The following is a 72089-nucleotide window of genomic DNA, read 5'->3' as shown; positions in this document are numbered from 1 at the left end:
GCAAGGAATGATGGCGATGGTGGAAGGGTACTTATGATCACCGCAGGAGAGACCACCCCAGAACCGCCCGTAAATATCGGTACATGTTCTAACATCAACGTTTAGATTTAAATTTTTTTTTACTAAAACTAGCATCGATTAAAGTGTATCAACCATAAATCTCGAGAACACGGCAAAACCCGAATAAGTCTTATCTCCTATATAAAAACACAGGGTTTTTACTAGTAAATCTATGAAGGCTAGTGTAAACTTTATGGTCATATATCATTAAGATTCGATGGACTTAGAATGTGTAATTCCGCATTATTTCCTGTTCCTTGTTTGGTTGTGGGCTTAAGGCGGGGTCACTCATCCGAATGCCCTTGAAATCTTAATGATATACGACTAGTTTACACCAAGCGATTATAAAAGATCTATTAGGAATTATAATGCAAATTTCATCACAAATTGTTGAAGCACTCGTAATACTAGTACCCGCTAATTACATTATAAAATATTCGGAGTAGTAATACCAAGTATAAAGTGGAGAGCATAAAGGCATATTCATAGAATACACCATCACCCCGAAACAATCACTTGTAGTTTTTAATCGACCTAACACCAATTACAATAAGATGTCCAAACGTCGTCAATTAACGAAAGATGGCGTGGTCCTTACCATATCAATTCCATGTGCTACGAAAAGTACCCACATCTTTTCCCCAAACTATTCAAGTCCCTGTCAAAACACTAATTTCGGGACGAAATTCTTTCTAACGGGGGGATGATGTGACAACCGTCAATTTTCAGGCTAGTCAAAGTCAAATAAAGTCAACAAGTCAAAACCGGTCAACTCATCTAACCCTTGTATATTAGGGTTTACAATATGTTAGCTACTGTACAACTCGCTATTTTAATAAGAAGTTATCACTTGGAAAGTTCGTATGATTGAAATTCTTAAACCCTAAACGGGATAAGTGAGGTAACAAAACGATAAAACACTATTGCATATCCTTCGGGGGGTGTAAGACCCTTAAACATGGCTTAACGGAGTTTACGAACCTTGAGTTGCGAAGCTAAACACTCAAAAAGGTCACAAACAAAGTCTCTTTCAATCTCTCTTTATCAATCTTAATCTCTCTCAAATCTCTCCCAAATCTCTCTCAAAATCTCTTTTAACTTTTTTTTAAATCATTCGGTTCATCCCGACCCTTAACCGGGTCAAAAACCACTTAAAACGGAGTAATGATGGAAAAATCAGCCCTTAGAACAGAAGCCTCCCTATAGGGACCGAAGCTGCTAAGGACCGAGACCATAAGGGACCGAACTCTGCTGATCCGAACTGCTGAACCGAACCCGAACCCTGTTGAACCAAAACCGAAGCCTCCTTTTCGCTCCATTTCGCCTTCGGGTTAAATCAATTCGGACCGAACCCACTTTCGGCCTATTTCGCCTTCGGGCTATTTCGGGTCATCTCGCCTTCGGTCCATTAGAGTAGGGACCGAACCTTCGACCCAATCCGAGAAGCTTCGCAGATTTCCATTTTTCACCCGGTTTTCGACCACGACTTCGTTTTAAGCCCGTTTTTCATTATTTTAACGTGGGATTTTCACCCAAACTCATATTTTGACATATAAGACCCTATATATTCATAATTTAAACACATTTTTATGGAAATCGTTATTTAGGAATAAAATCTAGTGGGTATGGCTTAGAGGTGGAGTGTTGACTTTACCTTTGAGTCATGACACAAGCAACCCTCTACACCCACTCCATGGCCATCCCCAGTCACTATTCACATCAGCCATTACCCACTCTTTTTACCTTTTACATTTCCCCACAAGTTTCCTTAAAGACACACGCACACACAATTAACCCATACCACCCTCATTCCTTAGAATTACCAACACTTCATCAAAAAGCAAAAAACACTTTTTCTCTCTCACATCTCTTCAAATTTTCGAGATTCCTCCAGGAGTTCTTGATTTCTCATCCACCTTGGTAAGATATTTCATCCGTAACTTAATTTCGTTACATCCCCTCACTCAAATCAAGGGTTTCTTACACTAAGATCATCATACTTGTTGCTAGGCCTTCGAATCTTCAAGTATCTTCTACGTGTTCTTGAGTTGAACACTTCTTTTCTTCATCATCCATCTACTGAAATCACTCAAGGTGAGTTCATACCCCTACATTTTCATGTTTTCTTCAAGTTTTAGGGGGGTAATACAAATTAAAATACCAAAAACTTAACTAAATTCAAACAACAGCTTTCATCAGAAAAGTTGAGTCTTATTCACGGACTGATTTGACCATCTTAAACTTAATATCTTTCAAAACTGTTTAATATGCAAATATTTCAGGTTCATACCTTTAAAATGACTACTTTCACATCTCCATACGATTTTTCTACAATTTATGGTGATTTTTACAAAACTGCCTATCATTTCAGAAACGAATTCGGACCAGTCAGTGAATATGAACATTTTAACACAAGTTAAAGACTTCTAAAAATTATAATAACAATTATGAATAAACTAGACACATTTTATGAACTCTCAGAGTTTATGGATTCCGTTTTCGACTTCGTATGATTTTTCTATGATATTTTTAAAACAATGCAGAAATGTTAAAAACTAGTTACATAGCTTACCACATTAACAACACTTTGTAGTATGTTGAGCAAAGTGCATAACGATAAGTTTCTAAATGTTTGGATGCGTTCTTGTTAGTTTACCATCATAAACAGAAATTAGTCATTCATGTTAAGGTTTTTCCTCCATTCATTTCGAACACATATAATAAACGACATTAAGTATAGTTTATGAATTTTCGATAAAAGCATACTACATGGAAAATGTTTTACTCTCAAAACAAATGGGTTTTTCATATACTACTTGAATAAACTATAATAGTAATAGTTTATGGATACATATCACTAATGTATTTTCATAAAAGGTGATTTCACTTCCACCACGGAAGGGGTTTAATACTCAAACTATATGTAAACTAGTTAATGTAAATTGTGAGACACGTCTTCATTGTACTCTTTGAGTACTGGTTAAAAATTCATGAATTAGTTATAACCAGAGTCTCTTGTAGGAAGAGCGTGATAATTGTGTATAGATCTATATTGGGGTTGACATCCCACACCCATGCTTCTTGCATAAGTCCGATCGGCCGATCGGGGGTGACAAATGTCATTAACATTCCGACGTCTGAAGAACGTCGCAGCAGGTCATCCGGTCGTAGTATGGTTATAACGACTCACATAGGGAGTTAACAATCTTTCAAGTTTACAGGGAAAATTCTACTTTGAAAAGGGGTTTTATCAATTTAGCCTACAAACACGTTATAAGTATAAAACACACTCATACTCTCGGTCCTGGGATTTAGGACTACATGACTTTTATAAGGAAAATATTGGATTTTCTTTGGAATCACATTTCTATTAACACTACATATCATCTAGAATTGTTAGACTTCAGCTATAATTGCTAAGTGTATATGCTAGAGTTATATAAGAATCTAGTCACAATCGACTTAGAATTGGTGGGCCCGCCTTACTTCCCGTTCCTTGTTTGGTTGTGGACCTAGAGCAGACCCATTATATTCGACGGTTTATTTAACTTAAACTTTATATAACTTATATACACTGGGTGATTATAGAAGGAATCTACGGGTCTTTCTAGGGTACATTATTGCATAACATAGGAGCTTTCATTCCACACTTAATAATGAAAATATTGGATTTTCTGGAATCATACTCTATCGCTTTTACAAGGAAAACGGCTTCTTTCTCAAATAAAACTCTTATGAACTCACCAACTTAATTGTTGACAGTTTTTCAAAACTACTTGTATTCTCAGGAAATCAGTGAAACAGGAAATCAACAACATCTTGAGGATGGGACGTTAAATCGTCAAACAGTTCATTTTGTCATCATAATGTAATTAATTTTGAAACATGTAAACATATACTATGGTGTAACCTTTTCAATTATATTTATGATGGTTGTATTTAGTTTGAGCACTATTATACTCGTTGTTGTGATACTATACATGAAGTCCTCCACCCCCGGACGTTTCCGCCATCCTTGGTTTGGGGGTGTGACAACGACTATCCTTAACAAACAGAGGATATTGTCCTCGGATCCTCTCTACCTTCAAATTCTCTTTCTTCACTCCCTCAACCTGAGCCTCTTTGATCATCTCCAACAAGGGAGAGATCACCGTCATCCTCAAACACACACTCCCCATCGGGGAACCTGCCGTTTTACGGCTCAAGGCATCGGCCACTATGTTGGCCTTCCCTGGGTGGTATAGAATCTCGCAATCATAGTCTTTTAGCACGTCCAACCACCTTCTTTGTCTCATGTTGAGGCTCTGTTGGTCCATCAAATACTTCATACTCTTATGGTCGGTGTAAATGGTACATCGCACTCCACACAAGTAATGCCTCCAGATATTGAGGGCAAACACCACTGCCCCCAGTTCCAGATCATGAGTAGGGTAATTTGCCTCATGCGGCTTCAACTGCCGCGAGGCATATGCTATCACGTGTCCTCTCTGCATTAGTACCGTACCTAACCCTGAAATCGATGCGTCATAGTACACCACCAGATCATCTAATCCCTCTGGTAGAACATGGATCAGAGCCTCACACAATCTTCGCCTCAAGGTCTCGAAGGCCAACTGCTGATCCGTACCCCACCGAAAAGTCAAATTCTTCTTGGTCAGACAAGTCAATGGCACCGCAATCTTGGAAAAGTCCTGGATAAATCTCCAATAATAACCCGCTAAACCCAAGAAGCTACGAATCTCTGATGCATTCTTCGGTACTTCCCACCGCATCACAGCCGCAACCTTGGCCGGATCAACCGAAATACCCTCCTGGTTGATGATATGCCCCAAGAATTGTACCTCTCACAGCCAGAAATCACACTTGGAGAACTTGGCATACAACTTCTCCGCCCTTAGGGTTTCCAGCACCTCCCTTAAGTACTGTTCGTGCTGCTCCCTGGTTTTAGAATAGACTAGAATATCATCAATGAAAACGATCATCGACCGATCCTGCATCGGTCTACACACCCTGTTCATAAAGTCCATGAACGTTGCTGGGGCATTGGTAAGCCCAAACGGCATCACTACAAACTCATAATGCCCATACCGAGTCCTGAAAGCCATCTTCGGTATATCCTCATCCCGAATCCTCATCTGATGGTATCCCGACCGAAGATCAATCTTGGAAAACCAAGACGCACCCTGCAGCTGATCGAACAAATCATCGATCCTTGGCAACGGATAACGGTTCTTTACCGTTAGCTTGTTCAGCTCCCTATAATCGATGCACATTCTATGCGATCCATCCTTCTTTTTCACGAAAATAATCGGTGCTCCCCACGAGGAACTGCTCGGACGAACGAACCCTCGGTCTAGCAGCTCTTGAAGCTGCGTAGAGAGTTCCTGCATCTCCGGTGGTGCCAACCGGTATGGTGCCTTTGCTATCGGAGCGGCACCCGACACCAAATCGATGCGAAACTCCACCTGCCTCTCTGGAGGCACCCTTGGTAACTCTTCGCGGAAAACATCCTGAAAGTCCTGAACAACTGGCACACTGCCTACATCCTTCGTGATCTCTACCCTTGTATCCTAGATATATGCCAGAAATCCCGAACAACTCTGTTGTAGGAACCTCCTAGACCTTGCAGCCGAACAGAGGGTCGGCCCCTCAGATGCCCTATCACCATGTATTACCAGTTCTCCCCTACTTGGGGTTCGAACCCTCACCAAATGGTGCTCACAGTCAATCATGGCCCCATGGGCCCCCAACCAATCCATTCTGATAATCACTTTCAGCCCTCGCAACGGTATCGGGACTAGGTCGACACGGAATCTCTCACCAAGCACATTCAGGACACAGTGCCGATACACCCTCGCAGCACTAATGGTGCGGTCATCTGCAATCTCCACCTCGAGCGGGGAATCTAAAGTTCCCGGTGCTTCCCGGAACTTCTTGCTAAGCATAAGAGATACAAACGATCGGGTAGCACCCGAATCAAATAAGACGTGAGCATACATACCATTGACCGAAAAGGTCCCTATACAAGCATATAATACACATAAGCAAAACAGACCCATAGAGTAGAGAAGAATGAATACGTACCAGCCACAACGTCTGGCGCTGCCCGTGCCTCCTCGGTAGTCAGCTGAAATGCCCGACTCTTTACCGCTGGAGCATCCGCCTTAACAGGGCGGCCATCGGTAATCCTCATTGTGGCCGGCGCAGGGACCATCACCGCTCCTCCTCCTCCTCCCTGCAACTTCGGACAATTGACCCGCTGATGGCTGGTCTGGTTGCAGTGAAAACAGATTAAGCCCTTCGCGGGGCAATCCCTGCTCATATGGCCCTGCTGGCCACATGCATAACATCCCGAGCCTGCGATACGGCAAGCTCCACTGTGTACCCGACTACACTTGGCACATCGGCCCGACCCTGCTGACCCTTGCTGGGAGTGTCTGACGTCTTAGGCTTCTTAGCCTGTCCTACTGCTGCCAGAGCCTGCTCAGGATTCCGCTTCGTGCGGGATTCTAGCTCCATTTCCCGTTCCCAGGCCTTCTCCACCATTTCATTCAGGGTCTTACACCCCGTAAAACTCACAAACTCCCGAATATCGCCCCTCAGCATGGAATGATATCGGGTCCGCCTCATTTCCTCATCGGTAGCGTATTGCGGAATCAACAAAGCTCGTTCCCGAAACTTGGCGGTGATTTCCGCCACAGTCTCGGTGGTCTACTGCAAATCATGAAACTCTCGCACTAATCGTTGCACCTCAATGGGTGGCGCAAACTCCAGATCAAATCGCCGAACAAAATCGGCCCACGTCATCTCAGGCACCCCGGCTGGTCCCACCTGTCTAGTAACCTCGCCCCACCAATCCCGCGCTCTGTCTCTCAGCATGCAAGAAGCAAACCCAACCTTTGCCACATCCGGGCAAGAACTCGTGCGGTGGGCGTTTTCGATATCCGCCACCCAGCGTCAGATGACAATGGGGTCCCTGACCCCGAAAAACTCCGACGCCCCACACACCTTGAACTCCCAGAACGAGGGAGTTCGGGCCCCCAACTGGCCCGCAGCAATCTCAGTCCTGAATGATCTGAGTCTCTCCTCCATGATCTCCATTATGCCCTCCTTGACCGTCCCAAAAATGACTGCGGTAGCGTCAAGGATGCCCCTGGTAACCTCGGCTACAATAAGCTCGCACAGCCTCTCATCTATGTCGTCTGTAGTGTCACCCGATCCATTCCCGGATCCAGATCCCGATCCTGATCCTCCCGTCCCGAAACGTGTCACTACTATGCTGAACTGGAATGTCATAAATCATAACGATCAGGATTTCCATACGGTCCTCCTTGAAGTCGTCAGATCTAACATTGGCTCGGGTACAGATCCTGTGCTTCCAGTAGTACGGGCCCAATACTACCTTCCACACCTACCTGTACCTTTCCCCAAGACTCGACCTGATAACTCCAATTCGTCCCAAATAAACCATATACTACCAACCACCGCATAACCCAAATCCTAGACTGTTCTAAGATTTCTCTACCCACATCAAACAGACCAATCATAACAGGTTACCTTTATGCATGCAAATTATACACAGAAGAGGATCAAATAGACTTTCGAATAAAAGATTCTAAACAGGAAATAAGGCCAAATCGATCATTCTAAGGCTATAAGCTCCTGACCGTATATAATTTTAAAAGCATACACATAGCAAATTACATATGATCATCCAAGTTCAAATATCAGAATAACATGACTAGCATATTGGGGATCTACTCTTGGCTCGGCTGATCACGCGCGTTGCACTCTCATCTTTTCCTTCTTTCAAAAGCTTTTTATGTCATTTTTGAAAATAATTTACCATTTCCTTAGTTTGAGTCCTGACACACCCGAGGGTATGCCTAAATCCCTCAAATCAAGGCTCTGATACCAACTTGTAACGACCCAAATTTTACAAAGAAAATTTTCATATTAGTCAACCATTTTTCATAAAACATAAAGATTCCAATAACTGTTTTCAAAACCACCAACATTACAACATTATTATTTTCAAAACATCAGAGTGTCCCCCAAACGAGATCGGAAAAGAGAGATAGAGTGCACGCCGCATCATCACGCCTTGTCTTTACCCTTGGGCTCCGATGTACCTGAAACAAATCCAAAAACGGTAAGCTGAAAGCTTAGTGAGTCCCCCAGAGCATACCCCACACAAACCACATATCACATTATCTATAAAGCTACCTCTACCACTTATCACATGCCAATTAGCCATGAAGCTATCTCTACCGTTAGCCACAAAGGCTATATCTACCATCAGCCATAAAGGCTGTCTCTACCATTAGCCATAAGGCCATCTCTACCATTAGCCATAACGCTATCTCTACCGTTAGCCACGAAGGCTATCTCTACCACATAGCATGCATACATACATATCACACCTCTACATAACAAGTAAACTAACTATCACAAAATGGGCCGGCCTTGGTGCCTTTGACCCATTGGTATAGTGAGAAAACTCACCTCACAAAGCTTAATCGGCAACTGAATTCGGGTATGCCCTATGCTGCTCTTCCCAACTGCCTATAATCAATGAGTAACTAACTCAGCATAATCCCATATATACCCCCAGGGTCAACCCTGGTCAAAGTCAAAGTCTATAGTCAAGGTCAACAGTCCATATTGACCTTGACTCGTCGAGTACAATCATTCACTCGTCGGGTTCCCTTTTTAACTCATGGACTCGCCGAGTCACCCGAGGGGCTCGTCAAGTTCCTTGATGTTTATGGCCGTAAACCACCAACCGTACACCCTTGACCGTAAACCCTTGGTCGTAAACCCTTGGCCGTGAACGAGGAAACCCTCTCGACTCGCCGAGTCTCTTGCACGACTCGCCGAGTCCCTATTAGTCCATTATGTTTACGGCCTCTTCCAGTGGGACTCAAGGTCCCAAACTTCAGATCTATACTCTACTAGTGTGGATAACACGTAAAGTTGCAAACTTTACGTGCATGCAAAGCCTCACATGGCCATAATCACCAAAACTAACGTTTAAACAAGGTTTTCATGCATGGAGAGGAAAAGAGCTTAATAAAAGGTGCAACTTTATGATGTTTGGGACCTAAGAAGGTCCAAATCTGGAACCATATCCTTGTGGTAGGTCCAGATCCAAGGTTGCTTCTATTTTCTCAAAGTTGGTCACAATTCTCAAATAGAATCTAGGCTCAAGGTAACAGATTCATACCTCAATTCACTGCCTAAGACGAAATAGATGCTTGATCTAACACTTCTCCCTTGATACTTCCTCTTCAAACTTGGAATCCTCCCAAAAATCTCAAGGATAAGCTCCCAATTGATCTTACTTCACACACAAGAGGGTGTGTGGCCGTAAACGTTCTTCTATGGTGCTAAGGGAGGCTACTGGGGCAGATAATGACGTTTATATAGGGGGCAAACCTAAAATTTAGGGTTTTCTTTAAACAACTCGGACTCGTCGAGTCGACCTTCGAGTCGCCGAGTTGGTCCCGTTCTGCATTTCATGATCTCACGACCCTACTCGACGAGTTGACCTCCCAACTCAGCGAGTCCATGCTTAAATCCTTTCCAATTCAAACCAGGTATTAGCTAGTAATCTTTGGCCTTCAAGAGCTTAGTACCTCAAATGTGATACCTCTAATAGATCACAAACACCAAAAGTAATGCTTTCCAATTCAAACCAAGTATCAGTCTCTTTTGATCACAAAATTAATTCCAAATTAATTCTTAATCAATACTAATTGAATAATATGATTTCTAAATTAATATATTATTAATATAATATATTAATAAATTACAATTAACCTCTTTTCTCTTAATTCATCCAGTCAAATTGCTATGGTGAAGGCAACCCAAAAGGATCATGCTACTATCGGGTCAAGTACATACAAATTATAGTTATGAGCTTAGACACCTAATCCAACAAGTGCCACATAGGCAGGGAACACTTCCCCCCTATGAGGTATTGGAGCTGCACCTCTCCCCATTTCTATCACGTTTTTTGATTGACTAGCCATAAAGTGACCGTTTGAACGGTCAAAAAATTCAATTATTTTTTTATTTTAGTTATATATTACCTATATATAACCCATCCTTTTTCATCAAATCTCACTCAACTTTCTTCATATTTTAACATCTTTTTCTTAACAAAATTTCAAGATGTCTTCTTTCAACAACCCAAAAAAAACACACACGCACATTAGAAAAACCACAACTCCAAGACGTTTATATGATCAACCGATTTATTCGCCTCTATTTCATGTATGTTTTTTTTAAAGTTGTAGGTTTAAGTTTTCAAGTTTTTTTTCTAAGTTTTTAGGATTTTTTTTAATGTTATTTTTTTAAGTAATGTAATGTAATGGATTTTAATATGTAATCGTTTGATGTGTGTTTTTTTAATGTCATGGTAATTTTTTTTTATATTTTACGTAATACAATGTAATTTTTTTTAATTTGAATCAATGAAATGTTATGTTTTTTATTTAAAATAAAGTTTTTAAAAAAATATTAAGAATGAGTGTTGCACTACTAATGTGACGGGAAGTCTCACTTTTGTGGTAAAAAGCGATGTATTGCCTATTAATGTAGGGGTTGGCTAAAAAGACACTCATTTTATCATTTAGACACCCATATAGTTTTTAAGATATTTTTATTGGCTGAAATTACATTATTTTTTGAAAAAAAATAATTAAAAATAGTTACCTATACGTTGAAATGAGTGTGTTTTTAGCGAGCCCATATACCACGTTTGTATAGTATTCAAAAGGACATTAATATATCGTAGACGTAACGGGCAAAGCTAGATAATACAAATATGTTTACGTCGGATTATACGTCATCTCACAAGTGCCATTTAGAAGTTCTGTTATTCATGTCAGCCACATCCTATACCACGTTTGTATGGTATTGACAATTTGCCAAATCTAGTGAAAAATTGCGTGAACTACCTCGAAAGTAGTAAACAATCCACCTGACCCATAACATTAAAGCAAAAAATCCTTCCTATCTCAAATTCTGTGCTATATCTGGTGTTTTGATAAGGTTTTCTATAAGTATTCATTCCCTTTTCCAATTCCACCCTTGATTTTATTTTTTGTCTTTTATTGTTTTTTTTTGTTTTTTTTTCTATTTTGTTTTTTTTTTGTTGTTTTTAATTCTTTTTTAATTATTATTATTATTATTATTATTATTATATTTTGATTATTATTATTATTATTATAAATTTCGCACAAAATTTTAACATTCGGAAGACATTATAAATTCAAACGGCTATATAAAATCGGTTTTTAAATATTTTTTAATTACGGACAAAAAAGTCGTTCGAATTTTATAATGTCGTGCGAATTTATAATGTTTACCGAATTTTAAAATGTCATCTGAATTTAATAGTAATAATATTAAAATATAAAATAAAAGGAAAAAAAAATCAAAAACAAAAAGGAAAAAAAAAGAAAAAGAAAAAGAAAAAAATAATGTCAAATCAAAAGTAAAAAGTTGATTTGATTGATGTTAGGGGGTAAAATTGGTTAAGGGGTACTTATAGCACAACCCTTTGATAATTGGTTTCATCGAGTTCCCACAGAAATAGAAGAATATGGATTTTCTAGGAAAATTATCTATCAAAAAAATTTCATCTAAAATTTCCTATAAAATACAAATAAACTTATAAAATTTAATTTATTGATTATTTACAAAATGACTTATTCTGTTGGAATTTTACGATAAATTAATAATTAAATTATTAAAGTATTTATAATCAAATGAAAATCCGAAGATAATTATGTTTGAACAACAGACTATTATTGAAAAAACTAGCAATAAACTAACAAAAGACCATTACAAATTAGAGCATGCAAATGAGGGATTTTGTATGCACCCAACCCGATAAAACTTAGCATTCCTACTGTTGTGGGTGAATATATATGACTAACATCTTCTATAGGATTCGTAGTAAGATCTTGGGTAAGATCTTGGTTCGAAAGTGAACAATAATAAATCAATTCGTTATTCTATCTTTTTATTTCCCTGTATGATTCGTTTGAGGAGGTGAAAACATGAACGAAGACCCAGTGAAATCGAAATAAATGTTAACAACATGGAGAAAAAGACTTAGGTAGTGTTTGTTTTTTGTCTGCAGATCTGCGTGGCCTCTTCTGTCTGTGCCGCGCAGACATTAGCTTTCGCAGACTGTTTATTTTTCTGAAGACCGCAGATCTAAAAATGTCTGCGCGCCCTCTTCATGGCGCAGATGTGGACTAAAGTCTTCTAACATCTTCAGACATCTTCTAGCCTAAAAAAACATATATATCTTTAATTTTTTTAAGTTTTTTTTTAATTTATATTTTTTCCAACTTTATTAATGATAAACAATTTGAAAAAAAATTACAAAACTTAAAAAAAAACGTTCGACGAACAAACATGATATTTTTGACAAATTTATAAATAAAGATTTATTACAATAATAGTCGTTGAAGTTGTTTATATAAATATGAAAAAAATCATAATATATTCTTATATTTTTTTGCCAAATTTTGTAAAACATTATTTAATACAGTATCGTCAATTTCTCGAGAAAATATTTATGGTACGTTTTTAATGGATTTAATTGAAAAAATCGAAGTTTATTTTCATCAATTTATGTATCAAATTCTTTGATCACTAATTATAATGTTTAGTTATAACTTTGCAACCAAAGTTGTTAGTTTTTATCAAATATATACGCTAATTCATACTATTTTTTATTTTTATTTTTTATACAATAATACATAAAAGTTGATCTAGATTCGTTAATTATTTATAACAAAGTCATAAAAATATTAAAAAATCACTTTGAAGTTTAAAAAAACCAGTTTATATAGATTTCAGTTTATTTTAGTAGCCCGCAGATGTTAAAAAAACAAACAGTCTTCTTTTTTCAGACTGCAGACGTTTGGTCCACCTCTTCTACTGTAGAGGTCTACAGATGTGGTCCGCAGACTGCAGACATTTTGCCTCAGAAAAAACAAACAACACCTTAGTCACTAAGAATCTACCATCTACCATCTACCATACATAATAAAAGAGTACTTTTACTTGCCACATGTCAGTTGTTGAGACAATTTGCCACGTGTCAGTTTTTTAGGCATCTATGCATTTTTTTGAATTCTACTCACGTAATATCAACACCATGACAACTTGGAAGAGAGATACGCATTCTACCTACACAAACGAGAAATCAACGAGTGATTACCTTGAATAGACATGCTTTGTAATTATGAGAACGAGAAATCAAGGATTGATTGGTGAAAATTGCAGTTGATTAGAATCATGAAGGTTATCATCTCCCAACTTTTTGCTAAAACTCTCTATTTAATGGATTTGTTGTGCGCCAACCCACACCTTTTAACCCTAATTCTCGTCCCTTCTTTTCTCTACATTAGAATGTCAAGGTGAGTTTTTTTAATCGATTAGGGTTATAATTGCTATGTATTTTGGGGTAATTGTATGGATTTCACTTCGAAATATGTTTTTGGACTGTATAACTATTTCCAAATTAAAAATATCTAAGCATAATATTTGAATAACGAAATCATGAAAATTTATGTTTGGTCTGTTGAATACAAGGGTAATCGACATTCGTGTCTGGGGGAAAACAGTTTTGTAGTTATGCATTACATTGATGGTTTGAATTGATATACCAAATTATCAGCAAACAATTTTGAATTTGATAGCAATAAACCAGGAATTATAAACATATCCAAACCTAATCACCAAATTCTTGAAGGTAGATTTGATTTGTCGCATGAACTTGAAGTGCTCTTCACATCGATTTCATGTTACTTTTCAAACTTCATCTTCTTCATTTTAGTTCTTTTGTTCTATAATTGTTTTTTTGTTCAGAGAAATAATAAAATTGCATCTGGGTTTGTGATTTTCGGAGTAGGTGATGCTTATTTCTGTAAATGGTTGCCAAAAATTATGATTTGGATCGACTTTCACAAGCCACTTTTACATGATGTGGTGATGGAAAACTTGAATATGATGTTGCATTCTATGTGTTTGATAAAATGCCAGTGAGAACTTTTTCTTATCAGATATTGTTACACTCACAAAATGTACTTTCAAAGCTCTTAATAGCTTGTGGGTGTGTTAGTGTTCATGTGTATGTATATGTGTGTGTTTGTGTTAATTGGTATGTGCGTGTTTGTGAGCATGTTGATTTGGAGTGTGTTGATGGGAAGCATACGATTGGTGTTTTGAGTCATAATGCTTATATTTCAGTGATTGTGTTGTTCGCATGTAATGTACATGTCGACTATTAAAGGATGCTTTCCTAAACAACTATGATCTAACTTGACCTTCTTGCCTATTGTCTATAATGTAAGGTTCTAAAATGACTTTTATGTACTAAAGAGAGGACCTTTTTCCCTTTCTTACTCACTATGTGTTTTAATTTATATATGAGAAATTAAATATCATCCTACCTTTGTTCCTACATATCTTCCTACCCATATGAAATGATGACATGTGTCATATTTTGATAAAATTAATTATATTTTTGGACACTTGTCATCATTTCAAATGAGTAGGAAGATAATTAGGAAAAAATGTAGGATGATATTTAATTTCTTTATATATATATATATATATATATATATATATATATATATATATTGGTTTGGTTTATTTTTTATGCGTTTGTGTTTGTTTTATTTCATGCAGTATTTTATCTGACATTAAATGGAACTGATACTAGACAAAATAAATTCTAGAGCAAGCAAATGTACAACTTATCATTTGTTCCCAATAAATATTTAGTTCAAACTGTTACTTATTTTGAAAATTTGGAGACAAATGCCAAAGGAAAGATAAAATAACAGAAAATTTCTCAAACGTGGAAAAAAAAGATGCCAAACATCACATAAACCCCCTATAAGTAAATAACATTCGATAAAAAAGAAAAAAAATGATTTTTCTGAAAATAAGCGTCGTTTTAATCGAACGATAGCAACATACTTGAACTTAGTTTTTACATTATAACATCTTGCTTTCACCTTTTTTTATTGCAATATTTTACTTTAATTTTTCTATACTAAGACATTATACTTTGGAAAATTCACCAATTATAACATTGCACTCTCAATTTCTTTTCTCATTAAGACATTAAACTTTGAAGTATCTACCATGTACAGTTAGAAATTTCTTTAGGTATAAGAATAAAGTGCATTGCTATTTGGTAATCATTGCATTAAAGTAAGAAAGAGCAAAATCCAAGTAGCAACTTACTTATGTTATATTGTCACTAACCCCCAAAAAACCATTCTTCAAAATGATTGAACGCAATAAACATCATCAATTTATTATTTATTTATATATTTGCATTTAGCACACTACTTCCCTGTTTCTATTAGAACAAAGTAGATTTATGGTTATCAATATTTAAGTTATAGTAAACAGGGTAAAAGTATAAGGGATTTGTACATGGAAGATCCTATTTATGAAATGGTTAAATTTGTTAAGCATCAAATAAACCAAAACATATAAAGTGAAAATTTATTGCTTCAATATGCAAACGGTATACAAAAAAATTTATATAATTTTTTTCGAAGATTCTTCAAATGTTGTCAAAATGTGTTTTTGGGTTATTACATACGTGGATCTTAGAAATCAGGTTTTATAGGAGAGGTTGGGGTTGATTTTGTTAATTTTGCAGTGACAACTAAGCCTTTTCAAATTTCTCTCCCCTTAACAGCTTCAGGTGCAATTTTACATTTACGTTTTCTATATATTTATTTTTTTTAAATAAAAATTGGTGTTGATATTTACTAATACTTGTAAAATTGGGCAGGTGTTCATCCAAAAGATGCAACAAACGGATGAAGATAGTTGATTAACAATCAATTTTAAAATTCTTTATCATTTCATGAATCAATGTAATAATATTTCATATATCATTTGTGCATGGACGCATATCTTGTAAACTGTAACTTATGATGCCATTCACACGATTTTCATTTTCTACTACCAGATAAGTTGTATCACATGGCTGTTTGCAACTATTCATTATCTGAAAGTCAAGGGTCAAATCAGTGACTAGGAAAAAAATCTTTTTCAAGTTTATCAAAAGTTGAAAACTTTGTAACCGAAAAAAATTATTTTCATGTTAACGCACCGGAAGAAACTAAAAAGTTTCGAGTTTAATCCAAAGATGGCTGCTATTTTTGAATTTAATCCAAAGTAAAAATATATCATCATATTTTTTAGTTTTAACCCATAATAGCATCTTTTTTTTTCGAGTTAATACATTATATAAAACTGGAAAATTCAAGTATAATCCAATGTTGGTCGTTATTTTCGAATTTAATCCGAAGTTGGAAAATAACATCCTATTTTTGAGTTTACTCTAAAATAGCATCCTATCTAAATTCAGGATTCCATACAGATTTCTAGAGATTTGAATGTGTCCTTGGCAAAGTTCTTTGATCATCAACTTACTAACATACATCAATCATTATATATAGTGAATTCTTTGTAATATTATGATTGAATCAATTCATTATATAATATGTCATGCATCATTTTTTCATTAATGTATACATAAATAATGTCTCATATATCTTAAAAAAGTTAATATATTTGAAACAACCATTATAAAGTAACATAACAATCACATAACTCTATTACTTAATAATTTTTTGAAAATAATTTATTAAGAATTATGATTTTTAACTATCAAAATTCGTTTAATTTTGTAACTGTGGTTCCTAGGGTTTATAACCTAGTTCTGGAATGAAGAAGATCAAATCAACAATGATTTCAGAATAGAAGATCCTGCCAAGATTCTCGGGATTATGTTAGAGTTGTTAGTGTTCATATGTATAAATAGATTGTCCTAGTCTCAAAATCACACACGCGAATACATGATCACTCTCTCTATTAGTTATACTATGTTATCACGATTATTCACCACTTGTACTTGTTTATTTACTTAATAAAACATCAAAGGAATCAAACAATTTTTCGGCTCGTGAAGGTTTGTGTGGGCGATCTCATACGAGATCAAGGGTTTTCCTCGTAATTCTTGTGTCTAGCACCTCAGAATCTTGGATAGGATTCTGAATACAATACCACAACCATTACTAAATTAGTTGATTCTTTCCTTGCATATTTTTAACCAAAACAATTTGGTGCCCACTGGGGCCGTGGTGTTACATCTTTGTCAAATTCAAGTCCTTTGGATCATCTCTCGAAGCCATGTCTTCTGTGTCCATCACATCTTCAACCTCTTTTCCATAAAAACTCTCCGAAATGCCTCATGTATCTACACCACTGGCTACAAATCCACATATTAGGATTTTGGAATCCGTCCCGAGATCTTCATGATGGGTTTTGAGCATAACAAACAATCCTATGTGTGCATGCAACTCTAATTGCTTTCATTTATGTTTTCTCTAATTAAACATACAAGTATTGAACATCAAAAGGAAAACCCTAAGAGGAATATACTATTTTCGAAAATCATAACAAAAGATAGTAAACATACCTTGAATTGTTATGTAGTAATAGCAATGTGAATCTAAGACTTCTTGAAGCTTGAGAGCAAGTGTCACAAGTGTAACACCTCTAATGGCTCACACACAAACTAGGCAAGAGGATGAGAGAGGAGAGAGGAGGAGAAGGCTTGAGAAATTCGTCTATTCTTCTAGGGTTCAGCGTTGCCAAAATCATGAAGGGGTACAACCCTTTATATAGTTGTAGTAGCTTAGAGCCAAAACTAGGGTTTTAGGGAGGAAACTCTAATTCCTTAGCATAAGGCCTAAGCAACCCATGAACTTCCCATCCAAGGCCTTGGACGAAAATTCTAGGGACTTCCTAGAAGTCTTCGTCAAACCCTTCTAGGGAGGTCCAAGAGCCTAATTCCCTAACTATCAATAAATTGCTAAACAGCCCCTGCACTTTTAATTAATACAATTAATTCCAATTAATTCATGATTAACTATTAATTAAATAATATAGCTTCTAATTAATATATCATTTCCGTAATACATTAATAAATCAATTATCTCAATTTATTATTCAAATAATAAATTCAGCCTCTTTCTCCAAAAGTCATCATGTCTAGTTGCTAGTGTTAAGGCAACCCAAAAGGATTGTGCTACTATCAATTCAAGTATATACCAATTATAGTTATGAGCTTAGACACCTAATCCAATAGTCTCACACTTGGATAAGTCTAATAACTATAGTTTTCAGTATAACTTCAAAAATTGATTAGCAAATTGTAGATCTCAAAGCCGTTGTCGAACTCTGACCTAGTCAGCTATGTGTCCTAAGATAAGTGATCATATAATCCTCCGTTCTGCAAGCTATCATGTGGACAAACGACATGGAACAAAATCAATCTCATTGTCCAATACTTTGTTTCCTGATTTCCGCTTTGTAATGACAAAGAACTACAATTGAACACATCAATTCAGTTCTGGCCGGGCCCGTCACTATAAGTCAACACCAAATCATCGAGGAGCCCAAGATATCGCTTTTCCTGTTACGGAAATAGGAACATATAAACTTTGACTTATATGCTTGAACTATTTACTCATCAAATCATGCACAACAATATGTTTTATAACATCAAGTTATTGATGCATTTACGTATGATCAATACACAACCAACTCGTAAACAACAACTCATATATCTTCGTTTATAGATTATAAGATATTATCGTCTCAAAATTACTCGTGATAAATTCCATGAAGTAATTCTCTGAGCGTGGGTTAATCCAATACTTAAAATCCCTATTTTCAAGTACTCATGAATGTTGCAGCAAACCATTGCTATGTCTAAACCCTTAGACAATCTACAACCCAATTCATGAAAGCCTTACTTCATTACTTACTTCCAAAAGTATGAACGACTGTTGATGTTTGAATAATCTAATTCTTCGGGAAGTAAATCATGAAAAATAACATACAATAATAAACTACTAACAAATGACAGTAAACAATACGCATAAATAATTATCTATTATTTAATCATCAAAAGTCAATTACACATACTTTGTTACAAGTTTCTAAATGTCTATATAACTACTAAAACTAATATCATCCTTTATACCATTGCTCCTTGCATGCCGAACGTGCTTAACCCTACTCGGACCCTTTGTTAGGGGATCTGCAGGATTCTCTTCTGATGATACCCTCTTCACGACGAGGTGTCTATCTTATACTCTATGTTTGATAAAGTGGTATATTCTGTCGATATGTGTCACACCCTCAAAACCAAATGAACGGCGGAAACGTTCTGGGGTGGAGGACGTCATGTACAGTATCACAACAATGCAAGTAGTAAACAAGCAACAACATCATCCATTACATTAATAATATAATTTCATACAAGTGTGTTCCGTTAAGTTTTAAAGACACCAAAACAATATACATCAAAAATATAAGATGAGTCTTGAACGAGCTCCATCTTCTCAAAACCTGGCTCCGGTACCTGTCTACTGGTGACCTGAGAATACAAGTTATTTTGAAAGAGTTTATCAGCTTTAGAGCTGGTGAGTTCATAAGTATATTAGTGTCTGTGTTTGTATGAAAGCATTTGTAAGATGTTTTGTAAGATGTACGGTGTGTTTGTAAAAGTTTTGTATTTGTTTGAACTATCCTAGAAAACCCTATGTTTCCTACTAAAAGTAGCCTTCTACCAAGGTATCTAGTGTCTGTGTGTGTATCCTTTGTAAAAGTGAGTATTTTCCCAAATCCGACTATCATTAACCAAAAATATAGTTTTTACATTATTGTTTATTGTGTGAAATCACAAAGTAAAATGTAAAGGGAAAATGTTATAGTACTTTAATGTAGTATTATGAAACTACTGCTGTACTAACTACCTTAAGCCAATTGTATATTTTAAGGTAACATGTGATCGGCCTGTATCTTGCTACCGACTCAATAGTAAAGTGACAATGTAAGATGCCACAAAAATGACGTTTGGCACCCGTAGACTTGCAAGTCCCACTGTAGCGAGCAGCAAGGTGTAGGATAGTCAATCCAGTATAGATCTATACACAAACTCATACGCTCCCCAATTAAGGAGATTCTGATACAAAAACAGTCATGGCAGGTAGTGCCATGCCCTGTTTAATGGCTCACATAAATGTATTAATGTAAATGTTATGTGAATTGTGTGCTAGCTGTATTGTGTGTTCTTTCTCTGTCTAGCCTGTATGTTTGTTTCTCATCACTCTGTTTCATGTTTGTTTCTCATTATAGTATGTATTGACTCATGTATGAACTGACTCATTGTATGTTTCATCGTTCTAGTAATAGTATCTTCCTAAACTACCCCTATGGTAGCTTACTAGCAATGTATGAACATGTTTGTATACCCTTGCTACCCAAGGGTATGGACTTGAATGAAGGAAAACCTTTTATATCTATATACATATACATAATATATAACTAGGATTCAAACGACCCTCGGACAACTAACCTTGATACCCTAAGACCACAATCAAACAAGAACAGGAAGTAGGGTAGACTAGCAGTCCTAAGTCCTTCTTAATCCTACTTATATAACTATATTTATATAGATACACATAATATAAGTTAAAAGAGGTTGATAACAAACCTTTTATATCTATATACATATACATAATATATAACTAGGATTCAAACGACCCTCGGACAACTAACCTTGATACCCTAAGACCACAATCAAACAAGAACAGGAAGCAGGGTAGACTAGCAGTCCTAAGTCCTTCTTAATCCTACTTATATAACTATATTTATATAGATACACATAATATAAGTTAAAAGAGTTTGATAAATGTATTTGACAATAAAAGTGTTTGTAAAACAGTTTGAGGTAAAACAGTTTGAAAAGTAAGAAAACCATTTGCTTGGTAGTTATTAATCACATGTGATTGATATAATAACTATAATTGTTCAACTTGTATCCCCCCATAAAAGCATTTAAAAACATTTAAAAGGTTAATTAAGGGGTATGAACTCACCTGTAGTTGGTGGTTTGGATGAACTGAAGAAATAGGATTGCTAGGTGGCAAGCGAAGACTTGTACACACACAATGATCCTATTTAACATATAAATACAACATAAATGTATCTAATTAGACTTTAAACAACTAATTAGCAAAGTTAAGACATCCTAAGACAAGTTAAACACCTTATATAAGTGTTATAAGTCTCAAGGAATGCATCTAAGTGTTGTAGAACAATGCTATAGGGTTTAGGGTTCAAAAGAAACCCTAACTTGAGTTTACGGTTTTGTGACCTCAACCCAATGGGTTTACGGTCGTAAACCCTAGAGTTTACGGCCGTAAACTCCCCCTCTTTTGACCATTTGTTGATTCGAAGGTTTCTAAGTCCATTGAAGTGCTTCCACTTTAAGTATAAGCCTAAGGAAGAAGCTAGGGCACCATTTCACTCCTATTTGGAGTTTACGGCCCAAAGACCACATCCCTTTGGGTTTACGGTCGTAAACCCTTATGGATGTTGGTATTTTTATGATTTCAAGTCCTTAACATATCAAGGTAAGGATCCAAGTTAGTTACCTAGGCTTAGGAAGGGACTAGGGACATTTTGGTCCCTTAAAATGGGTTTACGGTTCAAGAATGTTCTTGGACCGTAAACACCATTTTCTTGGTGTTTCTTGGATGTTTTCATGTTATAATGAAGTATAGCAAGCTTAAACACACTCTAGGATAGAAGTACTTACTATATGGAAGCTTGAAATGAGCCAAAATGCCAAGAACACTTAGTGTGTGTTCTTGGTGAAAATGGAAGAATCAACCTTTTGGAATGATTTCATGGTTAGAAAGGTGTTAAAACACTAGATCAAGTGATCTACTAACTTGAAATGGTTGAAAACACTTACTAGATCGAGATCTGGAATAAATCCCGGGATGATACTTGAGAGGATTTGCTTTTGTTCTTGAGAAATTTGGAAAAAGACATAAAATGACAAGTGTCATATATATATACTCCAAATTTCTGGGTTTTTTGGCTGAAACTATTTTATTCCGGCAGTAAACTCCAATTTCTTGAAGTTTAGGAATAACAGTGTTGCACTATAACCCTAGGGCATCCTCTCTCCTGGTATCTCCTAAAGTGTAAATCCTAAAATAATCAAACTTAATCCAAAAAGTCTGAAAATTTAACTGTAACTGATTTGACTTCTATTGAATTGACATGTTGTACAGAATGGAAATTTCGGGTTGTCACATCATCCCCTCCTTAGAAGGAATTTCGTCCCGAAATTAGAATTTAAGCAAATAAGTAGTTACAAAGAACTAAGTAAAAAGACGAGGATATTTCAGTTTCATCTGATCCTCTCGCTCCCAAGTGAATTCAGGTCCTCGCTTGGCGTTCCAGCGAACCTTCACTATCGGGATGCGGCTTTGTTTCGTTTGCTTGACTTCCCGGTCCATGATCTCTACTGGTTCTTCCACGAAGTTGAGGCTCTCGTTGATCTCGATCTCGTCGAGTGGGATTACAAGAGTCTCGTCGGACAGCCACTTTTTCAAGTTCGAGACGTGGAAGGTAGAATGTACGTTACTGAGTTCGCTTGGTAAGTTAAGTTTGTAAGCTACAGGGCCGATTCTGGCAAGAATCTCGAAAGGCCCAATGTACCTTGGATTTAGCTTTCCACGCTTTCCAAAGCGTATCAAGCCCTTCCAGGGTGAGACTTTCAATAGAGCATGGTCGCCCACCTGGAATTCCAAAGGTTTCCTTCGTTTATCAGCGTAGCTTTTCTGTCGGTCTCTAGAGGCTTTCAGTCGTTCACGGATCTGAACGATCTTCTCCGTCGTTTCCCGTATGATCTCCGGACCTGTGAGAGTGCTTTCAGGAACTCGTCCCTTAGCTAACTGGGTATCACCCACCTCAGCCCAGCACAGAGGGGATCTGCACTTTCGGCCATAGAGGGCCTCGAATGGAGCAGCTTTTATGCTTGTGTGATAACTGTTGTTGTAGGAAAATTCGACAAGGGGTAAATGAGTATCCCATGTTTTCCCAAAGTCGATCACACAGGCTCGCAACATGTCCTCTAAGGTTTGGATAGTCCTCTCACTTTGCCCGTCTGTCTGCGGATGGTAGGCTGTACTCATGTCCAGCCTAGTTCCTAAGGAACCTTGTAGCGACTGCCAGAACCTAGAAGTGAACCTACTATCTCTGTCTGAGATAATGGATATAGGGACACCGTGCAATCGTACAATTTCCCTTATGTATGTTCTGGTAAGTTTCTCCATCTTGTCTGTTTCCTTGATTGGTAGGAAGTGCGCGGACTTGGTCAATCTGTCTACGATGACCCATATGGTATCAAGTCCACCCGTTGTCTTGGGCAACTTGGTAATGAAATCCATAGTGATCCGCTCCCACTTCCATTCTGGGATCTCAGGCTGTTGAAGAAGACCTGAGGGTTTCTGGTACTCGACCTTGACCTTTGCGCAAGTAAGGCATTTACTTACGAAGGTAGCAATCTCTGCTTTTAGGTTAGGCCACCAGTATAACTTTTTAAGATCCAGATACATCTTATCTGAACCTGGGTGAATGGAATAACGAGTGTTGTGCGCCTCATTCATGACCAAGTCTCTGAAACCACCTAGTTTCGGGGTCCAGATCCGATCCATGAGATAAAAAGCTCCGCCACCCTTAACTTCCAAGTTCTTATCCATCCCTCGCAGGGATTCACTGGTCACATTTTCAGGCTTCAAAGCGTCGAGCTGAGCCGCCTGTATTTGTGTGGATAAGTGTGAATGGATAGTCATAGTCAATGACTTGACTTTACGACCAGAATATTCTTTCCGACTTAGGGCGTCAGCTACTACATTGGCTTTGCCGGGATGATAACGAATTTCGCATTCGTAGTCACTGAGTAGCTCTACCCACCGTCGTTGTCTCATGTTGAGCTCCTTCTGATCGAATATGTGTTGTAGGCTCTTGTGGTCCGTAAAGATTGTGCTCTTCGTACCGTACAGGTAGTGTCTCCAGATCTTCAAAGCAAAAACAACTGCTCCTAGTTCAAGATCGTGCGTCGTATAGTTGACCTCATGTGTTTTCAGCTGCCTCGAGGCATAGGCGATGACCTTACCTCGCTGCATCAGAACACATCCGAGACCTTGGTTCGATGCATCGCAATAGACAACAAAGTCTTCTATCCCTTCGGGGAGGGATAGTATTGGTGCGGTGCACAAGGCTCGTTTGAGCGTTTGGAATGCTCTCTCCTGCTTTTCTTCCCAGTCAAAGGATACGCCCTTCTGGGTAAGCGTTGTAAGAGGCTTTGCAATGCGGGAGAAGTTCTGAATGAACCGGCGATAGTAGCCAGCGAGGCCTAGAAATTGATGAATTTCTGTAGGCGTCTTCGGTGCTGACCAGCTCTCAATGGCTTTGATTTTGGATAGGTCTACGTGGATTCCCTCTTCGCTAACCACGTGCCCTAAGAATTCGACTCGTCGGATCCAAAATTCGCATTTCGAGAATTTCGCAAAAAGCTTCTCCGCGCGCAGGGTTTCTAAGACTTGTCGCAGATGTTGACTATGTTCTTCCTTACTACGAGAGTAGATAAGTATGTCATCGATGAAGACGATGACGAACTGATCCAAGTAAGGACGACACACCCTATTCATTAAGTCCATGAATACAGCGGGCGCGTTTGTTAATTCGAACGACATCACTACGAATTCGTAGTGCCCATAACGAGTTCAGAAGGCTGTCTTTGGAACATCCTCCCCTAGCACTCGTAACTGGTGATATCCGGATCTTAAGTCGATTTTAGAAAAGAAATTCGCCCCATGAAGTTGATCGAATAAATCGTCTATCCGAGGCAAAGGATAACGATTCTTGACGGTCAGTTTGTTGAGCTCCCTGTAGTCGATGCACATACGAAACGATCCGTCTTTCTTCTTGACGAACAAGACTGGAGCTCCCCAGGGTGAGAAGCTTGGCCTTATAAAGCCCTTGCTGAGCAGTTCGTTAAGTTGACAGGATGGTTCTTGCATCTCTGCAGGTGCTAGACGATAAGGCGATTTGGCTACGGGGGTAGCCCCTGGAACTAAGTCGATTCTGAACTCGACTTGTCGTTGCGGGGGTAATCCTGGTAGCTCTTCTGGAAAGACGTCGGGAAAGTCGTGTACTACTGGAATGTTCTGAATAGATTTAGTTGCTTGGCTCACATCGACAACATGAGCAAGGAATGCGCGACATTCCTTTCGCAAGAATTTCTGAGCTTGAATGCTCGAGATGATACGAAGGTTTGTGCCGGGTTTGTCGCCATAAACTACTAGGGTTTCGCCAGACGAAAGATTAAGGCGGACTGCCTTTTCGTAACACATGATGTCAGCACGCTGAAGACTCAACCAATCCATGCCAATGATGACGTCGAAACTTTTAATTGAGACTGGCATGAGATCGATCGAGAATGAATGGCTATCTAAAGTTAAGGTACACCCTATGTAAATGCAGCTAGTGCTCTCTGTCTTCCCATTAGCCATTTCTACTGTGAATGGTTCTTTGAGTGCTCGTGATTTTTGCTTAAGTAAATGAGCAAATTTTTGATTCACGAAGCTCCTCTCCGCTCCACTATCAAATAGTATACAAGCATAAGAGTTGTCGAGGAGAAACGTACCAGTGACCACTGTGGGGTCGGCAACCGCCTCCTCATGACCTATAGCCAGAACTCTTCCTACTCCACCGGCATTCCCTGCCTTGGGGCAGTTCCTCTTGTAGTGGCCTACATCGCCACAGTTGTAGCAAGATTGGCCCACTCCAGCGCCGGGTACTTGGGTGATTGGCCTCGCCGGAGATTTACAGAAACGGGCTGTATGCCCCTTCCTATTGCAGTTTACACACTGCATGTCCCGACAGGCTCCCATATGATGGTAGTTGCACTTGTTGCATAAAGGCAAACTTCCAGAATACTGCTTTATTGGGATAGCAACAGTGGCAGGTGCTGTCGCACTATGAACTACCACCGTCTGCTGTTTCTTCGCAGCCTTCTTCTTTTTCTTGTCGTCCCAGAATTTCCGCTTGGACTCTGCGGTTCTGGCGGGTTCTGAGATGGTTAGGGTAGTTGTTGCAGCCGGGGTACGGATCCCGTGGTCAATTAGCTGCTGTGCCAGTCGTTTGGCACTATCAAAGGTAGTAGGGCGTGATGACAAAACATTTCCCTGGTATGGCGGCACCAGCCCCCATATATACCTCTCGATCTTCTTTCCCTCTGTATGAATCATGTTGGGACAGAGGGCCACCAGTTCACAGAACCTGGCGGTATATGCTACGATGTCGGTGCCTTTCATGGTTAGGCGCCAAAGTTCTTCCTCCAGCTTTTGGATCTCGCCCCTCGGGCAGTACTCCTCAATCATGAGGTCTTTTAAAGTATCCCAGCCCATATCATTTGCCACTGAAAGAGATAGTGACTTAACATGGCTATTCCACCATGTTAGGGCTCTGGTTTCAAAGGTGCAAGCAGCGAACTTCACCTTGCTCCCTTCTGGACAGGAGCAGATCGCGACTTTCTCAAACCATTGCGAGAGTACAATGACTCCGCCAGTTCCTCTGAAGGATAATGGCTTGCAGTTTGTAAAATCTTTGTAGGAGCACTCTCTCGAGCGCATAGGGGTTTCAACCTGTATTGTTGGAATAGGAGTCCCTCCTCAAGTGGAACTTGAAGAATGATACTCAGCCATGGCCGTTGCCACAGCCGCAGCTACAGCAGCATTGAGGGCTGCTGTATCAAATTGAGGAATAGGTGGTGGAGGATTACGTCTTGTTGACTTACGTGGAGGCATCTTTTAGCTGAAAGTTTAGAATGAATAAGATATTGATAAGAATTTGACATGAACATTGATGAGAATGACTCATGGACTAACTCTCCATAGCCCAACAGCATAATTAAATGGAATACTTGAATGAAGATGAAAGCATTTGGATAATAATTTTCATTAGATTTTTATATCTGTCAAAGATATTGGAATTACAGATGTAATGGGTTTGGGAAAAAAATGACCTAGAAGTAGGTCTTACATCAACCAAGATGGGAAAATTTTGACAGCATACTACCTAATCAAAACCTAGCAGGTCTAAGATTTATAAGGATAGGAAATTAGACTTAAGTTTTTACATAACTAAATTATATCCAAAAGAGAAGTCGGTAAGATTCTAACGACGACGAGAACTGCTTGAGTGAGCCCTTGAATCCGAAAGCAGACGTTCAATGTACCTCACACGCCTATCAGACCTTGCTTGCTGAGCTCGAAGTTCCCTGACTTCGGCTCGGGTTTCAGCAAGTTCCCTCTGAAGCATTGCATTGCTAACCCGAGCCCTTTCATGAGCGGACTCCAGCTGGCGAATGCGGATAGTGTTAATACCAGAATTGGCATCCACTTCTACTACCCGGTCGATAGCTGCTCGACCCTGCTCGGTGTTCCGAGCAATCCTACGAACCATGATAGGTAGGACCCTATCAGCTGAACCTCCCTCAGTAAAGTTGTAGAAACTTCTGTCTCCATTATAGGGAAAATGTTGACCTTGTTCCTGACTCCACCTATTCAAGTTTGTGGCCCACAAAGGTGTGGGTCCTTGAAATGCGGGACGAGGGTTTGGGTTTTGAACAGTTGGGGGTTGGTTGTTGACTTCTGGCTCCGAGTCGGAACCATCAGAAAAACCTTCAGCTTCATAATCATCTAAAGGAATTGGGTGATTATCTTATGGTTCTTCTTCCAGCCATTCCGCGTTGTCGTGGTTGGGAAAGTACGGGTCTCCGGGAAGATAAAATCCAGCCATTAAATCTACGCGAGAAAAGGGATATAAGAAATAACTAAATTAAACTAACTAACTAAATAAATAATTATAAGATGATCTTTATCAGTTGCCTCAATACTTGTTTAAAGCATACCAGTTACATGTCATGCAGACGGGATAGACCTTCGAATAAGTAACCCTAACCCTAAGCCCACAACCAAACAAGGAACAGGAAGTAAGGCAAAGATCACAGATTCTAAGTCTATGACATCATAGTACATATAACTTTAGTGTATCCACTAAACAACCATTGATATACTAATAAAGACCTTTAGTTCTCGAATAAGTAATTATAGTAACACAAAATACTCCTATAGTATTTTAAGTTTAATGTTTTGTTCTACTGTTCTTGTTGTAGAAGTGTTGGTAAGTTTTTAGACTTGTTGCAACCTCACAACCATACTTAGGCACATGCTAATCACTCCTCGGATAATGTAGTTGATCAGGCTACATCTTCCCAGGGTTGACCATATGTCTCTAAGTCTACTTGTGTTGTCCAACAATCGTAATACTTTTGTTCTGTCCTAGTGACACTGATTTTAGTATGAATGCAGGTATGTATACTTTATTAAATATTTTATTATTTAAAGTATAAACTCTTCATCAGAGTATTTTAAATCCCGCTTGTGTTTATAGTTCGTATATCTTTTATGGGTTGATACACTCGATTAACTATAAACAATGCTCTGATACCAATCTGTCACACCCTCAAAACCAAATGAACGGCGGAAACGTTCTGGGGTGGAGGACGTCATGTACAGTATCACAACAATGCAAGTAGTAAACAAGCAACAACATCATCCATTGCATTAATAATATAATTTCATACAAGTGTGTTCCGTTAAGTTTTAAAGACACCAAAACAATATACATCAAAAATATAAGATGAGTCTTGAACGAGCTCCATCTTCTCAAAACCTGGCTCCGGTACCTGTCTACTGGTGACCTGAGAATACAAGTTATTTTGAAAGAGTTTATCAGCTTTAGAGCTGGTGAGTTCATAAGTATATTAGTGTTTGTGTTTGTATGAAAGCATTTGTAAGATGTTTTGTAAGATGTACGGTGTGTTTGTAAAAGTTTTGTATTTGTTTGAACTATCCTAGAAAACCCTATGTTTCCTACTAAAAATAGCCTTCTACCAAGGCATCTAGTGTCTGTGTGTGTATCCTTTGTAAAAGTGAGTATTTTCCCAAATCCGACTATCATTAACCAAAAATATAGTTTTTACATTATTGTTTATTGTGTGAAATCACAAAGTAAAATGTAAAGGGAAAATGTTATAGTACTTTAATGTAGTATTATGAAACTACTGCTGTACTAACTACCTTAAGCCAATTGTATATTTTAAGGTATCATGTGATCGGCCTGTATCTTGCTACCGACTCAATAGTAAAGTGACAATGTAAGATGCCACAAAAATGACGTTTGGCACCCGTAGACTTGCAAGTCCCACTGTAGCGAGCAGCAAGGTGTAGGATAGTCAATCCAGTATAGATCTATACACAAACTCATACGCTCCCCAATTAAGGAGATTCTGATACAAAAACAGTCATGGCAGGTAGTGCCATGCCCTGTTTAATGGCTCACATAAATGTATTAATGTAAATGTTATGTGAATTGTGTGCTAGCTGTATTGTGTGTTCTTTCTCTGTCTAGCCTGTATGTTTGTTTCTCATCACTCTGTTTCATGTTTGTTTCTCATTATAGTATGTATTGACTAATGTATGAACTGACTCATTGTATGTTTCATCGTTCTAGTAATAGTATCTTCCTAAACTACCCCTATGGTAGCTTACTAGCAATGTATGAACATGTTTGTATACCCTTGCTACCCAAGGGTATGGACTTGAATGAAGGAAAACCTTTTATATCTATATACATATACATAATATATAACTAGGATTCAAACGACCCTCGGACAACTAACCTTGATACCCTAAGACCACAATCAAACAAGAACAGGAAGTAGGGTAGACTAGCAGTCCTAAGTCCTTCTTAATCCTACTTATATAACTATATTTATATAGATACACATAATATAAGTTAAAAGAGGTTGATAACAAACCTTTTATATCTATATACATATACATTATATATAACTAGGATTCAAACGACCCTCGGACAACTAACCTTGATACCCTAAGACCACAATCAAACAAGAACAGGAAGCAGGGTAGACTAGCAGTCCTAAGTCCTTCTTAATCCTACTTATATAACTATATTTATATAGATACACATAATATAAGTTAAAAGAGTTTGATAAATGTATTTGACAATAAAAGAGTTTGTAAAACAATTTGAGGTAAAACAGTTTGATAAACAGTTTGAAAAGTAAGAAAACCATTTGCTTGGTAGTTATTAATCACATGTGATTGATATAATAACTATAATTGTTCAACTTGTATCCCCCCCATAAAAGCATTTAAAAACATTTAAAAGGTTAATTAAGGGGTATGAACTCACCTGTAGTTGGTGGTTTGGATGAACTGAAGAAATAGGATTGCTAGGTGTCAAGTGAAGACTTGTACACACACAATGATCCTATTTAACATATAAATACAACATAAATGTATCTAATTAGACTTTAAACAACTAATTAGCAAATTTAAGACATCCTAAGACAAGTTAAACACCTTATATAAGTGTTATAAGTCTCAAGAAATGCATCTAAGTGTTGTAGAACAATGTTATAGGGTTTAGGGTTCAAAAGAAACCCTAACTTGAGTTTACGGTTTTGTGACCTCAACCCAATGGGTTTACGGTCGTAAACCCTAGAGTTTATGGCCGTAAACTCCCCCTCTTTTGACCATTTGTTGATTCGAAGGTTTCTAAGTCCATTGAAGTGCTTCCACTTGAAGTATAAGCCTAAGGAAGAAGCTAGGGCACCATTTCACTCCTATTTGGAGTTTACGGCCCAAAGACCACATCCCTTTGGGTTTACGGTCGTAAACCCTTATGGATGTTGGTATTTTGATGATTTCAAGTCCTTAACATATCAAGGTAAGGATCCAAGTTAGTTACCTAGGCTTAGGAAGGGACTAGGGACATTTTGGTCCCTTAAAATGGGTTTACGGTTCAAGAATGTTCTTGGACCGTAAACACCATTTTCTTGGTGTTTCTTGGATGTTTTCATGTTATAATGAAGTATAGCAAGCTTAAACACACTCTAGGATAGAAGTACTTACTATATGGAAGCTTGAAATGAGCCAAAATGCCAAGAACACTTAGTGTGTGTTCTTGGTGTTCTTGGTGAAAATGGAAGAATCAACCTTTTGGAATGATTTCATGGTTAGAAAGGTGTTAAAACACTAGATCAAGTGATCTACTAACTTGAAATGGTTGAAAACACTTACTAGATCGAGATCTGGAATAAATCCCGGGATGATACTTGAGAGGATTTGCTTTTGTTCTTGAGAAATTTGGAAAAAGACATAAAATGACAAGTGTCATATATATATACTTCAAATTTCTGGGTTTTTTGGCTGAAACTATTTTATTCCGGCAGTAAACTCCAATTTCTTGAAGTTTAGGAATAACAGTGTTGCACTATAACCCTAGGGCATCCTCTCTCCTGGTATCTCCTAAAGTGTAAATCCTAAAATAATCAAACTTAATCCAAAAAGTCTGAAAATTTAACTGTAACTGATTTGACTTCTATTGAATTGACATGTTGTACAGAATGGAAATTTCGGGTTGTCACAATATGTCTACATCTGCCATGATCTCTTGGTTCCTTTGTCAACGCAACCAGTCTTTCTTTATCACAGAAAATCTCCATTGGCTCCTTTATGGCTGGCACAACTGCAAGGTCTCTGATGAATTTCTTCAACCATATAGCTTCCTTCGATGCTTCGCTTGCAGCTATGTATTCTAATTCACAGGTAGAATCAACCACAGTCTCCTGTTTGGAACTTTTCCAAGTTACTGCTCCTCCACTAAGGGTAAACAACCATCCAGAATGAGAGCGGAAGTTGTCTCTGTCTTTCTGAAAGCTGGCGTCACTATACCCATTTACTCTTAAGTTATCACTGCCACCAAGCACAAGGGCACAGTCCTTAGTTCTTCGCAGAAACTTCAGAATATTTTTGACCGCTATCCAATGAGATCTACCTGGATTTCCCTGATATCGACCATGCTCAAATCAAAAGACACATCAGGGCGAGTACATGTCATATCATACATGATCGATCCAATGGCAGAAGCATATGGAACTCGAATCATTTCTTCTATCTCTGCATCAGTACTCGGACTCTGAGTCTTACTCAGTTTGGTATTACTCTGGATAGACAACTCTCCTTTCTTGGAATTCTCCATGCTAAAACGTTTTAACACTTTATCCAAATGCGTTCTTTGACTAAGTCCAATTAGTCTTTTACTCCTTTTTTTCAAAATCCTTATCCCTAGAATATAAGCAGCTTCTCCCACATCCTTCATAGCGAAATACTTTCCAAGCCAAGACTTAACTTCTTGCAAAGTTGGAACGTCGTTTCCTATGAGAAGTATGTCATCGACATACAATACCAGGAAGGTTACTATACTCCCACTATCGTTGACATACACATAAGATTCATCTTCACTTCTAGAGAAGCCAAACTCTTTAACTTTTGTAAGTCCCAAATCTGCTTGAGTATCAATCAAATCCGTTTGATGGTACGGAATCCCAATCAAACGGATGATGCCAGATCTAACAAAGAAGAAGGAGAAGAAGGAGATGATGAATCTTGTATGATTTGATTAGAATGAAGATCCAAAATACAAGATTCACACACAACTTACACACACTTAAGCTCCTCTCTTCTCTCCAACTTTCTCTCTCTACCATACACTCATTCATGCACTCCTCACCTTACACATCTATTTATATGATGGACATGGGCCGTGAACAGGTTCACGGCCGTGAACCAGTTTACGGCTGTAAACACCACCTGAGCCATGAACAGTTATTAGTCCTAGACAGAAAATTACAATTTCCTAGAAAAGCAAAGTATAAACCAAATTTTAGACCCAACAATCTCCCCCTTGGTTTATAGCTTTCTTTTCTAATTGACCCAACAAGCTCCCCCTAAAAAAGTAGCTGGCCTTTCTTGTTAATCTTCATTAGCTTGGCTTCAGCGATTATCTTCGATTTCTTCATAGCTTCAAGATGAACTTGATGAATCTTCAATGAATGACTTCATCTTGAGCAGTTGGGCTTTTCTTCAGAATTTGACATTAAACGCACATTGGGTGAGGAGGCTTGATGTACTGATTCTTGAAAGATAGCGCTTTCAGTTTGAGAATAGCCAGAGAGAATATCAGAGAGAACTAATCTTCTGGATCACTTCAGCAGGTACAAGATAGCAGCAAATTGATTGAGGAGGCTTCAATGAAATTTGTCAGATAACCTTCAAGTGCAACTTCACCTTGCTTCTGGGGTTGAAGGATTGAATGTTGAAAGAATAATCTTCATTTCTTGCTCCTTCGAATGAGAATTCTTCGATGATCACGGATGAAGCCTTGGCTCAGAAATTCTCCGATACAGTCTCCATGAGTCTTATTTACATATGAATTCACATTTTAAAACAAAACAAAACTAAAACAAAACTTAGCACACAATATTTTTGGATTTTTTTATATTTAAAAAAAATAAAACAAAAACAAAAATATTTTTGGATTTTTGATTTTTCTGAACAAGAAATAAAACGAAAATAACACTATTTTTGGATTTTTAATTTTCTGATTTTTGTTTGATTTTTGATTTTTTTTTAATTCTCCCCCTAAATTTGTGCATAGAGGAAAACTATGAACAAATTTAACAAAAACAAAAATATTTAGGATCAAAGTTGTCAAGCAATCCAATATCGTTTATCAGCACATGCCTGCATGTCTAGATCTGGTCAATCACCAGTATTGTGGTCCACTTAAACACAAAGGACGTTGACAATTTGGACAGATTATAAGTGACAAGTCATTGTGATATATATTCCTAAATGGACATTTAGCTGACGACGACCAAGGATATTGTTGTCCACTTAAATTAAGCAGCAAGATCTACAGACAACCTATTAAATGGTTCAATTTTAGATCTACTAGAACATGTTTCCCACTTCCCGATATACCCTGGTAATCAAGAACTTCCAAAGAACTCCTTATTTTAGGTGAGTATTCAATCATTAAGAAAGAAGTCAGATATAGAAGTGCATATGTTGTATCCCAGGTCGGATGTCTTCCAATCACACAGAGGGAACAACATATGACTAACATAGATAGGGATTTAGAGAGATAGTAGAGTGCATATGATGTGTCCCAGGTCGGATCTTCCGATCATGCAAAGGGGAAAGCATATGGCTAACAGATAGAAAGAATTTCATAGATAAGGAAGTGCGTAGAATTAGAGTTGCATATGTTGCAATCGAGGTCGGATCTCTTCCAATCACACAGAGGAAGCAACATATGACTGATAGATAGAAAGCAAGAAAATAATTTCCTACAGACCTACTTTATCAGAACCCCCCAGTCGCCCTATCAGAACCAGAATTAAGGACATAAGTCCGTACATCAAGGAAGAGTTAAGCCACAGTTCTAGATGCGTATTAATTTAGTGTATCTCGCAGGTTCCCGTGTTTATCTCACTGCTCAATCTACCCGAGCGTCGTATGATCAGTCCAAATGAAACTATCTAAGTCTATATTATCTAGTCGTTTCATGGTCAATCAATGTCTAGTCCTTTTTGAATCCTTTGTGCCTACCAGCACATTGAACACAGAGTCTAGACAATTCGGTTTTAGTGCATTACACGCATCATAAATTGCCCTTTACCACTATACTTCATATCACTTCCCAAACAACACCTACTAAAGAAAAACTATAAGAAAGAAAAAAAATTGTCTTCAAAGTGAATCAGTTTAAGATAAACTCAGGAGTATAAAGAAGAAAACTCAAACCGTAAGTCACCGATTGAATTTGCATCCAGAAGGTCTGAGAATAGAACACATAATCTCAGAACAGATCCGAAAATTCTTCATGTCATTAAGCACAAACCCCATGTGTGATCCCTTCCTTTCTTCTCTTCCCGTAAACGACACACACTCTCAAACAATGTTCTGAGTGTTGTACAGTTGAGAGATGCCTCCTATCATGTGCCTGGAACAGCCACTATCAACAAACCGAAATCTGATGATATTCCTCCATAGCTGCTCCAGCACAGAGTGCGGGATTAGTTGGTCTTTGGAACCCATTCCATTTTGAAACTAGGTTGACATTTATCATCAACACAAGGTACCCTCTCCCATGACATATCCTGTTTATCAGAAACATAAGATAAAGAAATATTAGACTCATTAGATGATTTGAGAGATTGAACCTTTGGTACCCATCTGTAGTCGGGTTTAACCCATTTCTTTCTCGAGCGGATGAGTGCCTCAGCACTTGATTTTGAACTTGAGGTCTGCTGTCGAGATGCCTTTGACCTAGCCGGTTTTGGTTTCGTTGGAGCATTTCTTGAAATTGGCGTCTGGGCTGGCATTCCCTTCTTGCCCTCGGGAGTTGATTTCTTGGCCTTGGGAGTTGAACTCTTTCCCTTCGTGGCATTCCAGTCGCCATTGTTTGAACGTGACCTTGAGGGGTTTCTTTTGGAAAATCTCCCTCTTGGCGCGTTCTGCCACCCTTGTGCATAGTAGTGAACGTATGCGTGATTTGGACAATTTCTGGCAATGTGTCCAGGTGTTCCACAGTGAAAGCAAGTCTTTTTCTTCACTGGGAAGTTGTTTCTTCCTGCCCTTGGTGGCGTATCCTTGCCTTGTTCCTGGTTGTTCCCACATGCACACTTGTAGCAGGCTGGCTGTTTCACTTGATTTGGTGGCCTGTATTTCTCAACAGCAGGTTGATCAGAAGTAACTGAGTTAGAAGCAACATATTCAGAGTTCAACGAGTCATTTGTTTGATAATCATCAGAATTTGCAGAACTAGAATTAGTTCTGTTCTCCTTGTCCTCATCCTCTACTACTTTACCTGCACAAAAAGTAGAAGCATTAGAATCGTTCAGCTCAACACTTTCTGGCACAACCACGACAGAATTATCAAAGATATCATCAAATATATCGAAAAGATTTGAGTCATCAGACTTTGATACAATTTTATTATCAGACACATTCTCTTCAGTTGCTTGCTTGCAATGACTTAGTGGTTGATCTGCATAAGAAGTAGAAACATTAGTACTTGCAACCTGAGGACCACATCCCGACACAAATACAGCAGGTTTGCCATATTTGAGATGTGCCTCTCTGTCCATTTCCTCCTTTGTCAAACGGTTATACTGGTAGGTGTGATTAAAAGGAGGAGGCACTTTATCATACCCTAAACCCTTTTGCTGGTTATTTTTAAATCTCAAACTATTTTCCATCATTGACGCAACTACTTCACTTGACACATCAAATTTTCTGAAATTAAAATCTGCATTTTCAAACTTATTTTTCAATGTGTCAAGTTCAGTAGTTAACTCAGCAAGTTGTTCTGTCACAAATATATAGTTTGCACATTTATTGCTATACTCTTCCCGAAGTTTCCTAAAATCTTTTGTTTTGGCTTCTAGTTGTGCTTTTAGAGGTTTCTGTCCTTTCCTGAGTTGATATCCTTCGTATTTTAGGTCCTCGTTCTCTCTACGTAATAATTCGATATGTTCAAGTAAATTTTTAACATTATCAATGCATGTTTGAGAACAAGAAATTTCATTGACTTTGGTGTTTGAAGAACTCATTGTTTTAAAAATATGCCCTTTGACTATAAACTGATAAAGTCAACCTTAAAAGTCAAATTAAAAAAAAATCAAACTTAAAAGTCAAACTTAAAAAAGTGAAACCGAAAAACTAAATTTAAAAATTTGAAGGTTAAACGAGAAAGTCAAAATTTAAAGTCAAAGGTCAAACTTGAAAGTCAAAGTTAAATTTTTTTTAAGGTCAAAAATAAAATTCAAAAATTAAAAATCAAAACTTTTGATTGAAAATGAAATTTGAAAGTTTGAAAAATTGATTTTTGGGCAAAAAGTGCTAAAAATGCGAAATTGGAAGAAACAGCGAAGCCTTAAGATTTTAAAAGGTGAAGCTGATTAACGAGTTCCTTTCTAGATCAAAAGGAAGAGGCGTTGGTTGATGACACAAGGGACCCAGGTTTGATACCTGGCAACCCCCAAAACGTTTCCTGTTTTTTATTTTAAGTAAACAAGCTGCTGCGAAGACTATATGATTTAAATTTCGAAGGCTTGCAACGTGTTCCTTGCTAGATCAAGTGGTAAGGCGGCGAAGCAATGGGGCAAGGGACCCAGGTTCGATCCCCGGCACCCCCAACTTTTCCTTTCCTTTTTTAAGTGTACACTGCTGATGATCAAAGACTTGTTGGGCCGTACACGGGTCTACAGCCGTACACCCTTTAAAGGCAGAGAACCCTTCAGAGGCCGTAAACCAGCTTCAGATACGGAAAAAACAATGATTTTTTTCCCCTTTTTGCTCCAAAACTCGTTTTTATCAAAAATGCAAAGAACAACCCCCCCCCCCCTTAATTTTCAAAGATCTATCCAAAAACGCAAAAATCCTTCAAAAATAAGATCAAATAAGCTTCAGATCTGACAAAATTGATTAATACAATCCAAGCTCTGATACCACTTGTAAGTGCCAAATCTGCTTGTGTATCAATCAGATCCGTTTGATGGTGCGGAATCCCAATCAAACGGATGATGCCAGATCTAACAAAGAAGAAGGGGAAGAAGGAGATGATGAATCTTGTATGATTTGATTAGAATGAAGATCCAAAATACAAGATTCACATACAACTTACACACACTTAAGCTCCTCTCTTCTCTCCAACTTTCTCTCTCTACCATACACTCATTCATGCACTCCTCACCTTACACATCTATTTATATGATGGACATGGGCCGTGAACAGGTTCACGGCCGTGAACCAGTTCACGACCGTAAACACCACCTGAGCCGTGAATAGTTTTCAGTCCTACACAGAAAATTACAATTTCCTAGAAAACCAAAGTATAAACCAAATTTTAGACCAAACAACTTTCTCATCAAAGCAAAGATTCCATCTACGAGAAGCTTGTTTCAATCCATAGATTGATTTATCAAGCTTACACACTCTATTAGGGTGCTTAGCATCAACAAAACCCTCTGACTGATTCATATAAACATCCTCAGCCAACTTTCCATTACGGAAAATGGTTTTGAGATCCATCTGCAAAATTTCATAGTCATGAAATGCAGGTATGGCTAGCATTACCCTAACATATTTAATCTTATCTACTGGTGAGAAGGTATCATCATCGTCAACCCCTGGGGTTTGAGTAAAACCCTTCGCAACCAGTCGAGCTTTGCAAGTGTGTACCTTTCCATCCATGTTGGTATTCTTCTTGAAGATCCATTTGCACCCATCCCTCTTACGACCTGGTACATTGTCAACCAAATTCCAAACTTGGTTGTCATACATGGACTTGATCTCGCTGTCCATTGCCTCTTTTCACTTAGCAGACTCAGGGCCCACCACAGCTTCCTTGTAGTTAAAGGGTTCATCCAAATTTACCAGTGTAGTATCACGGATAAACGTATCACCATCCGTAGTAATATGGAAACAATAAAACTCAGGTGGCATTCAAACTCTAGTGGAACTCCTAAGAGGTAATGACTCGTCAATTGGTTCAAATGGAATTTCTTCCTCATGTTGAGCCATAGCATTTCCAGAGGTTCCTTCATCGTTTGACTCTTGAATTTCTTCAAGATCAATTGTACTCCCACTGTCCTATTTGGATATGAGCTCTCTCTCGCGAAAGACTCCCCTTCGTGCTACAAAGACCACATTGCCACTAGGTCTGTTGAACAAATATCCAAAGGACTTTTGTGGGTAGCCAATGAAAATACATCTCTCACTTCGAGGTTCAAGCTTGTCACGAGTCTCTCATCTAACGAAAGCTTCACAACCCCAAACCTTAATATGTGCCAACGAGGGAACCTTCCCTGTCTACATCTCGTGAAGTGTTTTGGCAACCTTCTTTGTTGGGACAAGATTAAGAATATGGACAACAGTCTCTAAGGCATACTCCCAGAATGAGGTTGGAAGTGAAGCTCGAATCATCATGGAACGAACCATGTCCAACAAGGTTCAATTACACCTCTCAGCTACACTATTAAGTTGTGGTGTCCTAGGAGGTGTCATTTGTGAAACTATTCCACATTCCTTAAGGTAGTCGTGGAATTCGATACTAAGATACTCACCACCTCTATCGGATCTGAGCATCTTGATCTTCCTGCCCAATTGATTCTCGACTTCTTGTTTGAACCCTTTGAACTTTTCAAAGTTTTCCGACTTATGCTTGATTAAGTAGATATAGCCATATCTTCTATAATCATTAGTAAAAGTCACATAGAATCGATTTGCATCCCTTGTGGTGGATCTGAAGGGCCCACACACATATGTGTGTATGAGATCCAACAATCCTTCACGTCTTTCACAAGAACCAGTGAAAGGTGATTTTGTCATCTTTCTAAGCAAACAAGATTCGCACGTATCATCTGACCTTAAGTCAAAAGATTCCAACACTCCATCCTTTTGGAGTTGTGCAATGCATTTCTTTTTGACATGTCCAAGACGAAAATGCCATAAGCATGCTTTATCCAAACCATTAAATGAATCAATTTGTAAAACACTATTACCTAAATTGTCTAGAACCATCACAGTTTCCTACACGCCATCACAAGGTAAAGCTTCCAAATAAAATACACCATTTTTGAGAAGCAGAAATAGATGCATTCTCAATATTAAAAGAATATATAAAACTTTGTCTATATAAACCATGAAATGAAATGATGTTTCTTGTCATCTCTGATGAGTAGCAACAATTATTCAAATCTAAACATAACCCACTGCTAAGCACTAAGTTATAAACTCCAATCTTCATAACACGTGACGATCTCCTATTGCCCATGATCAAGTTCATTCTCCCATGCTCCACATCCTCACTTTTTCTTAGCCCATGCAAATAAGAACAAATATGAAAACCACATCCAGTATCAAGGACCCAAGAATAAGAATATGATGTGTTTTTAGATAACATAGTGTAAATACCTTCCGAGGTTGGCTTTACTTTGCCATCCTTTATGTCTTGCAAGTACTTAGGGCAGCTTCGTTTCCAATGCCCTTTCTCATGGCAGTAAAAGCAAGTAGCCTCTTTAAGAGAAGAGGCGGGAGGAGCGTCAGAACTGAATTTTCCTTTGGGTTCATTGCTTGAGGACCCAACTTGGGACTTTCCCTTCCAATTCTTTTTAGGAGGACCTTTCCTTTTCTTCCCTTTTCCTTGCCCTATAGCCAAGACAAGAGCAACAATAGTAGGAGTGGAGGCAACACTTCTTCCCTTCATTCCACTTTCACAGTTTGCAGTAGGTTCTGAAGTTGAGCCAATGTGGTCTCTTGGCTGTTCAAATGATAAGTCATGATAAACTCATCATAACAACTGGGCAATGGGTGCAAGACTATATCAATAGGAAATTCCTCATCAAAGTTCACATTAAGCTTGAGCAAGCGTTCCACGTATCATTGCATTCGTTGCAAGTGGTTGCTGATGGACTCTCCATCTTTCATCTTGCTGGTAGTGAGGGACTTTACTACTTCATACTTTTCCTGACGAGCTCGTTGGTGGTACTTTTCCACCAAGTCCTTGTTCATATCGTATGGCCAGTAATCCTTGTAGAACCTTTGGAGCTCAGGAGTCATAGTAGCCACTACGATGCATGCCACTTTATTTTTGCATCATTGTAGTGTCTCCTATAAACATAGATCAATCTTGATGTTTCGCATCCAATAATTATAATTGGTGCCATCAAAGGTAACCCTCGAGCAGATGTTCACGAGTGAGAACTTATTGGAGGAGGAACCAAAAGCATCGTTAGGAGTTGGCATCTGAAAAAGAAGATGGAAAAGTTTTGGTTAGATAAGAATATTCCTCAATATAACATCCAAATGAAATATTAAGGCTAGGATCCAACTAGATATTTCACAACTTAGAAAAGGGATGCCGTAATCTAATTGTGAAATAAATAAATGTAGGTAAATGACGATTTACCAATTTCACAAAAGGACTGTGCTCCTATCATTACAAGTATATACCAGTTATAGTTATGGTCTTAGACACCTAATCCAATACTTCATTCTCCTCTACTAGGAATGCTTCTCGACATCCTGATAGAGGACCTTCTCAACTAACTTCTAACCTAATTTATAATGATTAGTTTTTCTCAATTTTAGGTCAATTGACAGAACATGTAAGGAAACAAAATAAGAGCAACCAAAATCTGTAAATAAAGATCGATTAAATTAGGGATGAAGTGAGGAATACTGCAAGGAATGATCCGACATTGGTTGCTACAAGAATCAATCATTTTTCCCAAGAAACCTGAACATCGATATGGGAGGATCTTCACAACATCTTAACAAAGATTTGATCCCTATGGCAATTGGTATAGCGACAAATCACATCAGCCATACCATACGAACTCAAACTCCAATACATTTGGACGGAATCTTCGTAACCCCTAATGCAAATACTGGTATTTGTAATGATAATATTTCTATTGATACAAACACAAATGTAGGAATGAATCCTATTGTGGAAAAGGAGATTAGGAAACTAAGACAAATGATCTCTACAGTTCCTGGAGTAATCCCAGCGATACCCAAAGTATTCTCCAAAAGCAACAAGATGTCAAGATTTACACCAAATATCAGCAATGTGGAAATCCCAATAAGATTCCAGAAGCCAAATAGGAATTTGTATGATGGCTCTACAGATCCTTAAGAACATGTTGCACACTACCAAGAAAGGATGGAAATCATCCCCATCTCGATAGACCTCACGGAAGCCTGCATGTGAAAGGGATTCAGATTGACTCTTACATGACCAAGCAAAAAATGGCTCCTAAATTTTCCTTCATACTCGGTCACATCCTTTGCACATTAATTTTGTTGCATCATATTATTTGAGAAACTTACTAGTGATATTTACATGATTTCACCAAACTCTGACGAACCTGTGAGATACTATATTAGTAGGTTTGGTAGGGAAGCATTGAAAATTCCTCACTTAGAAGTATCGACTGTCGTGGAGGCTTTCAAGATGGGCTTGGAGAAGGATTCTCTATTGTACGAAGATCTGGTCATGACCCCATGCAGGGAACTCGAAGAAGTTAGAAATAGAGTTTTAAAATTCATAAAGATGAAGGAAAAAAATGATCTAGAAGAAACTAATCCCTATAAATACCTACAAAAATCCTAACAGGAAATCTAATACATCTTCTCAAAGATTCCAAAGACCCAAACCTTATGACAAAATAGAGAACCACAGGGGAAACACACTTGATGATGAAGAGGATGACAAAGAATATGCAAAGATATCTGATTATTTTTTCTCTATTGATGTTTCAGGACTAATATATACCATGCAAGATCTTTGGGAAAAAGCAAGATGGCCAAAGAAAACAAAGAAATTATTATCTGGAAAGGCATGTCTAAGTAGTGTGCTTATCATGGGAATTTTGACCATAAATGTAACACCTATTCGAGGTATTACTTAATTTTATAAGTTTTTAGGGTTTTGTGCTTGGACTCAGCGAGTTGGGGTGCTCCAACTCATCAAGTAGAGGTTATTATGAGGACGCGAGACTTTAGATCTACTCTACGAGTCAGAAGGCCCGACTCGAAGAGTAGGCACTGTAAAGAGAAACCCTAATTTTCAGGGGTTTTTACCCTATTTAAAGAACTTATGGCTTATTTGTAGCCTCTTCCATCGTCCCTACAGCTAGAGAAACCCTAGTTTGAGCCTTGCACCTTTTAGAGAGAGAAAGAGAGACTTTGACAGTGATTTTTGGTGTGATTGTGAAGATTTTGGAGCTTGAAGAAGAAGGAGCAAAGAGGGAAGCAGTAGATCCGACTTCTACTCTGTATTGGCGACCATATTGAGGTATAAAGTCACTATCGTGAGCTTTAGTTGCTTAGATCTCCTTTCTTGAAGTAAATGGTCACTTTTGGTGCCAAAAGGGTGTCATACTCAGATTTGGACTTATCATAAGGATATGATTCCAGATCTGGACATCTCTTGGTCTTAGATGACATAAAGTTGCTTACTTTATCCATCTTAGGCCCTTTCCATGCACTAAAACCTTGTAGGAAGCTTAGTTTTGGTGTTTTAGCCTTGTGAGGCCTTGCATGCACGTAAAGTTTTCAACTTTACGTGGTAACTCCACTAGGGGAGGTTAGATCTGAAGTTTGGGTGTTGGGTATTAGATGTTTCTTCATTGGGATTTTAGTTTAGTCTTTTATGTAAACGGGTTGGGCCTGTCCTCCCATAGTTATTTACTAGGGTTAGAATATTTAAGATGCATGCATGAATCGTATTTTAGTTAAAAAAGAGAATTATTCTATAACCATAATCACGCCTCTACAATAGCAATTCTTTGTCGAGTTCTTCTGAGGCAAGACACTTAATCATTCAACATTATTTGGATCATTGATTGTGTTCTTGCTTTTACTTGTTTTGAATCTAAATTAACATTAAGGATTTCATCCTAACAATTGGTATCAGAGCAGGAGGCTGTGTAATCTATACGCATCTCTTCTGTGTATTGAGTTATTAGGGTTTCCGTTAATATTGAATCTTGTTTAGTCATCTCTATTGTGCTTTTGACGACATAGAGTGATCTTGATATTACCCTATAAACTGTCTCAATTTACACATCTGATTCTTAACAGGTTTATAGATCTTGTCATCATACAGCAAGACGATTCTCACTTCAACTCAATCAATTTGTCTAGTGCCATTGGTTCAACTACAATGATTCCTATCCTTTTTACCAATGAATATGAATTTTGGGCTCTTCACTTTGAAGATTATGTTCTTGGTCTGGAGGACAATGGCTATCTTATCTGGTAAGCTATCACCCTGGGTGCTTTTGTTCACACTGGAACCAGAAGGGTAATCAAAATTTAGAAGGAATACAACCAGCTACTCCTTGATGTAAAGGATGTTCCTCAGGATGAGAAAGAGAAGCTAATCAGGAATGTTAAAACAATGAGGATCATTAGATTCGCTCTACAGGCTGATACTTTTCGTCTAGTTAGTTAATGTGATACTGCTAAAGCTATCTGGGATCGACTTAAGGAACTTTACTCAACAGATGCAGATCTTGAGCACTCAACTCAAACGCTCTTGCTTTCAGATTTTGGTGCCTTTTCTCAGAAGGCTAAAGAGACTTTAAGTCAAACCTTCAATCGATATAATCATCTTTTGAGCAGAATGACAAAACATGGGATTGGACGTGAGTTAATTGAACAAAAAGTCACGTTTATGATTGGGCTACGAACAAAGTGAATGGCGGTGGTATCTACAGTTAAGGCACATGAGCAATTCAAGAACTATACGCTTGCCAAGCTTGTAGGTATCCTAAGGTCAAATAAAGATGTAGTGACTAAAGAAGCAAAAGTTGTCTCAGGAATGAGTTTGTTGGCCCTTGTCGTGAAGGTTAAGAAGATAGCTGAAGAGGATGATTCATATTTTGAGCTTTCTGAATGCGAACTCTCTAAAGAAGAGTTTGCTATGATGGTTTCTCAGCCCAAGAGATTCGCAAAGGAAAACTTTAACCGGAACAATAACATGAATTGGCAAGGCAGTTACAGCTCTGAGAAGGCGAAATAAGAAAATGCGAACGGTTCGCAGAAGGATGAAGACAAGAATGAGAAGAAACTCATGGGTGACTCCGGATATGATTACAACTATTTCCATGGCAAAAACCAGTTGGCAAAGGAGTGTATGCTGAGAATGATGAACAAGAAGAAGGAAGGAGAAGACGATGAGGCTTACCACATGCGAAAGCTAGAGGAGATTAAGAAGAAAAAGAATGTTGATAACTCTATGCCTGCTTTAATTGTGCAGGAAAATGCAGATGAAAACGAGTTTGGAGGAGGTGAGATATGGTCAACAGACTCTGAAGATGACGAGGTTCATAGACCCACGCATTGTAGGGCATTTGCTGCGAAAGAAGAAGTTTCAAAGTTTAGAGGAAGATGCTTGATGGTGACAAACGAAAGGTCACAGACACAAGGGAGTGCTACTGAGGGAGAAAGAGGGGATGATAGCTACTTCACAGCTAAACCAGTTGGTGAACAAATTAATGAGTGTGAACAACTGATCAACAAGGGAAATCTTATTCTTGTATCTCCCAATATACCTGTGTCTAGATACGAGACTGAATTAAATGACCTAAAATTCACATTTTCAAGCATTAGTGATAGTTTAAAAAGAACCCGTTTGACAAACTCTAACCTAACTGATCAAATCAGCAGGGTTTCGTCAAAAAGCGATGAGAGGCGAATGTGGATTGAGAAGATCGATTCGGATTTGTCTAAGTCTAGGGATCAGTTAATTTACTTGTAACGAGACAATTTGATGCTTTTAAAACAACGTAACATTTTTTGTTTGATTGCCAAAAAGGCTTTACTTTAACATTAACCATTTGCACCTTGATTGTGAGATTGGTAAGAAAATTCACAAGATGATTTTACCATTTCTTGAATTAAAGGAAGACGAAGTTGACGCCGATTGTTATAAGTGTGAATCTATCGTATCATCTGACGAGACTTTTGATGCTTACAGGGTAGGACTGGAGAAAATTGAGTAATACATTAAGTCCAAAGACCACAAAAATATGTTAAAACAACTTTTGGATGAAAATGATAAGAAACAAATAAAATCTGATACTATGCAGAAGTTCGATTCATTGAATGCCAAATTAAGTTCGGAAAACAAAATTAATGTTGAAAGTATATCTGAATTTGATGAGGACAATGATATGAGCGAAATATCTGTAGAGGATGAGATTGACTGCTCAGAGTTTGTTAAAAACGAAACTGAACCTGCGAAAGCTTTGATTTCTGAAAATTCTGTTGAGTTCGGTCGTATTTCTCAAAATAAACCATAAACTTTAAAAGAGAAAGAAACGGTTTTTCCCAAAGTACAAACTGTCCCTAATCAAGTGTTTGATACTAAAGGATTGGATAAAAATCAAACTGTTGAATTAACGTCTATCGTCAACGATGACAACAAAGATGGTTGCTTTAAGTACGTTTGGTCAGCTCCTATAGACAATGCAGACGAAACGACGGGTCTATCAGAAAGAACTTCGTGGAGAGTGAAAGGATGATATTGATGGGTTTTAGGTACAACAAGTAAACTAGAAAACAATTCCTAAGTTCACATGCAACCTACTTTGGATCTATGTTTTAACTATTGAACATACAACTTTGAATTGCAATACAAGAACCCTAGAGGAGAGAGGCTATTATCGAAAATAGTAAACTAGGGTTTAGGGTTTACATACCTTTCAATTGTTATAGCAAACAATTGATATTCCCTTGATCTTGATCTTGATCTTCTTGGAAGCTTTAGCACCACAAGTGTAATGCCTCTAATGGAGTCACACCCAAACTAGCAAGAAGGAAAGTAGAAGAGAGAGAGAGGAGAGGGAGTATGCAAAATCTCGGCCTTAGGGTTTCTTCAAAAGAAAGAGTGTCCAAAAACATGAACCAGGAGGCTCCTTATATAGCTGAGGGATCTAGGGTTTAAGGGAAACCCTAGTTATCCTTTGCTTAGGGCCTAAGCAAACCCAAGGGCCTTATCCAAGCCCCTATGGACGAAATTATTAGGGTTTCCCCTAAAGATTTCGTCCACCCTCTTCCAAGGGGGTTCTAGAGCCTTCCACTCAACTATTAGATAATTGCAAACTAGTCCCTGCACCTTATAATTAATTCTTTTAACCCCAAAATCAATTCTGATTAATTTCTGGCTAACAATTAATTAAACATAATGATTTCTAATTAATATATTAATCCATTAACATATTAATAAATCATATATATATATATATATTAATTAATCTTATAAATTAATATCTCTCCTTTCATAATTTCCTTGTCCAGTTGCTAGGTTGAGGGCAACCCAAAAGGACTGTACTGCTATCAATTCAAGTACATACCAATTATAGTTATGGGCTTAGACACCTAATCCAACAGTCTCCCACTTGGATAAGTCTGTAACTATAATTGCTAGTATGCCTTCTAAATTTGACCAGCAAATTGTAGCTTCCAAAAAGCTGCTGCCGAACTCTGACCCAGTCAGTTACGTGTCCTAAGATAAGTGATCATATAACCCTTTGTTCTGCTTGATATCCCCAGAAAAAAGACATGGAATGTAATCAATCTGTTTGTCCAGAATCTATGTTTCCCGATTCCTGATTTGTGATGATGTAGGACTTCTAATCGAACACATCAATTTAGTCCTGGCTGGGCCCAGCACATAAGTCAACACCAAATCATCGAGGGGCCCACAGATATCGCTTTTCCTGTTAGGGCAAAAGGAACGAATAAACGTTGACTCATATGCTTGTATCTTTTACTCATCAAATTATGCATGACAATACGTTTTATAACACCAAGTTACTGATGCGTTTTCGTATCACCAATGCACAACCGACTTGTAAATTACAACTCATATATCTTCGTTTCAAGATTATAAGATATTATCGTCTCAGTATTACTCGTGATGAATTCCATGAAGTAATACTCTGAGCGTGGGTTTATCCAATACTCAAATCTCAATTTCTGAGTACTCATGAACATTGCAGCAATTCTATTGCCATGTCTATCCTTAGACAATCTGCAATCCAATTCATGACAGTCTTAATTCACTACTTACTTCCAAGAGTACGAGCGACTGTGGAGTTTGAATAATCTCATTATTCAGGAAGTAAAACATGCAAAAAATGAAACGCAATAATAAACAATTGACAAAAGGCAGTAGCCAAACTTATAAATAATACTTTATTATTTAATCACCAAAGGTCAATTACATTTACTTTGTTACAAGTTTCAAAACCTAATCTAACTACTAAAACTAATATCATCTTTCAGTCCTATGCTCCGAGCATGCTGAATATGCTTAGCCCTACTCAGACCCTTTGTGAGGGGATCTGCTGGGTTATCTTCAGATGACACCCTCTTTACTATAAGATGGCCTTCTTCAACTCTATGTCTAATGAAATGGTACTTTCTGTCGATATGTCTGGTCTTACCATGATCTCTCGGTTCCTTTGTCAAGGCAACCGCTCCTTCATTATCGCAGAAGAGTTCCATAGGCTCCTGGATGGTTGGAACAACTCCGAGATCCCCGATGAAGTTCCTCAACCAAGCTGCTTCTTTCGACGCTTCACTTGCTGCAATGTACTCTGATTCACAAGTAGAATCAGCCACCGTATTTTGCTTGGAACTCTTCCAAGTAACTGCTCCTCCATTCAGTAAAAATACCCAGCCCGACTGAGAACGGAAGTTATCTCTATCCGTCTGAAAGCTGGCATCACTGTAACCATCTACTCTCAAAGTATCACTGCCACCAAGCACAAGGACCCAGTCCTTTGTCCTTCGCAAATACTTGAGTATATTCTTAACTGCTATCCAATGAGCTCTACCTGGGTTTCCCTGATAGTGACTGACCATGCTCAAAGCAAATGCCACATCAGGGCGAGTACATGTCATAGCGTACATGATCGATCCGACAGCGGAAGCATAAGGTACACGACTCATGTCATCTATTTCAACATCTGTACTCGGGCATTGAGTCTTACTCAATTTGGTATTGCTCTGGATAGGTAGCTCTCCCTTCTTGGAATTTTCCATACTAAACCTCTTTAGTACCTTATCCAAGTATGTGCTCTGACTAAGTCCAATTAGTCTCTTCTTTCTATCTCTCAATATTCTAATCCCAAGAATATAGGCAGCTTCTCCAAGGTCTTTCATTGCAAAACACTTTCCAAGCCAAGACTTAACCTCTTTCAAGGTTGGAACGTCGTTACCAATGAGTAATATGTCATCGACATATAACACCAGAAAAGTTACTATACTCCCACTAGCCTTGATATACACACAAAACTCATCTTCACTTCTAGAGAAACCAAACTCTTTGACTTTCTCATGGAAGCAAAGATTCCAACTGCGAGATGCTTGTTTCAATCCATAAATGGATTTCTCAAGCTTGCACACTCTCTTGGGAAACTTTGCATCAACAAAACCCTCTGGCTGACTCATGTAAACATCTTCAGCCAACTTCCCATTAAGGAAAGCAGTTTTGACATCCATCTGCCAGATTTCATAATCATGAAAGGCAGCTATGGCGAGCAATATCCTAATAGATTTAATCTTAGCCACTGGCGAGAAGGTCTCATCATAGTCAACCCCTGGGGTTTGAGTAAAACCTTTTGCAACCAGTCGAGCCTTGAATGTATGCACATTCCCATCCATGTCTGTCTTCTTCTTGAAGATCCATTTGCACCCAACTGTCTTGCGACCTGGTGCACTATCAACCAAATTCCAAACTTGGTTGTCATACATGGACTTAATCTCGCTGTCCATTGCCTCTTTCCACTTGGAAGCCTCTGGGCCTGCCATTGCTTCCTTATAAGCGACTGGTTCATCTAAGTTTACCAGTGTTCTGTCACTTATGAACGTGTCACCATCTGAAGTAATATGAAAACCATACAACTCAGGTGGCACACTCACCCTAGTGGATCTTCTAAGAGGTAATGAGTTATCAATTGGTTCAACAGGAACTGTTTCCTCTGGTTGAGTGCTAGTGTCATCTAAGGTTCCTTCATTGGCTGACTCTTGAATTTCTTCAAGGTCAATAGTGCTCCCACTGTCCTCTTTGAATATGAGCTCTCTTTCATGCTACAAAGACCACGTTCTCACTAGGCCTGTAGAACAAATATCCAAAAGACTGCTTTGGGTAACCAATGAAAACACATTTCTCACTTCTAGCTGCTAGCTTGTCGTGAGTCTCTCGTCTTACGAAAGCTTCACAACCCCAGACTTTAATATGTGCTAACGAGGGAACTTTCCCTGTCCACATTTCGTGAGGTGTTTTGGCAACCTTCTTTGTAGGGACAAGATTGAGGATGTGGGCGGCTGTCTCTAAGGCATACCCCCAGAAGTGAATAGGAAGCGAAGCCCGACTCATCATAGAACGAACCATGTCTAACAAGGTTCGATTGCGCCTCTCAGCTACACCATTTAACTGTGGTGTCCTAGGAGGAGTCAATTGTGAGACTATCCCACATTCTTTCAGATAGTCGTTAAACTCGATACTAAGATACTCCCCGCCTCTATCGGATCTAAGTATCTTTATCTTTCTGCCCAATTGATTTTCGACTTCCTGCTTAAACTCTTTGAACTTTTCAAAAGTTTCTGACTTATGCTTGATCAAGTAGATATATCCATATCTGCTATAATCGTCAGTGAAGGTCACATAGAATCGATTAGCATCTCTTGTAGTTGATCTGAAGGGTCCACACACATCCGTGTGTATGAGATCCAACAGACCTTCACCTCTTTCACAAGACCCTGTGAATGGTGATTTTGTCATCTTTCCCAAAAGACAAGACTCACACATATCATCTGACTTTAGGTCAAATGATTCCAACACTCCATCCTTTTGGAGTTGGGCTATGCGTTTCTTGTTAATGTGTCCAAGACGACAATGCCACAAGCATGCCTTGTCTACACTATTAGACAAGTCAATATTAAGTACACTATTTCCTAGGCTATCAACACATGTCACTGTTTCATACACACCATTACAAGGCAAAGCTTCAAACATAAAAACACCATTCTTATAAACAGAAATTGAACCATTCAAATCATTAAAAGAATATGTAAAACCTTGTCTGAACAATGCATGAAACGAAATAATGTTTCTCGTCATCTCAGACGAATAGCAACAATTTATTAAATCTAATCTAACATCATTACTAAGCAGAAGCTGATAAACTCCGATCTTGGTTACTGGTGAAGACTTTCTGTTTCCCATGATCAGGTTTATCCTTCCTCGCTCTATCTCCTCACTTTCCTTTAGACCCTGCAAATCAGAACAGATATGAAAACCACATCCTGTATCAAGGACCCATGAACGAGAAGATAATGAGTTATTAGCAGAAATAGTGTAAATACCTGCCGAAGATGGCTTCACTTTGCCATCCTTGATATCTTGCAGATACTGTGGGCAAGATCTCTTCCAATGCCCCTTTTGGTTGCAGTAAAAGCAAACTGCCTCTTTTGGATCAGAAACATGGGGAGTGGAACCATTGGGCTTAGCCTTTGGGCCATTACTAGATGACCCAGCTTGAGCCTTGCTCTTCCAGTTTTGCTTGGGAGGACCTTTCCTCTTTTTTCCCTTTCCCTGTCCAATAGCCAAAACAGGGGCACTAGCAGGTGTGGAGGGTATACTTTTACCTTTCATCCCTGCCTCAGCTGTCTGCAACAAGTTGTGCAATTGGGCCAAGGTCTGCTTAGTATTGTTCAAATGGTAAGTTAGAATAAACTGACCATAACATTCAGGAAGTGAGTTCAAGACCATGTCAATGGCCAATTCCTCATCAAAGTGAATATTGAGCTTGACCAAACGCTCTATGTAGCGTTGCATTCTTTGCACATGTGACACAACTGACTCCCCATCTTTCATCTTGCAAGCCATGAGTGACTTGACTACTTCGAACTTTTCTTGACGAGCTCGCTTATGGTACTTTTCCATAAGGTCCTTGTTCATCTCGAAAGGCCAGTAGTCCTCATAGTACCTCTGCAGTTCTGGGGACATAGTTGCCACCATGATGCATGCCACTTTGGTAGCATCATCGTAATGTTTCTTGTAGGCAGCAAGATCTTCAGGAGTAGCTTCATTCTCATCAAGCTCTTTGAGCTCCTTTTCAAGAACATATTCTTTGTTCTCGAAGCGAAGAGCCATCTTGATGTTGCGCATCCAATCGTTATAGTTTGAGCCATCCATAACGACTTTGGAGCAGATATTGAGCAAAGAGAAGTTTTGGTTGGAGGAGGACGAAGCAGAAGTGTTTCCAGGAGTAGACATCTGGAAAAAAGTTTTAGTTAGATTTCAAGATACCTTAATAAAATAACCCAAAGATATAATATCAAGGTTAGGATCCAACTATGAAGATTCACAACTTAGAAATGGGATGCCGAGATCCAAGTGCAAATTTCATAAAGGTAGGTGAATGACGATTCACCAATTCCACCATTAGACGAAACAAACGAAGTGAAATTCCTAATTCTTTTGAGATACATTGAAACTATTCAATGGCATGTTTTAATCTCAGATTATGCTCTTCTATTTGTGACTGGGATGCCGAGGATCACAAACAAGATGTGAATAACCATGCAAATGTGCTTGGTAACCTCATTGTCTTTATCATTAACTATTGATGTGCTGGTAAACCACACACGCTCCATCAAAATGACAATTATGAGATACCCATTACTACTCTTTATTAGTGCCTTTTAGTGTGCTGGTTAATCACACACGCTCCACTAACGACCAATAAAGCATAATGTGCAATTTCATGGATTAGCATACTTTTCACATTTTTCCTAAAGTAACTAGAGTTGGGATTTTGAAAATAATGTTCTAGTACTTTCTTTAATATCATTATACTTTTAATGAGAAGTAGTTGTCCTATCAAATCCGTTCTGCTAACGACCCTCCACTAATCAAGGAAGCGGTGGGTGAGAGTGGACACCCATTCAACTACCATTTTATAGGCAGTTTCCTTATACCCCCTTATAGATTAGCTTCGTGAATGAGGCATACTAGCGATTTGACTGACCATGTTCTTATACATATATAATATTAAACTTTTAATTATAATATATATATAAGGTGTGTTTTAAAACATTTTAAAACTTCAAGGGTTTATAAATTTCGAAATTTAAGCTATTAAATTTAAATTTAAATAAACCAATTAACTAGATTTAATATTTATCTTTTAATTAACTATTAATCAAATTATTAAATCTTGTAAGGATTATCTAATTAAATTAATCCATTAATTTAATCCTAATCCTTATCCCTCTAAATTTCGAAAAATAGGGTAAGGATAATTATCCAATTAATCTAATTAAGTAACAATTATCCAAAACAAGAAACCCTAGTTATCCTCTAGCATATTTCGAAATTTACAAGGGAGGAGGCTAGGGTTTTCAAAACCCTAACCCTAATTTCGATTAGGGTTCTTTGGAGGCTAGGGTTTTCGAAAAAAAACCTTTTGATCCAAAACCCTAGAAATCGAAAATTTTGGCCTTTAGGGTTTAATAGCTATAAACCCTAATTTGCAATTCAACAACTGTAGCAATTCAATTTAAAACAACAATGGCTCTGATACCACTGATGGGTTTTAGGTACAACAAGTAAACTAGAAAACAATTCCTAAGTTCACATGCAACCTACTTTGGATCTATGTTTTAACTATTGAACATACAACTTTGAATTGCAATACAAGAACCCTAGAGGAGAGAGAGGCTATTATCGAAAATAGTAAACTAGGGTTTAGGGTTTACATACCTTTCAATTGTTATAGCAAACAATTGATATTCCCTTGATCTTGATCTTGATCTTCTTGGAAGCTTTAGCACCACAAGTGTAATGCCTCTAATGGAGTCACACCCAAACTAGCAAGAAGGAAAGTAGAAGAGAGAGAGAGGAGAGGGAGTATGCAAAATCTCGGCCTTAGGGTTTCTTCAAAAGAAAGAGTGTCCAAAAACATGAACCAGGAGGCTCATTATATAGCTGAGGGATCTAGGGTTTATGGGAAACCCTAGTTATCCTTTGCTTAGGGCCTAAGCAAACCCAAGGGCCTTATCCAAGCCCCTATGGACGAAATTATTTGGGTTTCCCCTAAAGATTTCGTCCACCCTCTTCCAAGGGGGTTCTAGAGCCTTCCACTCAACTATTAGATAATTGCAAACTAGTCCTTGCACCTTATAATTAATTCTTTTAACCCCAAAATCAATTCTGATTAATTTCTGGCTAACAATTAATTAAACATAATGATTTCTAATTAATATATTAATCCATTAACATATTAATAAATCATTTATATATATATTAATTAATCTTATAAATTAATATCTCTCCTTTCATAATTTCCTTGTCCAGTTGCTAGGTTGAGGGCAACCCAAAAGGACTGTGCTGCTATCAATTCAAGTACATACCAATTATAGTTATGGGCTTAGACACCTAATCCAACAGATATAAGGCAGAACCACTAAACAGTCGCTCAAGCTTTGAAAAAGGAAGTCCAAGTGGAACCAAAGATATTCAAAGCGAACCTAAGGCAGTGATAAACGAATCTCATACAAAGAAAGCGAAACCCAAGGCAAACATTCACAAATCCTCAGAGCAACTTGCAGATAAAAACAACAAATAAATTTGAGATATCAAATAAATCTCAATGAAAGGAAGAAATTTTGGCAGTCCCAAAATCCTAACTATGTTCTCAATGATGAAAAATATTCAAATCAAAATGCGAGCTCGTTCTCATGTGAACCCCAGTCAATGTTCGCACTGTCACTCTTGCAATCCACATAAATCCAAAAGGAACTTTGTTCAAAAACCTTCTCTTCCAAAGAAACCTGTGGAAAAACCAAAACCTCATCATTCTCTACCCATGAAAGTCTTATCCAAGGATGATAAAGGAAAAGGAAAGTTAGTTTCGGATTCTGAATCTCCAATCAAGAAAACCACCACTAACTCGAAGAAAGATAAAAAAGGAATCGTAAAGAATCAAATAAAACATAAACAAAAACCATCCTTTACAAAGAAATGAAAGTAAAACAAAATAGGATAAAAGTCTTTACTATAACAAAGAAAGATGAAACCACATTAGTTAAACACACTTATATGGTTGATCTTGCAATTACCTTTCCTCTTTCTGTAAAATGCTCACAAGGACCCAATCATATTTGGGTTCCTAAAACTGCTTGATTCTTGCAGGTTATATGTGACATCCCCATTTTTACGGCCAGAAATGACCGATTTTGTTTATGCTTTATAAAAATCAGAGTACTTCTTTTAATAAAAATGTTGCGGAATTTATTCCCAGAAAAACATGATAAATACGTTATCAAAGCATTTCCGAAGAAATGTATTTTTATTCATTTTAAAACCTTTGGGATGTCATCGTCAATACAGAAACATAAGCATAAATAGAAGTTACATTCATTTACACTAGTGATCTACATCTTTTTAATCTGTCAGTGCTATGCAACTTCATTTCGACACCTGAGATACGAATAAGCTTGAGTGGGTCAGGTTGGGAAACCTGGTGAGTACATAGGGTTTTCAACTCACAATAATATAATTATTATGTTTAAACATCAAACAATCAACCCAATTACCCATCCCCATTATCTTCCTTACTCTCAAGGGTCTACCCTAAGAGTCATCTATTCATTCATTCCGAAATCCCTTGCTTCCAGGGTTATAAGACAGGCACTAAGTCCATAGCTGCCAATTCCCGTTCGTAAGGCACTAATTCCATAGTTGCTAAAGTTCATTCACCGGGTACTAAATCCATAGCTACCAACGTTTATCTAATAGGTACTAAGTCCATAGCTACCAATGTTTATCCATCAGGTACTAAGTCCATAGCTACCAACGTTTATCTATCAGGTACTAAGTCCACAGCTACCAACGTTTATCTGTCAGGTACTAAGTCCATAGCTACCAACGTTTATCTATCAGGTACTAAGTCCATAACTACCAGCGTTTATTCAATTGGCACTAAGTCCATAGCTGCCAATGTTCACTCATATCATCTTTTATCTCTCATCATTCATCTACCCATGTTATACCCAACATATTTGTAGATAATAAATACGTATACAGTTTAAATCATTTAAAACATGTATAAGACCAATCATCCAGCATAGATATCAAGTATACAGACAATATGCACACATAGCACGTAATTTATATAAAATACTTCATATCTATGTGTAAGATGAAAGTAACTATTCACTCACCTGATTAGGTGGTGATTCCGAACTCAGACAGCGCTTCGTTATCTCAAAACAAATTTTCCCTTGACAAAACCTAGTATCAATACCACTAGGGTTTAGTCTAATGTTAACCGCGACTAATTAATAGTCTAGCTATTATTATTATTATATAAGCGTTAAACAACACTCTATATAACTCATAATAATAGCCCAAATAATTATTTTAAGGACCTAATAACATTACTATAATTATTTAAAAGCTATATTAAAAATTGCATAGGCGTAGCTCACTTACAGCGGGTTTTATAGAAAACCGGGCTTCGCTTGGAGCAGCGTTTCCGAACCGAAAGACCCTTTTTCTCGGGACTCCGGGAGCCTCGGGGCTTCCTTCGGGTGCTAGGGGTTCACCTAGGCTTTAGGGGAGGTTAGAAACCCTAGAGAGAGAAAGTAGTGAGAGAAAGAGTGGAGAAATGTGTGAGAAATCTGGGAGAATTCGCATAGTATTTATAGGCCCAGCAGCTCGGACTTACGCTGGGCGTACCGAAGGCTACGCTGGGCGTAGCTTCGGATGAGGCTGCCAGCTCACATCCAGCTGTCTCGCACGTGCATCGGACCCGGATAAGACCGAAGTACGCAGGGCGTACTCGACCTCGGACGCGGGGCATAATGCAAGACTACGTGTCGCGATCCGAAGCGGTTCCTCCAATCAGCGATGGACGGTCCAGATGCTGCCACGTCGTCAATCTCGCAACAGGCTTCGCATTTTCGAGTTCCAACTTCAAAAATTCGTATCTTCCTCGTACGAGCTCCGTTTCCGATGTTCTTTATATCCACGCGTAGGCCGGAATGTACTCTACAACTTTCATTTAGACTCCGTCGGCTAATTTTGATTTTATTTTAGATTTATATTTTTAACAGGCCGGGACAGGATTGGTCTGTTAAAATTTCATAACTCCTTCATCCGACGTCCGTTTTCGCATGTCTTTTTATAGTTACGCTACTATTAACGAGATATTTGATTCTCGTTTAGGTTGTGTCGGCTAAAAACCGTTTGATCTAATATTCGAACTTCGGGTTGTACACTGATATGCCGAAACTTCGAAAAATCATATCTTCCTCATACGAAGTCAGATTTGGGCGTTCTTTTTATGGACGCTCTCGATTTAACATATTCTACGACTTTCGTTTAGATTGCTAAGGCTAAAAATTGCTCTATCATAATTTCACTACGCTTCCCGGTATCGTGCCGGTTCCGTCGCGAAAATTCGACGAGTCATAACTTCTTCGTTATAACTCAGATTTCGGCGTTCTTTATATGTACGAAACCCTTGAGACATATTCTACAACTTGGTTAAGATTATTTATTCTAAATAATATTTTGTCGAAAAGTCGTTTTCAACCCCTATTATCTCTAAATTAACTAGCCCGGATCTACGGGCGTTACATTATATATGACAAGCAGTTTGAAGCTGAATGGTATATCGACAGTGGCTGCTCGCGTCAAATGACTGGGAGGAAGGAGGAGTTGCAAGAGTTTCAGGCTCTCAAGGATGGTGGAAACGTGAAATATGGAAACAAATCATTTGGAAGGATTAAAGGGTATGGGATGATAACGAATGGAGACTTTTCGATTCGTAAAGTGGCATATGTGGAAGGATTACAACACAACCTCATAAGTGTTTCTCAATTGGTTATGGGGACAGGCTTGAAAGTATCATTTGATGACGAAGGATCTGAAATTATAGAAAAGAAGATGAAAGCAATTCTTCTAAATTCAAAGCGCAAAGGAAAAATGTATCCTTTAAATATAAATTCTATACGAGGGAAGCCTGGCATTTGCTTGCTTACGAAATCTCACTCAGATGATAGCTGGCTATGGCATAGAAGACTATTACACCTCAACTTCAAAGACATCAACAAGCTTGTTCTTGGTGATCATGTGCGATGGCTTCCACTCTTAAAATTCGACAATGATCATTTATGTGCGGCCTGTGAGATGGGGAAGCAGAGCAGAAAAAGTCATCCAAATTTAGTAAACACGAAAGTCAATGAACCGCTAGAACTTCTAGACATAGACCTTTATGGACCCTCTGGAATCGAAAGTGTCGGTGGTAGTAAGCATATTCTCGTAATAGTTGATGTTTTTTCATGTTTCACGTGGGTGTACTTTCTTAAACATAAATCTGAAGTCACACCAAAACTCAAGGATTTCATAAAGCAAATTGAGCTTAAACTGTGAAAGCTGGTTCGCAATGTTCGCAGCGACAATGGGCTGGAATTCAAACCTCAAACATTTGAAGAATTTCTTGCTGAAAAAGGAATCTCACACAACTTTTCTGCTCCCTATACTCCACAACAGAACAGCGTAGTTGAAAGATGAAACCAATCTTTGTGCGAAGCTGCAAGAACCATGTTGTCGTTCATATGTCTACCTCTCTATTTCTGGGTCGATGCCATCGCAACTGCATGCTTTACCCAAAACAGATCCATCCTAAATAAGCGATTCTCAATTAATCCTTATGAAATCATCAATAATCGCAAACCCATTGTTAAGTTTTTCCATGTATTTGGTTCCAGGTGTTTCATCTTCAACTCCGAGGAACAACGAAACAAATTCGATGCGAAAGCTGACGAGGGCATATTTTTGGGATAGTTGCTAACCTCAAAGGCATATAGGGTTCTTAACAAACGATCCAAAAAGATGGAACAAAACTACTATGTCACGTTCGATGACAACTACTTGAAGAAGAATCAGTCGAATGAAAGTCAATCGAAGGAAAGGCTATTTCCTTTAGCCAACATATATGAAGATTTCATGTTACTTTTTGATGAGCCAGAAAAGGCTATTTCATCCGAATCAAAAGCAGATGACAACAAAGAGGATGAATTGAAGAAGATAATTGATGATGTTGTGAAGGATTTGCCACAACAGCCAACAAGTGTGAACATCCCTCAAACCACGAATACTACATTCCAGGGGGAGACTTCTGACTATAATGCAAGTCCTCAGGGGGAGCAATCTACACCACAAGATATGGAAATTCCATCGCAGGGAGAGGGCTACACTTTGTCTCTTTCTTCTGACCCACCCTCTGATACAAATGACTCACCTCCCACAATGACTCATGAACCTCCATTCATAGTAGATACTTCAATTCCTGAAGAAGAGGACCTCTCATCATTCGATGGGGAGAATAAGGATGTGAATGATGATTCAGACGTTCAATCAGAATTCGAAGAAGTAAATGCTGAATTGGATCCCTCTTATGATCCAAACTATCCTCCACTAACAAAATGGATCAGAGATCACCCAAAAACCCAAGTAATCAGCGAATCTTCTGCAGGAGTCCTTACGAGATCTCAGCAAAAAGCGAAACAAACTGCATTATTCTCTAAAGTGGAATTTTGTATGTTTAACTCATTCGTTTACAAAGTAGAACCCAAAACGGTTAATGTTGCTCTCGATAATTCAGATTGGGTGCAAGTGATGGAAGACGAACTCAACGAGTTTGAGCTAAACAAAGTCTGGAGGTTAATTCCAACTCCACCAGATCCATCAGATGTAGGTTTAAAGTGGGTGTTTCGCAACAAAATGGATAAAGAAGGGAATGTTATAAGGAAGAAGGCGAGACTGGTGGTTAAGGGGTATTGTCAGGAAGAAGGCATCGACTACGAAGAAACCTCCGCACCTATTGCAATGTTGGAATCTGTCCACATCTTCTTGGCATACGCAGCGCACAAGGACTTCGAGGTATTTCATATGGACGTTAAAGGTGCTTTCTTGAACAGAGAATTAGAAGAGACTGTATACGTGGAACAACCACCTGGGTTCGTAAACGAGAAGTATCCCAACCACTTCTACGTCCTAAATAAGGCAGTCTACGGTCTGAAGCAAGGTCCAAGAGCCTGGTATGAAATTCTCACTCGTTTCCTTAAAATGTCAAAATTTAAACAAGGTTCGATTAACCCAACCTTCTTTCATAAGAAAGAGGGTGACCACTTGATGATCGTCCAAATTTATGTTGATGACATCATTTTTGGTTCTACGAATCCCAGCCAAACAGCTAAGTTCCGAAAGTTGATGGAAACTAAATTTAAGATGAGCTCCATGGGTCCAATTAACTTTTTCCTTGGATTGAATATAAGACAGGGGCAAGAAGGTATTTTCACAAATCAGGAAGCATATACGAAGACTTTACTAACTAAGTTTGGCATGGTGGGAGACTCTAAAGTGAAGGTTCTAATGGCATTCGGAATGAAATTGGCACCATCTCTGGAAAAACCAGCTGCTGACATGACCCTTTATCGTCAAATGATAGGATCATTAATGTATCTAACAGCTAGTATACCAGATATTATGTTTTCCATTTGTTATTGTGCTAGGTTCCAAGCAAATCCTCGCGAACCTCATATGGTGGCCGTCAAGAATATCTTCAGATACCTGAAACGAACCTCATCACTTGGCATATGGTATCATGCGAACTCAGGCTTCTTCATACAAGCATTTTCGGAGGCTGACCTTGGGGATGTGGATTAGATAGAAAAAGAACATTGGAGGATGCCAATTTGTCGATGGCAAACTTGTCAGTTGGCAATCCAAGAAGAAAACGTGTGTATCTTTGTCAACAGCTGAAGCTAAATATATAGCTACTTCCTCATGTACATCTTAGGTCATTTGGATTCAAAGTCCACTTCGTGATTATGGCTTAAGCATGAAACGAATCCCACTATACTGTGACTCCGAAAGTGCCATTCGCATTTGTCACAACCCAGTGCAACACTCAAAAACAAAACACATAGAACTGAGGTATCATTTCATTAAGGATCACGTGGAATACGACAACGTTGAAATTCACTTCGTGAGATCCTCCGATCAGTTGGCTGACATATTCACAAAAGGCTTGCCTGAAGCAACCTTTAATAGAATTCTTCAAGGCCTAGGAATGATGGAAGCTGAATCTGTTCCAAAACCACTTTCGCATACATAATAATTACACTGCGAATCGGTGCGAATGTCCGCAGTAGTTCGTAGTCCATTGTTCATTCGCAGTCTACTTTAACACTGCGAATCAGTGCGAACGCTCGCAGTAGTTCATAGTCAACTGTTCATTCGTGGTTCGAATTTTTAAATATCCTTTTATGCTTTATGTATATTATTTCTTATCCTTATTTTGTTTCTCAATCTTTTTTTTTTCAGATAATCCCAAAATACAAAAATATGTTATTTGTGTTTATATTTACAAATCTCTAAAATACCAAAAATATCTTAAGAAGATCATGGAGGCACTGATTCATATCATATATCAATTTGTGTGATGGGGCAGGTATAAATTTCTTTGTCTATGTATTAGCTAAGTGTCCCTAGAAGCATGCTGCTGTATGTTGTCCGAAGCCTCAATCGACTCGATGTTAAGCCTTAATGAACCGATTCTACCAATCATTTCTTGCCAACCAGGATGTTCAATTCACATTAGTCATGAGCTACCTTACTCTTCTCACTTTGAGTTAAGAGTTATCTGCTTAGTCACTTTCATATAGCAGAGGTACATTCGCTTCTCTGGAACTACCTTCATACTTCTCCACTGCCTTCGCACTCATGAATGTAACCCTTGAGATTCTCAACTATACCACTGAGGTTTATGGTTACAGAAATTTTGTGTTAATGATCTTAGCTTCGTTCACCACGAACTGAGTGAAACCCAAAATCCAACACACTTACATGACTTGACGGTGAACAATTAAATGTTCAAGATTTTCACTATGGAATTAACGAAAGCCACTTTCGTGGTCTGTACCAAGGAATCTTTTTTTCTTTTGCGAGATTTTATGAAGTGTTCTGGTCCCAAGTCACTTCTTCCAACAAGGACTAGTTTTTTTTTTGAGATTTCAAAGTTTAATCTTGTCACCAAAATAATTCCAAACCTACTCGTTCAACTGACTACACTGGTCATCCGAGTACTTCATCCAACATTCGTACTTATATCAAGTTCGTTGTTTGGTTGAAGATTAAGCCACCCTTTTAACCTGAAGAAAATATGCCTTTCAAAGTTTCTTATCAAACATGTGATCGTATTTCAACGGGAAACCACACAGACACTTCTGAGTCTCTCTTGACTTCGAAGGAAGAGATCTATGCCCGGGATCCACAGTTTTGTGTCTTTAATGAGACATCACAAAATCCCACATAAAAGTGTTGTTTTATTTCTTTATCTTTGACACTCTTATACGAGAATCCTTGTGATTTTCAAAAAGTATGGTTCGTGGAACTTACATTTATTTTCATGTTCGCAGTTCACTTTTTGCTCTCTTAAAAAGAAGTTCATATCCATAACAGTCTGGCGAATTAAAACTGCGAAAGAGGTAATGGTGACACGGCATTTCATGTTGATAAGAATTCAAATGGGAACGTGACATGGACAGCTACTTTACCGCCGCATGGCGTATGGGTTTGACATCTACAGTTGTCAAGTTGCGCTTTTTCAGGCAACGTTTCAGTAACCGATGTACTCTCTCTTCGGTTTTCTCTCACAAATCGAATGTTATATAAGGACTTTGACGACTCTTCATTCATTACCACTCACAAAATCCTCCCAAAGATTTTCGGCGATCAAAGCATTCCTCTGTTCATCTGCTTCTTTCTCAAGCTTCAACAATGGCGGGTTCCTCTGAGAACATCTCTGCTCAAGATCAAACTGCACACTCTTCCCTTCTGGCAGTCAAGCAACAACATAACTTGGTAATCGATCTCGACCTGTGCAAATACGACATTTGTAATCTTCCAATTGATGAATGCCTCAAGTATTCTCCACTGAAAATCGCACTCTCTAAGATGGAGAATGTTCCACTCTCGATCTTGTCTAAAGCTTATTCTTCTGCAAACTATGTTAAGGAAAAACAAAGGATCACGTTTGAGGTCCACAACCGTACAACTTCCATCACCAAATCTCGATTCTGTTCTCTCCTACAGCTTCCTCAAACTGACGACATGATCAACCCTGAGTCGGTGACCAATGCTGCTCTTCTCGAAATGTTTTATCAAATGGGTTACAAAGAAACCATAACTGCCATTTTAAAGTTCAGAAAACCCAATCTGCCTCCTCAGTGGAATGGTCTTTTCACCTTGCTATTTAAGGGTTTTTCTGAAAGAGTGACCGGATCTGATTGTGCAAGCAAGATGTTCATGGCGATTCTCTATGGTCTCTACACAAGTTTGAATGTCAATTATGGCTCTATTATTTGGGCTCAAGTGATTCAGTGCACACTCTCTACTACACATCACAGTGAAATCTCCTATGCACGTTTTTGGACCATCATTGTCCAACGGTCCATTGACAATCTCAAAATCCCACTGATGCAAGACGTGTTGATGGCATCAATCACTACCTTTCACACCACTGGAATTATCATTTCTGATTCCTCAAAGTTTTCTTTCATTGGTTCAATCCCAGAAGCAATGTTTCGAGATGTGCCCGGTTCTAGCAAAATCTTTGAGGGATACAGGAAACTGACTCCATCTGGGTTTTGTCCATTAACTCCAGAAATGCAAGCAATCATAGATGAGGCTGACAAAACCAAAAAGAGGAGACAAAAAGGTGCAAAGAGGGAGAAAAGAAAACCAATGATAAGGAAGGACCTTCAGCAGCTGCGAAACCTCCTACCAAGAGAAAGGCACCAACGGGAACTTCTGTTGCTTCTCCCAAAAGGTGAAAAAAACCTGCGCGCAAACAAAAGTCCCCTACTCCAAGTGAAAGTGAAAGTTCGGAGTCTGAGACACAGTCAGACATTCACATCGAGGAGGAAGAACTCGTTTGCAACGAGGATAATAATGTTCGCAACGAAGAAGAGATATCAAATCCTAAGGTAACTCAAACTCATAATGATTATGTTCCTTCTCCTCCTCCTTCACCTAAAACCACTTCTACCCCAATTACCATTGCACCATGCCCTTCACCAGTCTCTTCGTGGAAACACACAAGCATTCCTATTTCTACCCCACTGTTTACTGATTCTACAATCCCACCTACTACGTTTACCAAACCTCCTGTTTCGGTCAACGTATCTGATACGGGGGCTAAAAATTCAGGTTTCTTAACCCATGTTTCACCTCTTATTTCCCCTATTCGCCATGATGACCCTGATATGATCTTTGGTGATGATAACGACGGAGCTCTTGAGGGATTCACTTACAATCCTTTCCAAGTAAGGACTGAGAGTGAAGATGCTGTGTCAGTTACGAAAGGGAAACTTCTGTCCCTACATGAAAAGATTGACCAACTGCTTCTCGCTTCCAAGGCTTCATCTTTAGACGCGTACTCTAAAGAGGCAGTCAAGTCTCTCTTTGAACGAATCACGAAGGAGCATTCTGCCAATGCTGAAAAGATGAATAAAGCTGTTGCTACTTCTGCTGAAGTTTGCAAGACAACGACCGAAAAAGTCGATAAACTAATTTCTGACACTACTACATTCATGGAGAATTTTCAAACCACATTTAACATAAACAACACAGCGGTCAATGAATCTATAAAGAGTCTGGGTTCTCTCTTTAAATCTGAGAAGGCTAAATTGCAAGAAATTCATACTGGTCTGAAAACTGACCATGAAGCATTTCAAGCTTCCATCTCCTCTCAAATTACCAAGCTTCAAGATGAACTGGCAATGGAGAGTAAAATCATGGACTCTCTTGCCGTCAAGACGGAAGAAGTAAAAGTGGTAAGTGTTAAACTAGAAACTTCAGAGAAACAGGTCAACGATTTGTTATCTGAGAAAGTTGTCATGCGAAGCTATATTACAGATGTTACATGCATGCTCTCGGACATCATTGAGACCAGGGACTTAATGATCACAATTTCAATGCGAAAACATCTTGTTGAGAAGTTAAGGAAAGTCTTTGCACTGCTTTATAGGCTGGAGGGTGTTCCAGAATCTGGCAGTATTCCGAAACAAGGGGGAGAAGGTGTGTCTGGTGGGTCAAGAAAAGAAGACCTCAAAGCTCCGGTTAAGCCTGTTATCAAACAAGAACCTAAGGGCAATGAAAAACTGTTCAATGAAGAGCCCATTATTGATAATAGTGAATATGAAGAAGGGCTGGATGAACACGAGCTTAAAAAGCGAAAGCCTCGTGAAGCCGAACTGGATGAGCACCAACGAATCATCCAAGAGGCTGGCGAAAAAGAAAGAGCTGAGAATGAGGCTCAACCCAAGAAAAAAGCTTTTATTTCCTAAGTGGACCTTGAAGCGAATCCAACATGATGCTTTTGATTTACCTAGCCAGTATTGGTTAGAGCCAGTTGTGTCATTTGATCTTCAAAACACACAAGACTCACAACTGGATCTACCAATCACTCCAAAAGCTTTCATGTTTCATTCTTTTGTGAAAGTCACGAACGCTCCACCCACTGATAGCGGGGCTGATCACATGCTTTTCTCATTCTATCTGAAACACATGAAGTCGCAATATGAAACATGGTCTTTAAGAAAAATAATTGGTGTGAAAGTCTCAAGACCAATCGAAACTGACAGCTTCCCCAATGCGAAATTCAAGGTGGCGAGAGGTTCAGCTGGCCAGGGCTATTAATTCACACTTGCAGATTTTCCTTGTCTTAACCCCTATGATTGGTTCGTTCTTTACAACATACTGTTAAAAAACAAAGAAAAATACGAACCTGTCATGTCTCATCTCAAGTTAATGATAATATCTTACATTCAAGAGATTGGGGAAATGGATGTAGAGATAGCCGTGGTGTTACAAAAGAAGCCTTCTGCTGTTCGTAATGAATCTCCAGAGGACTTCGAAAAGCTGAAGCTAGGGAAGATTTACAGAGGGGGATGGTACGTGGTGTATCAAGCTAGGGAAAGAACTGGTGCAGACTTTCGCAAGGGATGCTTCTTTCTTTCTGACAAACATTTGTACACTACATCCTTTCTTGAGTTTATATTGAACATGGTGAATAAATTCAAGGGCAACAGTAAGGATGACCTCAAGTGCTTCTCTGATATGGTTTTATGGTATATTCAAGTTTACCAGGTACTTTTTGGCATCATTCAAAAAGTTTACGAAATGCAGAAGCGAATTCCAGGCTAATGGTTTTGTGCCTCAATTGACGCAAAGGGGGAGATTGTTGGGTATTAGATGTTGCGTCATTGGGATTTTAGTTTAGTCTTTTATGTAAACGGGTTGGGCCTGTCATCCCGTAGTTATTTACTTGGGTTAGAATATTTAATATGCATGCATGCATCGTATTTTAGTTAACATAGAGAATTATTCTGTAACCATAATCACGCTTCTACAGTAGCAATTCTTTGTCGAGTTCTTCTGAGGCGTAACACTTAATCATTCAACATTATTTGGATCATTGATTGTGTTCTTGCTTTTACTTGTTTTGAACCTAAACGATCACTAAGGATTTCATCCTAACATTGGGACCTTGGATCCCACTGGAAAGGACTGAACACAAAAAGGACTAAAGGAACTCGTCGAGTCCCATAGTCGACTCGACGAGTCGGGTAGGGTGGGGTTTACCAGTTTTCGAGATCCTGAATGAGTGCAGTGAAGGTTAGATTTTTGATCTGCATGAACTTTTAGTCTTCTGGACATTTGATGAACTCAACGAGTCACTTAGGTGACTCGGCTTGTTGACTCGGGATTCAGTGGAATGGACTCGGGAGGAACTCGACGAGTTGTTGGATGCACTCGACGAGTTGAGGTCAACATGGACTGTTGACCTTGACTTTGAAAAGGGTTGACTTTGAGGATAATCGTGGTATTTCGGGATTGTGACAAGTTAATGTTGAATCATAAAAAGTGACCCTCTTGAACTTCAGCCACCACAACCTCTTCTGATACCGCAACCATACAGCACCCGCAGTCAAGCTTCTTCGTCAGCAACCGCAACCGGAGTCTCTTCCTACCCCAGTCACTTAGCTAGATTACTTTACTTGTCTTTATTGTAATACACTCTATTATCCTGTATGCCTTGCATGGCTACTCATAGAGATGTAATCTAGTGTACTTCATGAGTCTCTATAAATAAGAGCTCATTCTCTTGTATTCAACACGGATATCTCACGCATCTACTCTGAATACATTTCTGTAAGTTATCTTTTCTATTTCTCTATCTTATTTCTCATCCCTTCTTACTCTCAATTCTTCCTAGAACATAACTGATTATAACCTCTCTCCGTAGCAAGTCTTTTGTGACTTAATCACTAAGTTTGATCTTCCTTATTAACTTGGTTTGAATGCATTCCTTGTTATCAATCAACTTATGTGTATACTTGATATAACAATTGTTGTCATTTCTATTTCTTTACTTTTCCACAACTAACTCTCTAACTATATAACTATAACTTGTTAATATTGTTGTTGAGCTTTTAGATCCTTCGAGATTAACTATTCCGTAAAACACTTGTTCTAACGTTTGTTCAAGTGTGTCTCCAAGTTTTTCTCTCAACAATTGGTATCAGAGCCATAGTGGTTGCTTTTTGAAAACGGAACTCTGATTTCTCAAAAGGCCTTCTATACCACTAAAGGTCATTTCTTAAAAAAAAAACAATTTCAAATGGCACAATCGTTATCTCTGAACGTTTCCAACAGTGTTGGTGGTCCTAACCGAGCCCCAATACTGGTAGCAAATGAGTATCATCACTGGTCACAAAGAATGGAAAGATACTTAAGGAGAATTGGTAGAGATGTATGGCGATCCGTAGAAGAAGGACCACATGTCCCAGTCCTTACACCTGTCCAAACCGACTGCGCTACAACCAGACTACGAGGAGGTCAACCAGTTATGAGCCGTCCCACCAAGGATGATCTCGATAAAATGGAAAATGATGCTGTTGCTTTTTATGAAATCTCCTGTGGAGTTGCTCCTGACAACTTCGATATTATCATAAATTGCAAATCAGCAAAAGAGATCTGGGAAGTTCTCAAGAATCTGTACGAAGGCTCAGAACAAGCACAAGACAAGAAGCTTACTACCGCACTCAATGAGTTCGACAACTTCAAAGCGCATACCGGCGAAAGTTTGGAAGACTCCTTCAAAAGGTTCAATCTGATAGTCACCAAGTTATCCACTGCGGGTACCATCCGCAGTAACCATGAAACAAACCTTCAGTTTCTTAATGGTTTGGGAAGACATTGGACTACGACTAAGATGATAGTCCAAGGCGATAGAAAGATTCACTCTTTGTCACTCTACAAGCTCTATGGAGAGCTGCAAGCACAAGAATCCACCGTACTCAAAGACTGTGCTGACTTCGGAGGATCACTTGGTCTCATAGCACAAGTTCCACCGCCGTCATCCTACTCTTCATCGTATGGCACTCCACCGCAGTCATACGAAGCTGATTCAGAGTATGATGATGAAGAAGAATTTCAGAAGGCTATTGCTCTGGTTAGCCAACAGTTCAACCGTCTACCACCTCCTTCCTTCCGCAAGAACCAATAGTTCAACAAACCTGCATTCAACCGTAACTTCAGTTCCCAGAATAATCATCCTCGATATCCCAAAAGTTCTCATCCACCACCACAATCTCAAAATAATCAACCAAAGGAGGTACCGCAGTCTCCTTAGAACATTGACTCCGGTACTACCCTTGAAGACAAGACTGATGTAGTGATTTGTCACAAATGCAACAAAGAGAATCACTTTGCAAGAGATTGTAAGGCCAATGTAGTAAAAGATAGAGCATTCTACCTTAGAATGGCTCAAGAGTTGGACGATAAGGAAAAGGCAAGGGCATACGTAGCCCATGTCAAAAGAGACCATCAAGTTTGATCATCCGGAGACGAAGATGAAGCCATCAGCAGTGTCAAAGGGAAAGGGAAAATCTGCATGCTGGCAACTGCGGATGATGATGAGTCCACAAAGCTGGAAAAGAACTACTGCTATATGGCAAAGGATGGAACTCTAAGCATCGTCGAACAGGTAAAACGCATGATCCAAACTCTAAACTATAGCATGCATGACTTTCAACCATACATATATGATCTTAATGACACGTGTGCTGCCGTCCTTACAGACTATAACAAAGCCTTAGATGAGAAGAACATTGCGTCCCAAGAGATGTTCCATGTAAGAGGACGCCTGGATAACAAAAGACTCAAATTGGCTATGTTAGAAAAAGACTTAGAGTTAGAGAAAGATTCAAGAATGTTAAGTGAAACACAATTAGAGATAGCTTTGAACCAAAGAGATTTAGCTCAGAGAGAAATTGTACGCATAAATCTTTTAATCGGAAAATTGTTCAATGAAAGTGAAGCTATTGAAAATTTAGTGAATAATGGAACCGTGGACAATACATACAATTGGGGTTGGTCAAATGGATATCCTACCGCAACGGCTTCCTCACCCCGGTTCAACAAAGACAGACTGTATGTTCCTCCAGACCGAGAATTTCATTTCCCAGTCAATGACAAGACCTTTCCCGAAGACATCAAAACTCACTTCGGTAGACTACACAATCTAAGCAATAATTGTGTCATTGAGGAAATTGTGCCTGAGGTTTCGGGTCACACAAGTGATCTCATCCCTATCTGTGGCACCATTTACCCAAATTCTCAAACATCATCCGTAGTTGATGAAGAAATTGTCATTGAGGGCCCCGAAGTCTCAAAAGACTTTCCACCTCTGTCCTCAGACCGCAGTGTATCACACTATAGTCAAATGTCCCATAAAAGTCCCACCGCAGTCTCAACTCAGACTTACTCTGTAGTAGTTAAAACGTTACTACCAGAATCCTCAGTAAAAGGAACTGTGAATCTTCAGGCGATTCATCATTAATTACCTATAGAGAACTTTGAAGTGGGTCAATGCTCTCAGATCCCAGAATCTTCAAGTTCAGATGACTCAAGCCCACGTTTTCAAAATCATTCTAAGAATTCCAGGAAACCGCAGTTGAACAACAATGACTGCGGTTCACCAAAATCCTTGGCCAAAAAGGCCTTCAAAGAGGAAATTAGATATCGAGGCACAAACAGACAAATCTTTTCAAAAAATAAGAAGCATGTCAGAAGTCCAAAGTCCAAGAGTCCAGAAATTTTTTTTTTCTCACACTACTTTTCAAAAAACTCTCCCTCCAAGAAAACAAACAAAAAGGAAAGTCCAGCTTCAAAAGTCATTCCTACTTCTTCTGACACAACCCAAAAGGGTGTTCAGTCTTTTCGAAACAATGGTTTTCAGGTCTATTCCTCAAATGATCCTAAATGGAAAGGTATTTTACCCACACCAACACTTTTAAAGTCACGTCAAAACTTCAACAAGTGGAAGGGTATCCTACCAAACCCACCGAAAAGGACTCAAAGATTTGCATGTGCTAAACCTTTTTAAAAACAAACTTTTTCAAAATCCAACACCACTCATGTCAGAAATCACCAACCTCGGACCGGTAACAAGTCCAATTCATCCTATAGACCGCTGACCAAGCATAATGTCATAGCAAATGACAAAATCTCTTTTTGTAAATGTCAGTGTAGTTGTCAAAAGAATTCATCCTATGTCAAATCTAGTCGGAGTCAGAAACCTCGTACTTTTTCGAAAACTCACAACACTCTAATTCGGCACAAACATCCAGGACTAGGATTAAAAGTTGACAAGAGACCCGTCCCTGCAACCTCGGTCCATGCATTACTCTGCAATTCACCAATTGCCCCAGGCTCCAAACTAGTTTGGATGCCTAAACTAACCATGTAATTCTCAGGCTTTGTGCAAGGAGGAACAAGAAGATGAATGGTTAATTGACAGTGCCTGCTCCTTGCACATGACCGGAAGGTTAGAATACCTTCGGGATTTCAGGCCTATATGCAATGGTGGAAATGTCACATTCGGAAACAATGCGAATGGGGTCATCCGAGGTTACGGTGTTCTCACTACGGGGAAATTTTCCATTCAGAAAGTTGCTTATGTAGAAAGCCTTAAACACAATCTCATAAGTGTTGGCCAACTATGTAAAGCTGGACATCGAGTTGAATTTGATGATCAATTTTGCTACGTAATGACAAGTGATAGGAACACATGCCTGATCAAATCCCGATCCGAAGGTACCATGTACCCTTTGGATGTCTCTCTGATCATTGGCAGACCGCAGTTATGCTTCCAATCCAAAGCTGTATCCGAAGTCAGCTGGCTATGGCACCGCAAGTTAGCTCATCTCAACTTCAGGTACATCAACAACTTGGTCACAGGAGAACTAGTCAGAGGTCTCCCTATTCTCAAATTCAGCAACGATACTCTCTGTCTGGCTTGTGAATGTGGTAAGCAGTCCAAAGCAAGTCACCTTCTGGTAATTGACTCTTCAATTTCTGAACCATTGGAGCTATTGCACATTGATCTCTGCGGTCCATCTACCGTAGCCAGTCTCCATCATAAAAAATACATACTGGTTATTCTATATGACTATACACGCTTCACATGGGTCTTCTTTCTCAGACTCAAGTCAGAAACACCGCAGATTTTCATCAGCTTCATCAAAGAGATCGAACTTCAGATCAAGCTTCCAGTAAGAAGAATCCGCAGTGATAATGGAACCGAGTTTACTAATCATCTCCTCAACAGCTTCTTGGTGTCCAAGGGCATCTCTCACAACTTCTCAGCTCCTTACACACCACAACAAAATGGGGTAGTCGAGAGAAGGAACCGTACTTTAGTCGAAGCAGCCAGATCTATGCTCAACTTCGCACACCTTCCTCTCTACTTCTCGGATGAAGTTGTAGCAACCGCATGCTTTGTACAAAACCGAAGCATTGTGTGCAAACGCCTCAATAAAACACCATATGAGGGCCTTAACAACCGCAAGCCAAATGTTCGCTTCTTTCATATTTTTGGGTGTAGATGTTTCGTGATCAACAACAGAGATCAACTTAACAAGTTTGCACCAAAGTCTGATGAAGGCATTTTTCTTGGTTATTCCACTAACAAGGTTTCTTACCGAGAGCTCATCAGACGTACAAGGCTAATCATTGAAAGCTTCGATGTGAAATGTGATGATTCTCACATCTGCATCGCCCCTCCATCCACTGAAACCATCGCAATCATGGAAAGCGATATCCCTGTCTCTTCAGGTCCTTTAAATCTAGTTGAAGTCAATTATGACGTTCTTTTCGATCCTGTTGAAACAGCGAAACTATATGAACTTCTTGTGTCACCCGCAGCTCAACAACAACACGCTGATGTTTCTGGACCATCTCTATCTGAAGTAGAGATGGAAAGCTCTCCGGTTGGGGGGGAAAGCTCTACTCCGGATCAAGCAACAACCGTTGAGGTTCCAGTACTTGATGTTGCTCAAATTCCCATCCAAAGAGAATCATTA

Source organism: Lactuca virosa, chromosome 1 (assembly GCF_052849685.1).
Source record: "Lactuca virosa cultivar CGN04683 chromosome 1, Lactuca_virosa_CGN04683_v6, whole genome shotgun sequence".
In the NCBI taxonomy this organism is placed as follows: Eukaryota; Viridiplantae; Streptophyta; class Magnoliopsida; order Asterales; family Asteraceae; genus Lactuca; species Lactuca virosa.
Note: the sequence above shows the minus strand (reverse complement) of the source record.